This window comes from Nerophis lumbriciformis, linkage group LG06 (genome assembly GCF_033978685.3).
Source record: "Nerophis lumbriciformis linkage group LG06, RoL_Nlum_v2.1, whole genome shotgun sequence".
Taxonomy (NCBI): domain Eukaryota; kingdom Metazoa; phylum Chordata; class Actinopteri; order Syngnathiformes; family Syngnathidae; genus Nerophis; species Nerophis lumbriciformis.
In genome coordinates, this window is record NC_084553.2 from 38169408 (window position 1) to 38241496 (window position 72089).

Genomic DNA, 72089 nt, shown 5'->3' on the forward strand with positions numbered 1-72089 from the left:
TGGATGGGTGTTGCAGGGGTTAGTGCATGTGCCTCACATGCATGTGGGTTCGATCCCCGGGCTCATTGTCTTTCTGTGTGGAGTTTGCATGTCTTCCCCGTGACTGCGTGGGTTCCCTCCGGGTACTCCGGCTTCCTCCCACCTCCAAAGACATGCACCTGGGGATAGGTTGATTGGCAACACTAAATTGGCCCTAGTGTGTGAATGTGAGTGTGAATGTTGTCTGTCTATCTGTGTTGGCCCTGCGATGAGGTGGCGACTTGTCCAGGGTGTACCCCGCCTTCCGCCCGATTGTAGCTGAGATAGGCTCCAGCGCCCCCCGCGACCCCGAAGGGAATAAGCAGTAGAAAATGGATGGATGGATGGATGTTTAAAACTTATTCATGGGGTTTTATCTCAATATTTTAAGATATTTAAATATCATCTTTAAATAGTCAAAAACCTAATTAAGTTTTTACATGTGTTTAAAAATGCTGGTTTCAACCAAACCTATGCAAAAATGTATATTTTAGTGGATGTAAACATAACAAGTGTGTGTCTGTGGGGCGGCAAACGTTGGGTTTAGGGTGGGTTGGGGGTCCCTTAAGGGAGTGTTTTTCAACCACTGTGCCGCGGCACACTAGTGTGCCATTAGATACAGTCTTGTGTGCCGTGGGAGATTATGTAGTTTCACCTATTTGGGTTAAAAATATTTTTTGCAAACCAGTAAATGTAATCCGTAAATAATGTGCCGTTGTTGAGTGTCGGTGCTGTCTAGAGCAGAGTAACCATGTTATTCCCTTCCATATCAGTAGGTGGCAGCCGATAGCTAATTGCTTTGTAGATGTCGGGAACCGGTCGTGTGAGACGACGATGGTTTGTCGTGATCACAATATGCAGGCGACAGCGGGAGGCAGCGTGCAGGTAAAAAGGTATCTAATGCTTAAACCAAAAATCAACAAAAGGTGAGTGCCCCTAAGAAAATGCATTAAAGCTTAGGGATGGCTATGCAGAACAAAACTGAAACTGAACTGGAAAAAAGGAAACACAAACAGAATGCTGGACGACAGCAAAGACTTACATTGTGTGGAGCAGAGACGGCGTCCACAAAGTACATCCCGTACATGACATGACAATCAACAATGTCCACACAAAAAAGATAGCAACAACTTAAATGTTCTTGATTGCTAAAACAAAGCAGGTGCGGAGAATAGCGCTAAAAGGAAGACATGAAATTGCAACTGGAAAATACCACCAAAACAGGAAAAGCCCCTAAAATAGGAGCGCAAGACAAGAACTAATACACCACGCACAGGAAAACACCAAAAAAATTCAAATGAGTCACGGCGTGATGTGACAGGTCGTGACAGTACACCTACTTTGAGACAAGAGCTATAGTGATGCATGCTTGGTGATGGTTTAAAGTCATATCCAACAATTGCGACAACGACTTTTTATTGTCTACTGAGTTTTAATTTTTTTATGATTTCTGCTGGTGGTGTGCCTTTGGATTTTTTCAAATGAAAAAAATGTGCCTTGGCTCAAAAAAGGTTGAAAATCACTGCCTTAAGGTGTCTGGTTTATGTCGCAGGGGGTCCTAATCATCCTAATCATAATTGTAATAATAATAGATGAATGGCTAATAATATAGACACCGAAATGTAATTTATTTAAATTTTTGATTTTTAATTTTTAAATTCATTGTTGCTAGCTCGAATAATATAAGTGGGGCATTGTTTGTGACCACATAAAGCCATGGTTTGTTTAATGTTTTTTTTTGTTTTGTTTTTTAAAGCTTTTATGTTGTCGTACGAACAGTGCTGTATGGGACGCGCCCCACCCCACGTGTCGACTTCCGCGAGCTCCACGACTTAGTCATACCGACATCGGTGTATGTTGAACACGGTTGACATGTTTCGCGCCGCTCTCAGGATCAACGTGTTTGCAGTCTTGCTTTCCATTCTGCTTCTTATCGGGTAAGCCCCGTTTTAATATTTTAAAACGTTTTTTAGCCCGAACTTTGGAAAAACTGTGAATGTAACTAAACGTTCTCCTTTCTACATATGATATGACGACAGTTACTTGATAAAAAAACAACAACAACGATTTATCATGGAATGAAAGTTCAAAATAATATATATTTATTGGGAAGATATATTTCCATTTCCTGTTTTTCTAGTATTATCAGATTTTCAGCATGGTAATTTGTGTCATTACTCTATGTACTCAACATTATACAACATAGGAAATGCATAGCTGATGTAAACAGTACAGTACAATAAATACAATAATCTCATTTCATCTAATACTGTTTTTCGGACCTGTGCTAGATACATTTATGAAACATCACATTTGTTTAGCACAACAGTAAACTTTGATTATAGATTACCCTTCCACATGGTGCTGTATACTGTACAGCAGTGGTCCCCAACCACCGGGCCGCACAAGGAAAAAAAAAAAAAAAAAAAAAAAAAAAAAAATATATATATATATATATATATATATATATATATATATATATATATATATATATTTTTATTTTTTATTTTTTATTAAATCAACATAAAAACACAATATATACACTATGCATCAATGTATATCAATACAGTCTGCAGGGATACAGTCCGTAAGCACACATGATTGTATTTCTTTATTTAAAAAAAAAACCCTCCCCCCCGGTCCGCGGGACACATTTTCAAGGGTTGACCGGTCCGCAGCTACAAAAAGGTTGGGGACCACTGCTGTACAGCACAGGTGTTAAACTCAAGGCACACAGGCCAGATGTGGCCCGCGAGAGGCTGGAAATAATGCGCATCAACAAAACACTTTCTGTCTAAATGCATTTGTTCTTTAAATTTTAGCAGGAAAAAATGCACTGAATGCAATTGCACATCCTCTAAACTTTATTATTATCTGATCATTAGGGTTGTGCGATGCCACTGTTAGGTAAAATTTTGGAAACCGATGCCAGTGATGACGAAATGATGTATTTTTCTTTATGGCATTGATTACAAATAAGAATGTTGGATTTTTTTTAACACTATAACCCCATTTACACTGCAGAATAGTGTTGTCCCGATACCAATATTTTGGTACCGGTACCAAAATAATTTAAGCCTGCCTTTCTGATCACTCGTCCTGGCTTCCTTGTTTGCGGTAAGCAATTGTTACGTTGGTTTATTTCATGTTCTCGATCCCTGTGCTAAGCTGTTGCCTTAGCTTCCCGTGCGTTCGGCACGCTTTTCTTTTGTTTGTTTCTGTCTGTTTGGTACGGTGTATTATTTATTATTAATAAATCATATCCTACCTTCACGTTTCCGTGTTGCATTGGAGGAACGATCCCCCATAAAGATGCGACCCCCACGTGACAATTATTTTGTCAACATTAAGGACAAGTGGTAGAAAATGGATTATTAATCTACTTGTTCATTTACTGTTAATAGCTGGTTACTTTCTCTTTTAACATGTTCTATCTACACTTCTGTTAAAATGTAATAATCACTTGCTATTCTGTTGTTTGATACTTTACATTAGTTTTGGATGATACCACAAATTTGGGTATCAATCCGATACCAAGTCGTTACAGGATCATACATTGGTCATATTCAACATCCTCATGGGTCCAGAGACATGTTTCCTGAGTTTATAAACATAATATAAATTTTTAAAAAACGAAAGATGTTGTGATGCCAAAAAATATTGATGTAATCATAATAGTATCGACTAGATACGCTCTTGTACTTGGTATCATTTCAGTGGCTGTTAGGTGTTAGTACCGAATATGATTAATTAGTGTCGCGGTACTATACTAATATCGGTATACCGTACAACCCTACTGCACACCAAATCTGATTTTTTTGCCGTCAAATGACACAGATGTGATTTTTTTGGCCAGTCTAAACGCTCCAAAGTGCTTCAAATCGGATTTTTTGGCATTAGATTCAGGCCACATCAGTAGGTAGTCCTGAATCTTGATCTTTTCAAATGTAACTTCCATCCCATCCATTTTCTACCGCTTGTACCTACTTCAGTCTAAATAAAAGCAATGCCATCTGAATGCGAGCTACGGCACTCGTGTACGCCGGGAAAGGCGCAGTTGTATGGAGCCAGAACACTGCCAATACAATTTGGTCTAAAAAAAAAAGTACATTGTAGAAAAAAGTTGTATTGGCACCAAAACAAGTTTTGCCAACAAATAAATACAAATGCTCAAAGAGTATGGGGTAACGGACTGTCTTATTGTGGCGGTCCGCTCCCTGTATGATCAGTGTCAGAGCTTGGTCCGCATTGCTGGCAGTAAGTCGGACCCGTTTCCAGTGAGGGTTGGACTCCGCCAAGGCTGCCCTTTGTCACAGATTCTGTTCATAACCTTTATGGACAGAATTTCTAGGCGCAGTCAGGGCGTTGAGGGTATCTGGTTTGGTGGCTGCAGGATTAGGTCTCTGCTATTTGCAGATGATGTGGTCCTGATGGCTTCATCTGGCCAAGATCTGCAGCTCTCACTGGATCGGTTCGCAGCTGAGTGTGAAGCGACTGGGATGAGAATCAGCACCTCCAAGTCCGAGTCCATGGTTCTCGCCCGGAAAAGGGTGAAGTGCCATCTCCGGGTTGGGGAGGAGATCTTACCCCAAGTGGAGGAGTTCAAGTACCTCGGAGTTTTGTTCACGAGTGAGGGAAGAGTGGATCGTGAGATCGACAGGCGGATCGGTACGGCGTCTTCTGTAATGCGGACGCTGTATCGATCCGTTGTGGTGAAGAAGGAGCTGAGCCGGAAGGCAAAGCTCTCGATTTACCGGTCGATCTACGTTCCCATCCTCACCTATGGTCATGAGCTTTGGGTCATGACCGAAAGGACAGGATCACGGGTACAAGCGGCCGAAATAAGTTTCCTCCGTCAGGTGGTGGGGCTCTCCCTTAGAGATAGGGTGAGAAGCTCTGTCATCCGGGGGGAGCTCAAAGTAAAACCGCTGCTCCTCCACATCGAGAGGAGCCAGATGAGGTGGTTCGGGCTTCTGGTCAGGATGCCACCCGAACGCCTCCCTAGGGAGGTGCTTAGGGCACGTCCGACCGGTAGGAGGCCACGGGGAAAACCCAGGACACGTTGGGAAGACTATCTTTCCCGGCTGGCCTGGGAACGCCTCGGGATCCCCCGGGAGGAGCTGGACAAAGTGGCTGGGGAGAGGGAAGTCTGGGCTTCCCTGCTTAGGCTGCTGCCCCCGCGACCCGACCTCGGATAAGCGGAAGAAGATGGATGGATGCATGGATACATACAAACATTGAAAAAACACAATATTTTTGATAGATGTTTTCGATGCCAATATTCATATTTACGGTATTTTTCGGACTATAAGTCAAAGTTTTTTTCATAGTTTGGCCGTGGGTGTGACGTATTCTCCGGAGCGACTTATGTGTGAAATTATTAACACATTAACGTAAAATATCAAATAATATTATTTATCTCATTTGCGTGAGCGACGAAGCAAATGGCAGCAATCGCCACACACACGTCAGCAATTGTCACTCACACGCCAACCAATAAGAATTCGGCGGGGGCGGGTCATGGCAGAAGTGCATTGTGGGTTTAGGAATGCTAACTGCTATATATTATACGCTACTGCCGGAGCTATTAAAATGGATCACATCAACAATCGCGGTAACTTATAAAAACTGAGAAGGACTGAACTAAAATGGCACCGAAAAGGAAATCATATACTGCAGATTACAAGCTGGACGTAGTGAAATACAGGTAAAAGCCAGTAAATTTGAATATTTTGAAAAACTTGATTTATTTCAGTAATTGCATTCAAAAGGTGTAACTTGTACATTATATTTATTCATTGCACACAGACTGATGCATTCAAATGTTTATTTCATTTAATTTTGATGATTTGAAGTGGCAACAAATTAAAATCCAAAATTCCGTGTGTCACAAAATTAGAATATTGTGTAAGGCTAATACAAAAAAGGGATTTTTAGAAATGTTGGCCAACTGAAAAGTATGAAAATGAAAAATATGAGCGTGTACAATACTCAATACTTGGTTGGAGCTCCTTTTGCCTCAATTACTGCGTTAATGCGGCGTGGCATGGAGTCGATGAGTTTCTGGCACTGCTCAGGTGTTATGAGAGCCCAGGTTGCTCTGATAGTGGCCTTCAACTCTTCTGCGTTTTTGGGTCTGGCATTCTGCATCTTCCTTTTCACAATACCCCACAGATTTTCTATGGGGCTAAGGTCAGGGGAGTTGGCGGGCCAATTTAGAACAGAAATACCATGGTCCGTAAACCAGGCACAGGTAGATTTTGCGCTGTGTGCAGGCGCCAAGTCCTGTTGGAACTTGAAATCTCCATCTCCATAGAGCAGGTCAGCAGCAGGAAGCATGAAGTGCTCTAAAACTTGCTGGTAGACGGCTGCGTTGACCCTGGATCTCAGGAAACAGAGTGGACCGACACCAGCAGATGACATGGTACCCCAAACCATCACCCAACCATGCAAATTTTGCATTTCCTTTGGAAATCGAGGTCCCAGAGTCTGGAGGAAGACAGGAGAGGCACAGGATCCACGTTGCCTGAAGTCTAGTGTAAAGTTTCCACCATCAGTGATGGTTTGGGGTGCCATGTCATCTGCTGGTGTCGGTCCACTCTGTTTCCTGAGATCCAGGGTCAACGCAGCCGTCTACCAGCAAGTTTTAGAGCACTTCATGCTTCCTGCTGCTGACCTGCTCTATGGAGATGGAGATTTCAAGTTCCAACAGGACTTGGCGCCTGCACACAGCGCAAAATCTACCCATGCCTGGTTTACGGACCATGGTATTTCTGTTCTAAATTGGCCTGCCAACTTTTCTGACCTTAGCCCCATAGAAAATCTGTGGGGTATTGTGAAAAGGAAGATGCAGAATGCCAGACCCAAAAACGCAGAAGAGTTGAAGGCCACTATCAGAGCAACCTGGGCTCTCATAACACCTGAGCAGTGCCAGAAACTCATCGACTCCATGCCACGCCGCATTAACGCAGTAATTGAGGCAAAAGGAGCTCCAACCAAGTATTGAGTATTGTACATGCTCATATTTTTCATTTTCATACTTTTCAGTTGGCCAACATTTCTAAAAATCCCTTTTTTGTATTAGCCTTAAGTAATATTCTAATTTTGTGACACACGGAATTTTGGATTTTCATTTGTTGCCACTTCAAATCATCAAAATTAAATGAAATAAACATTTGAATGCATCAGTCTGTGTGCAATGAATAAATATAATGTACAAGTTACACCTTTTGAATGCAATTACTGAAATAAATCAAGTTTTTCAAAATATTCTAATTTACTGGCTTTTACCTGTATGCACCAGAAAACGGCGATCGAGCAGCAGAAAGAATGGACGCTAGCGGGGCGCATACCAGGAGCGACACCGAGGAGGAAGATTTCATGGGATTTAGCGATTAGGAGTGACAGATTGTTTGGTAAACGTATAGCATGTTCTATATGTTATAGTTATTTGAATGACTTTTACCATAATATGTTACGTTAACATACCAGGCACGTTCTCAGTTGGTTATTTATGCGTCATATAACGTACACTTATTCAGCCTGTTGTTCACTATTCCTTATTTATTTTAAATTGCCTTTCAAATGTCCATTCTTGGTGTTGGGTTTTATCAAATAAATTCCCCCCAAAAATGCGACGTATATATGTTTTTTTTCTTCTTTATTGTGCATTTTCGGCCGGTGCGACGTATACTCTGGAGCGACTTATAGTCCGAAAAATACGGTATATACACTTTTATTGTTTTTGTGTGTCGCTTTGTTGCGCTTGTAGCGTGAAAGCAAGACAACTTGAAGTATTGTCTGACACACAAAAACGTGTGCGTCGTTTAATCCTCCAACAACCAGAAAGAATGAACGCTTACGTCACACACCCTCCAAAATGGCGGGAACAACAAACCCCCATCTTTGGGATAGTCTCCTGACGGCCACTTAAAGGGGCCGCACTGAATTACTCACTCTTAACTGTATGAATGTAAACAAGAACAACATTGTTATGTGCACAATAGAACAATGGCAGTGAATAATGAGGACAAAGTCAAGTAAACAGGTGTGGTGAATTATGTCCTTAAATCAACTGCTACAGCTTTTCTTTTTTACGATTGCATCACTTTTTTTTTCAATTTCGCTTTTTTTTACGGTATCAAAATAATAGCAGTGTTTTAGCGCGAAGGGCGGGCGCCTGTGGGCGGGGTTTATAACAAGTTTACCCGGAGGCAGTTTTACTGGACTTGTAAAAACACTGTAGATGAGGAAAGGAGGACCGATTGCGTCTAAATCAAGTGTAAAAGTTTCATGATACCTTCGTGTTAACCTAGCCATACTTTAAAGATGTAGTATAAGCGGTACAGAAATTGATTATGTATTTTTAAATTATCCATGTTTGTCTTGATATAGCCGTGATATTTGGCGAAACTCCTAATGGAACAAAACATGTTACATTTCCACGCGGAGAAAAAAGAGCAACTTTAAAATGTAAGTGTAGCTGTATTTATTAATGTAAAACATTTTAACACCAGACATGTAAATCCTGGTGTTAAAAGTGTAAGTCCTTGTGTTAAAATACGAGACTTCAATTATCGTAATGTTGAGCGACCTCCGATGGTTCTTCCTCTAGTTCCCCCGGGAGGGAGCCTCATATCCAGGCTGTGGAGATAACTTCATGCACATAACTTTTTTCAGCGTTTTGAAGTAAAACCTTACATCTGATTTTTCTTTTTCTTTCTATGTTTACACCTAAATAGGTGAACTCATGTCTTATTGTGTGTCTTATTGTATTGTATTGTATTGTCAAGTATTACTTTGACTTGTATAAATGTATGCTGTTGTGATTAATTTCCTGTCTTAAATGCAAATAATACAAAATAGGGGAATACATTCAGATATTGTCAATGATGTTCCACATAACATTTACATGTACTTTTGAAACTACAACCTAGGACATATTTTTAAATCAACTGCTATATTGTAAAGCTGATGTTTGACTGCCTTGTTACACTTTATTTAAAAAAAAAAAATCACATAATAAATCCTCTATGAAATGTATCATAACTAATAAATATGAGTAATTGATTTAAAGTTGTTTTATTTGTTTTGTAAAGTGAATGTATACATAGTAATAAATTAAAACATTTAAATAAATAACAGAAATATATCCTAATAACCCCTTAGTGCTGAAATCAACTGCATATATAAAACCAATTGTGAAAGTAACAGCGTTGACCAGAGTCCTTTACAATGTAGTCAGAGTAATAAACGTAGGTCACTGTATTATGTTTACAAATACAAGATTTCTCTCTGATCAGGAAATTAATCTGCCGACAGCAACACATACATGCCTACCTAAAATAAATGTAAAACAACTTTTGCTTCATAATTTTATATTTTGAACTATTTTAAACTTAATTTAGACACTCTCGGTCCTCATTTCTTCTTCTACGGCGTTTTACTTGCATGCCCAAGTGTAGGAAAACTGCTTCCGTGTAAACTTGTTATAAGCCCCGCCCACAGGCACCTTCACGCTAAAACACTGCCATTATTTTGAAACCATAAAAAAAAAAGAAGTGAAACCAAAAAAAAAGAAACTAAACCGTAAAAAAGAGATGCGATCATAAAAACCTTTGAAACACAATAAAACAAAAGTGTATGAAAATCTGAATATTGGCATCGAAAACCTCTACCAAAAATATTGTATTTTTTGAAAGTTATGTATTTATTTGCCAATACAACTTTTTCTACAATGTATTTTTTTTTTGTTCGATACCAAATCTTACTGGCAGTGTTCTGGTTCTATACAGTGGAAGTGAATCATTTATCACAACCAGTGTTGGGTTAGTTACTGAAAACCAGTAACTAGTTACAGTCACTAGTTACTTTATTTCAAAAGTAACTCAGTTACTAACTCAGTTACTTACACCAAAAAGTAATGCGTTACTGTGAAAAGTAACTATTTAGGTACTTCTTTTTTTCTTCTTTTTTTTTAAAGCTCCCATTAATGCCCTTTTAGCCTTCATTTCAGTACTGTTATTGCATTGGACAATAATACAATCTGTTGATGGCCCTGCGATGAGATGGCGACTTGTCCAGGGTGTACCCCGCCTTCCGCCCGATTGTAGCTGAGATAGGCTCCAGCGCCCCCCGCGACCCCAAAGGGAATAAGCGGTAGAAAATGGATGGATGGATGGACAATCTGTTGATCAACTTGGCATGCATTTGCATCACTGAACTCTGCTAAGCAATGTGGTCTACATACAACACACAAAGACAAAGATATGTTTCAAAGGGCCAATTTATTTCAGGCCAGAACAAATTGACAAAAGTATTTTAAATAGCTGCAACATAACATACATAAGTAACAAACAGCATAATAACAACATGCTGTAAACCAAGGAAGGCACACACTACATACACAAAGCCTAACCAGGTGTTTTTATCTCAAGGAATTCTGGAACAAAATCATGTCTGAAGCCCATTTCCCCAGTTTTATGTTTAGAGAAAAGGAAAGATTGGCCTGGCCCACGAGCATCCCTCTTTATGTTTGTGAACTTTATAGTCTATACATTTAGAGTGATGTGATAATCCAACACTCTAGAAGTCTAAAATGAAAGAGTATATAAGAGAATTGACAGAGTGTGTACCTTCAGTGATGAATGATGAGCAGAGGCAGAGTTAATCCTTAAGTGGTGGTGGTGGAGGGGAAGTGGCATCGGAGTCTGTGTCTCTTTACTAGCTTCATCGAAGCATGTTGCTTTTGTAGGTGTTTCAGCAGATTTGAATAGTTTTGGGCAGTAGATGGGATCTTTGATCCAAGACACAACTTATGTTTAGCTAAAATGTTCTTTTATTTGTGCTCGACAAAAGAAAAGTAGTGAGAACATCTACATCTCCGGAATATCTCCGCCATGATCAGACACGCCCCCCCTTCCCCTCCCTCCCCACACCCACACCCAGAGCGCGCGTCTCTTTTCTCCGGCTTGTGACACAATCAGAAGGACGACACTGCAGCGCTCAAATAAAACACACTCAAATTTTCTGTTTCTAACCGATACTACATAAAAAATAACGCAGTAACGCATCATGTAGTAAAGGTAACTGAGATACTGAATATAAAAAATAACGCGTTAGATTACTAGTTACCGCCGAAACTAACGCGTTAGTCCCAACACTGATCACAACATCCAGTTTCGGTGAGCAAAGTCTATTTAAGACGAGTGAATTTTTCGGTGCATCACTTGTCAATAGTGCGCAAATAATAGGCTATAAGTAATCTATAAATATATATTTTGATTCCGAAAAAATAGCAATTGTCCGAAGAAATAGCAATTGTTGATGCCTCTTCTACTTAATAGCCATAAACAAATTAGAACCCTTCCAAATATATTACACAATTTACATCCATTCATACATTATATTACTTTCATTTATTTCCACGTGAAAATAAGCTCAGCTATAAGATGTGGGGCCTTTATTTTTTTTTGTAGTAGTAGCGACTTCCTCCCGGTCAACTTCCTTTGCTTTCACTTTATCGCACTGTGCATGCAAGTGACGTCGAGGCCACATTGGGGCCACATTCGCGTTTACACTGGAGTCTGATAAAAATCACATTTTACTTGCAGCGTAAACAGTCAGCTGGAAAAAACAGATAAAAAAATACTGATTTGGGCCACTTTGGACTGCAGTGTTAACGTAGTCTTCGGGACATGCATAAGACATAAAGAAGGGTCTTGTACAGAGTTAAGTCATTTGATGCGAATGCAATGGATAGAACTACAAGAATGGAATTTTAATGAGACAATTGATGTAATTGATCGTGCAAAATACGCGTTTCAGAATTAAATGCATACACTTGTATGCTTTCAGTTAAAGTCGAGTCTGAGCCAATTACAATTTTCCCTAACGGACCATCCCATTGGTCGAGATCACGCCCACTGATCTCAACTGGGTGTGGAACTAAGAATCCCTCTTTGTGGCCAATTATCAGTTCTACTTTCGTGGGTCACTTTAGTTCTTCTATTTGAACATTTGGGAAGAATATTTTAAGTTTTTCAGGGTCAATGACTTTGTCAACTCTGGCAATCTCATCAAGGCCATAACACACAAGTGTGTATGTTTCAATCTCTTCAAGGGTTTTGATTTGTAACTTTGGGTGATATTTCTTTTCATCTACTTTCCAGAACATGTCCCCCACGCCATGCATAGCTATTGCAGGGCTCAAATTTAACCACGGCAACTGCAGCGCATGCCGCGACCGCCCTCGTCATTTGCCGTAATGCCCTAAAAAATTGACCAGCATCTGCGGCAAGAACATACTGTGACCGCCCTTGACTTTTTACTTGTTAATGGAGTAACAATAAACGGTATAATGATAATTCACGATAAAAATCAAGACGGTTCGTAATACCGTCTAATTTTTTAATTACCGAAAAACCAATGCATTTTAGGCAACTCAAAGTCAGGCGCTTGCATGCTAGCGTAGTTTTTTTTGTTGGCCAGACTGTTGTATTGAATCACAAAGTGTTGTGTACGTGAGGGTTGGAAGGAGACGACACCACGAAGAGCTTAAGGTTACCAGGTTTATTGTAACCTTTGATGATTGTGTGGGATGTGTATGCTACTCTTAAGTGTTGGATGCAGGATTAAGTGTAAAATTAACCATGTAAATAATTCAAGAGGATGTTGTACATGCGTGATGGATGAAAACTTCGTCTGACCAAGATGGGAGGCACAAAGGAGATCCGGGGACAGGCAGGTGGTCGAGGGCAGGTGGCAAGCAACAATGTCCAAGTCCAAACGAGTGATCGAGGATTGAAGGAGGCAGTCCAAATTTCCGGGTGGAGGTCGAGGTACAGCGCTCGAGCACACAGAACAAGGCGGGCACTGCAAGGAGAACAAGGGACATCAGTCAACAAGACAAAAAGGGGCAAAAGACAAAAGAAAGGCGAGGACAACGAGAGGGAAGCCAGAGACGTGAATGCTTACTACAAAGAGTTAACGACGTTCCGGCGTAGGTTCCAAGGAGTGACTGATCTTTATGCTGTCATCCTGATTGCTGCCAGGTGCGCTGATTGATGAAAGCCGGCAGCTGCGGCGAAGCGTGGGCGTGAAGCGCTCGGCGCGTGCGGGGGCGTGTCCTGGCATGCTGCCAGACAGAGTGTTGGATCTTGCAATGGGAGGATTGTGGGTTCGAGACAGCGCTGTGACAGTACCCCCCTCCTTAGGCGAGGCACCCGACGAGCGTCTGAGGGCCCCCGGGTTGGCGCGGTAGAAGTCCTCCAGAAGAGAGGGGTCAGCAAGGTAGTAGGCCGGCACCCAAGACCTGTCCTCCGGTGCGTATCCCTCCCAGTTGACCAAGTATACCAGCCCCCTACCCTGCCGACGGACCCTGAGGATCTTCTTTACCGTCCAAACCGGGTCGCCGTCTTCAAGGAACCTAGGAGGGGGCGGGGTAGGGGTAGAGGGGGCTAGAGCGCTCTCCACCACGTTTTATCTGGGACACGTGGACTACCGGATGTCGCTTGACTGAGGGTGGGAGAGCCAATTTTACAGATGCCGGGTTGATTATGGAAATTATGGGATAAGGTCCAACAAAACGGGGAGCTAATTTCTTGGATGGTACCTGGAGGCTAAGGTCTTTGGCAAGCAACATTACACGTTGTCCTGGCTGATAGGAAGGGGCAGGGATGCGATGTTTATTTGCACTGCGACACATCCTCTCGGACGCCCTCACCAGGGCCGAACGGGCGGCTCTCCACACCCTCTGACATCTCTTGATGTGGGCCCTCGTAGAGGGTACTGCAATCTCGAGCTCCTGTTGTGGAAACATAGGAGGTTGGTAGCCCAAAGAACATTCAAAAGGCGACATACCGGTGGCGGAGCTCTTCATGGCGTTGTAGGAATACTCCACCCACAGGATGAACTTGCTCCAGGACGTGGGCTGATGTTGGGCAACACAGCGAAGCATGGTCTCCAAGCTCTGGTTGGCTCTCTCGGCTTGTCCATTGCTTTGGGGGTGATACCCTGAAGTGAGGCTGACTGAGGCCCCAATACCTTTGCAGAACGCCTTCCATACCTTGGAGGTAAACTGAGGGCCCCGGTCAGAAACAATGTCCATGGGGATTCCGTGCTGCTTGACGACATGCAAGGTAAGGAGGTCCGCTGTCTCGGAGGAAGAGGGCAGCTTGCGGAGAGGAACGAAGTGGACTGCCTTGGAAAAACGATCAACGATGGTGAGGATGGTGTTGTTACCTCTAGATACGGGAAAGCCAGTGACGAAGTCCAACGCTATGTGCGACCATGGACGAGCAGGAATCGGCAGAGGGTGTAGGAGGCCAGCCGGAGGTCGGTGCGACGGTTTGCTGCGAACACAAGCAGTACAAGCAGCGATAAATTCCCGTGTGTCGGCGGCCATGGATGGCCACCAAAAACATCTTCGGATGAAGGACAGGGTTCGTTGGAACCCCAGATGGCAAGAGAAAAGACTGGAATGTGACCAATCCAGGACCCGGGGCCGAAGTTCGCGGTGGACAAACAGCTTGCCTGGTGGTCCGCTCCCAGGACCTTGACGAGCCTGAAGAGCCTTTTTCACCTGGTCCTCCACTCTCCAGGATACCATTCCCACAATACAGGTTGATGGCAGAATGGTTTTGGGGGTAGTAGGGCAAGTGTTCTCCGCTATGTGCACCCTAGATAGTGCGTCCGCTTTCTGGTTCTTGGATCCCGGTCTGTAAAACAGTATGTAGTCGAACCGGGAAAAAAACTGTTGCCATCTTGCCTGACGGTTGTTGATCCTTCGGGCTGAACGGATGGCGAGAAGGTTGCTATGGTCCGTCAGAATTTGGAACTGGTGCTTTGCCCCCTCCAACCAGTGTCTCCACTCCACTAACGCCTCGTGGACGGCCAACAGCTCTCTGTTCCCAGCATCATAGTTAAGTTCTGCCGGAGAGAGTCGCCTGGAAAAAAATGCACATGGGTGAAGCAGGTTATCAATTTTAGACCGCTGGGAAAGTATGGCCCCTATCCCCGAATCAGAGGCGTCCACCTCTACCAAAAATGGACAGTCCCAGTCAGGATGGATGAGAACAGGTGCGGAGACAAAGCTGGTCTTGAGCCCACTGAAGGCACGGTCAGCCTCGGGTGACCACAAAAACTTTACCTTTGACGAGGTGAGAGCATTGAGGGCTGCAGCGATGCGGCTGAAATTACGGATGAATCGCCTGTAAAATCCAGCGAAGCCCAAGAATCTCCTGAGTTCCGTTCTGGAAGCGGGTTGTGGCCAGGCTACCACTGCCTTGACCTTCCCGGGGTCAGCCCTGACGTGACCCCTCTCAACGATGAATCCAAGGAAGTCCACCGATGAGACATGAAAACAGCACTTCTCCGCCTTGACAAAGAGTCGGTTTTCCAGAAGTCGCTGAAGAACCAGACGAACATGCTGCTGATGTTCCTGCGGGTTGCAAGAAAAAATAAGGATGTCATCCAAATAAACCACAACAAACTGGTCCAGCATGTCACGAAGGATGTCGTTGACCAGTATCTGGAAAACTGCGGGAGCATTAGTGAGACCAAAAGGCATGACCTTGTACTCATAGTGGCCGAGGTGAGTATTGAACGCCGTCTTCCATTCGTCACCCCTCTTGATCCGGACCAGGTGGTATGCATTGCGAAGGTCGAGCTTAGTGAAGATGGTGGCTGGTGCCAGGGGTTCAAAAGATGCGTTCAGAAGGGGAAGTGGGTACTTATTCTTGATAGTTATGTTGTTGAGGTGCCGGTAGTCAATGCAAGGTCGCAAGGACCCGTCCTTCTTGGTCACGAAGAAAAACCCTGCCGCCACAGGAGATTTGGACGGGGTAATGATTCCGGAAGCCAGTGATTCAGAGATGTAATTCTTCATGGTCTCTCTTTCAGGAAGGGACAAGTTGTAAAGACGGCTGGAAGGTAGGGGAGCCCCGGGAAGTAGCTCGATAGCACAGTCGTAAGGTCTATGCGGCGGAAGGGATTGAGCACGTTCCTTACTGAAAACCTCAGCGAGGTCATGATAGCACTCTGGGATGGTAGTGAGGTCTACCGGGGTTTTATGGTTCTGAATGGTCCTGCTGGGGGCCGAGGCTGCCTTCAAGCAGTTAGCGTGGCAGCGGGTGCTCCATGCCAAGATCTCTCCGGAGGTCCAAAAGATGTGCGGGTCGTGCTGCTTCAGCCATGCTCTTCCTAATACCACCGGAGCAACGGGAGCCTCCAGCACCCAGAAACGGATGGTCTCTGAATGGTTCCCAAATAAAGTGAGTAGCAGGGACTCCGTGCGGTACCTGATGGGACCCAATGGGCGTCCGTCCAGAGCTTGGGCTGGAAGGTCCTTGTCCAAGGATACTAAAGGAATCCCGTTCTGTTGGGCGAACCCGTAGTCCATCAGGCTATCGTCCACCCCAGAGTCCAGAAAAGCCTGAACTTCCACCCTCCTGTTGTTCCACGTCAAGGAGGCGGAAAACAGGATGACAGAGTTCCCTTGTTCCTGGGGAAGTGTTGAATGACTCACCAGGATCCCCTTGCTGGTGAGCCTAGTCTTTTGGTTGGGACGGACAGTAGCGGACCATGTGTCCCGCACCCCCGCAGTAGAGGCAAAGGCGCTGCCTCAACCTTCTCTCCCTCTCCCCCGCCCCCAAACGGGTTCTTCCCACTTGCATGGGTTCATGTGCTGCCACTGCAACTGGTAATGTGGCAGGTTGTCCTCCGGAAGATTGGAGGGCAGGAAGAGCTAGCATAGCCGGGGATCTCCTAGCGCCACTACGGGCTCTCTCGGTTGCTCGCTCAACAAGTCTCTGGTCGTACTGGAGTGCTAAGTCGATGAGGGCTCTACAGGAGGTTGGTCTGTCTCTCAGCAGACCGTCTTTGATTTCTTCAGAGAGTCCCTGACGAAAAGCACTCTGTAGAGCCTTGTCGTTCCAGCCGCTGTCTGAAGCAATGGTCCGGAACTCGAGGGTGTAAGCTGTCACTGAGCGAGTTCCTTGCTGGATGGTGTGCAGACGTCCTGCGGCATCCCCCCCATCCTCGGGGTGGTCAAATACGGCCAGGAACTCGGACCGGAAGGCTGCGTAGTCGGTGCCAAGGCCCAGTGACTTGTCCAAGGCTGCTGTAGCCCACTTGAGGGCAGGTCCGGCAAGTAGCGAAAAAACAAACGCAATTTTAGCTCCATCAGAAGTGTAGTGTGATGGTTGGTGCAAAAAAATAAATTCACACTGCACCAAAAAGCCTCTACAGAGCTCAAAATCTCCTTCAAAAGGTCTTGGACTCACAATTTTGGGTTCCCGGGCAAAGGGAACGCTTCCAGGGCTAGGGGCAGGTGTGGCATGCTGATCCGTTACCTGGTCTTGCACTGGGTTGGGGCCAAGCTGGTCCGGGTTGGGGCCAAGCTGGTCCAGCTTGGTGTACAGTTTGGAAAATGCCTTTTCTAAATTGTCCTCTAAAGCCTCAAAACGAGTCTGGTGCATCTTCAGGACTGAGCACATTACCTCCAAGTCCGGATTCCTGGGGGTCCGAGACTGGGGAGCGAGACTAGGCTTGGGGGTGTCGTCTGGTTCCGACATGGTTGGCCGGAACGTACTGTTGTGTACGTGAGGGTTGGAAGGAGACGACACCACGAAGAGCTTAAGGTTACCAGGTTTATTGTAACCTTTGATGAGTGTGGGATGTGTATGCTACTCTAAGTGTTGGATGCAGGATTAAGTGTAAAATTAACCATGTAAATAATTCAAGAGGATGTTGTACATGCGTGATGGATGAAAACTTCGTCTGACCAAGATGGGAGGCACAAAGGAGATCCGGGGACAGGCAGGTGGTCGAGGGCAGGTGGCAAGCAACAATGTCCAAGTCCAAACGAGTGATCGAGGATTGAAGGAGGCAGTCCAAATTTCCGGGTGGAGGTCGAGGTACAGCGCTCGAGCACACAGAACAAGGCGGGCACTGCAAGGAGAACAAGGGACATCAGTCAACAAGACAAAAAGGGGCAAAAGGCAAAAGAAAGGCGAGGACAACAAGAGGGAAGCCAGAGACGTGAATGCTTACTACAAAGAGTTAACGACGTTCCGGCGTAGGTTCCAAGGAGTGACTGATCTTTATGCTGTCATCCTGATTGCTGCCAGGTGCGCTGATTGATGAAAGCCGGCAGCTGCGGCGAAGCGTGGGCGTGAAGCGCTCGGCGCGTGCGGGGGCGTGTCCTGGCATGCTGCCAGACAGTGTTGGATCTTGTAATGGGAGGATTGTGGGTTCGAGACTGCGCTGTGACACAAAGAGGCGTTGGAGAACAACAAAGCTTGTTTATTAGGCTTAATCGTCATTAGCCAAACTGCTTTGTGTTTTATGTTGATATAACAAAAGTAAACGCCATAGTTTTTTTTTACTTTACTTGTGTTTTTTTCATGTCACAAAGGTATTACTTCAAAAACCATTCATGTGACACAGCATTTTGTTAATGTTTCTGCTCAAACTCTTAGTGGATCTGTCCCGATACAGTATCATATAAATGTACATAACTTAAAAAAAAGTAATTAATAATTTAAAAAAATACTTCCCTCTATCAAAATGTAAAAATAGAGATAAAGACATCAAGTAATGACAAAAAGCTGACAAGTTGATATTATTAAAAAAAAACAAAAAAAACCGACTATACATTTATCTATAGCCTTTTTATTAGACATTACAAATTACATGATGGTATTACGTTCACACCTATCAATCAGTAATCATGATTTCAATATTGATAACAATAATCTTAATTATTACCTTGGCAGCCCTAGATCTCATACATGAACACTATTTTTATATATATGGACAAAAAGTGCAGTTACATCTTCTATCTTGCCTTGGTGCCCTAAAATATGAGCCCTCTAAGGCAACACTTGCCCTGACCTTAAAAAGTTAAAATTTGAGGCCTGCTATTGTGACATGGTAACCTCTCAATCCAAGCCTGCATGCAACTTTTTGGGAAAGGTAGTTTGTGTCTGATCCAAGGTCAAACATTGTTCCAAGTTTCTTGCTTCTATCCGTGGTTATTTCCAGCAACATTAAGAGGACTGTTTCAACATTGTCAGTGTGGTCGTTATGTCTTCTTCTTATGGCTGTGTTTGTGAAAGTTTCCTTAACTTCTTTTGCATTTTTGATTGAGCATGTTCATGTTCATGCTTTGCCAAAATGTATATTGGTTCATTGGTAAAGTGTCCCACCCTCTTTCCTTGTGTTACCAACTCTTCCCTTCCTTGGAGACAGGAGGTAATGGTTATCTCTTTCACACTGCCCGTTGTTACACAGGTATGTTTTTTTTTGCAATGTTTCTCTTCATCGTGACAATTTAGACACACTTCACAGGCACTTATATTATCACAACAGTCTTCGTGTAGTCCAAGTTCTTGAAATTTCCTGCAGAAAAAGATTTTGTCGTGATGTCGATTGTCACCACACATTGCATGCATTTTTAGTTGAGGTGGAGGTTTGAGTGAATGCTTGCTTCTTCTCAGGGGTGTAGTCTTGTTGCAGAAGCGCGCATTTCATTGTGCTATTGGTTCAAGAATACGATACAATATTGAGTAAAATCCAGGCTTGTATCGGCGATTCTGATCCGATACCAATACTTTTTTTGAAATATACATAATGTGGCTGGCAAAATGTATTAAGTAGTGTATTCAAATCTTGCTGCTTTTGGGGAATCATCTTCAAATTATATAAAATCACAGTGCGAAATAAATGATGGTGTTATTTTACACTGAATGCGTTATCTTATTTATATTCAACTCTGTAGTGTCTCCAAATAGTCTACAAGTAACTGATACATACACTTGTGTTTTATAATATTGAGTGACTCATTTTACTTGCCAGTCATTTTCTAAAATTAACAAATACAGTTTTCAATGGCTGTTTGATTGCAATTGATATGTATAATTGAATAACACCAAAATAATTGATTATTTAGGAAACTTTACATGAATACATCTAGGCTTTTTGCCTATGTGAGATTAGTGTAGTATCATACTATATGTGTATTTGTATATATATATATATATATATATATATATATATATATATATATATATATATATATATATATATATATATATATATATTTGTGTGTGTGTGTGTGTGTATATATATATATATATACATATATACACACATAAATATATATATATATATATATATTTATGTGTATATATATGTATATATATATATACTGTATTTATGTGTATATATATGTATATATGTAATATATATATATACCGTATTTTCCGCACTATAAGGCGCATCGGATTATAAGGCGCACCTTCAATGAATGGCATATTTCAAAACTTTGTTCATATATAAGGCGCACCTATGTCAACAAAACAGTCAGATAGGTCAGTCAAACTTTATTAATAGATAACAAACCAGCGTTCTGACAACTCCGTTCACTCCCAAAATGAATAAACAGCTGATTTACTCATGTTACGTAAATCAAGCGTGCAATCACAATATAGTAACACGTGAAATAGTGCAGAGCAATAACAATATATCAATAACTCAACGTTGCTCAAACGTTAATGTCACACAACACAACACACTAAATAAAAATGTAAAGCTCACTTTATGAAGTTATAGCTCATTCACAAATCCCTCGAATTTTTCTTCTTCAGTGTCCGAATTAAACAGTTGAGCGAATACGGCATCCAACATGGCCGGCTCCGTCTCGTCGAAGTCGTCATTAATGGAGTCAGTGTCGTTGCCGTTTATTAGTTCAGTGACAATTCCTGCCTTCCTGAAAGCTCGGACCACAGATGAGACTGAATCAGCCCAGGCATTTACGATCCACTGGCAGATAGTGGCGTATGTCGTCTGGCGCTGTCTCCCTGTCTTGGTGAACGTCACGTGTGTTCGCCTTCTGTCATCCACTGTTCCCACGCAGTTAGCAGTCTAGCTTCGAATGCCCTGTTGACACCAATATCTAGAGGTCTTTTGTCAATCCACCCGGAATGACGGCGAGTATTGAATTAAGCGCGTAAGCGTGTCTCTTAATGTGATGTTATGAGCTAGCAAATATAACAACTACACTACCCAGCATGCAACGATAGTGACGAGCACGCGCGGTAGCCCTGAGAAGCGTTGTTGTATGCTGGCAGTTAGAATGTGGTTATGAGCACGCTGTGAGTAAACGTTGAGAACTCAGTTAACACGCCTCGTCTGCATTATTTATAATTAGACAGACAACACACTTAATAGGAGCCATTTTGGGGTCTTTACATAAACACACAAATGGAAATGAAACGTCACATATCCCAGCATGCACCGCGCGCTTCTTCTTCTTCTACGGGGAAAAAAGATGGCGGCTGTTTACCGTAGTTGCGAGACCGAAACTTTATGAAAATTAATATTAATATCAACCCATATATAAGGCGCACCGGATTATAAGGCGCACTGTCAGCTTTTGAGAAAATTTGTGGTTTTTAGGTGCGCCTTATAGTGCGGAAAATACGGTATATATATATATATAGCACCAATCAATTTTCATTTAGACAAGATCTCAATGACTTAGTTGATTGATTTAGATGATTTTGTTATTGTTAATGATGGGCATTATCTCATTTTAGTAAAGTATCAAAAGTATCGATATTTTGATTTGAGAATGAATATTAGAGCATAAGGATTTAGTATGTGTCGATATTTCAGTATCGATCCACACATCACTACTGATCATGCATCAAGGTTTTACAAGTTTTTCCTTTGGTTATGACAAATATATACTTAATTGTCTGCGAAAAAAATAAAATAAACAATTGCCAATTGCAAATTGTGTAACAAGGCTATTATACGTTCATTTTCATATGGATTTACTTGTTTCAAACGGCTCTCTGAGGGCAGCCATAATTGTGATGCGGCCCTCAAAAAATATGAGTTTGACACCCTTGTACAGCAGTTATGGCCGCTCTCAGAGTTGTAACAGTGAATACAGTGAATATTACTTTATGTACTTCATGTTATAATTACACAATTGCCTATGCATTTGATTATTTTAACAGATTGATTGACAACCTGCTTTGACATCATACTCTAAGTCGAGGTGAAAAGCAGATTTTTAGGTGTTTATTATGGACAACAAACATGTTTCTGATAGGATAGACTTTATTAAAACCAAAAAATTAGCAAGAAATAATACATATTGCCAACATACGGTAGCAACATGCATAGACAAACAACTAAAGAAAAACAATTTCAAGACCCACATATATTTTGTTGCAAGATCAGATACTAATAAAGTTTAGAAAATATGCAATCGGATGGAGCACATTTTTCTGTATTATAAGCTTTATTGATGCACGTTATTTTCAGACTTTTGCGGAACACATAAAATGATGAGGCGGGCAACATTTTAGTTGGACAACTGCGCAGTACAGTTTAATATTTGTCTCATCCTCGTAGTTGATGTTTTTCTCTACTTAGCAGAAGACCTGTTATTCATTAGTCTTTGTTGTGAATATTCATGCTAATGAAGGTGACATTTTACTGTTATTTATTCACAGAGCTTTGTATATCTACTCGGGGAACTCTCACTCATTCCGATGGTAAGTAAGCGCTATGATTTGTTTGTGGCATGGAAAAGACCTCTACCAAAGGATTCTCAAACTGTGGGCCTCATCTAGTTTTACGCTAAAGATTCACTTTATTAAATATTCAAACACAGTGTTACTGTTCAAACTGTGTGTAATTTTATAGTGGCCCAAAATATTGAATATACTTGTTAAATAAAACCTCTGCCTTGTTTTAATGTATACTTAGGCCTACTATGCTACTGTATTTTAATGTTGGTCATTATGGTGGTACATGAGACCCAAGTGTTTTCTGAGGTGGTACTTAGTGAGAAAGTTCAAGAACCACTGCTCTAGACCTTTCTGTAAAAAATATATAAATGATTTTAAGTGTATGAATGTTATAACATACACAAAAAAGTTCCTGTGGGTGCAGGGGTGCCTAAATGTTTTCCTTCCAAAGACCAAAGTGAAAATGTGGCAATCGGCCAAACAAAGTGATTTTAAGAGTACAGATGCACAAAAATTAAGTAGTTTAGTCCCATTCTGCCGTTATTTAAGGTAGTGGATATCATTAAGTTCAATAGATGGCATGGCAACTTGTAACCCTTGCAGACATGCCATCAATGATTGTGTGAGCTTAAGAGTATACATATGTATTGAATTTATGGAAGCCACCCTTTTGCGGGCCAAAAGAAACAACTCTACGGCCCGAATCTGGCCCAAGGGCCCCAAATCGGGCACCCCTGTAATAGTGGACAGGGCCGTTACCAGGATTTGAGATAAAAACAATGACAAAATGTGTGCTTGTTCATCTATCTAAATGTCCTTACTCACATGTGCAGGGGATCAAGTAAAACAAAAGTAGACGATGTCGAAAAGAAAATGAGTGTATAGCCCGTCTGGTCCGCGAGTTTAGAAACCCTAGCGAAGAGCAGGGATGACCACGCCCCGCGCACCCCGGAGCTCATTTGATTGGTTGCTGCAAAGTCCCCTCTTCTTCCGCCTGCTCTAGCTGATTTCTCATGCAGTGCGCCACTTTTGCCACCATCGGTCGCTGAAGGAAAATTAATCGCTGTCTTGTTTATTATGACACCTGCTGAATTAAGGAAGCATACTTAAGGTAAAGATGTGATGAAAAGTTGACAATTTACGCGCCAGTCTTCATCAAGCCAAATGCATATTGTACACACTACAGGAAGCAGCCACGCTGAACTTCCACTTTTAGGGGTAGGTTAGACTTGTTTTCCATGATATTAATACTGTTATATATGATTGTGTGTGTGCGTGCGTGTGTGTTCATTACAGCGTGGCTTTTAATTTTACTGAGGGAACTCTCCTGAAGGAATCAATAAAGTACTATCTATCTATCTATCTATCTATAACTTCAGCACGTATTTCCTCCTAATGTCACAATTGAGACCGCATAGAATTATAATGTTGGGGGCATAGCTACATTTGGCCGCCATTCTGTAGTTTTTGTTGTAAAGCTCATCATAGAAAACTACAGATTTTGGCCAATTTGCAAGTTATGCACAAAATATGTTAATAAAAGTAGAGTTGTGTTTACTTCAGCCACCAAAGGTGGTGTACTCAAGGCACAAGCGAGAGACTTTGCAGCGACCAATCAAATGAGCTACGGGGAGCGCGGGGCGTGGTCATCCCTGTTCGGCGCTAGGGTTTCTAAACTCGCGTCTGGTCCAGCCTATGCTGTGAATTGCCCAGTGCTCGAACCTGGATCCATCTAATGAGAGCACAGTGCAAGAGTGCTAGGCATTGAGCTAAAAACACAAGCTGTCAAAGGGGAACTGCTCTTTTTTTGGAATTGTGCTTATAGTTTACAATCCTTATGATAGACAAGAAGGCAAATGTTTTTTCTTTTCTTTTAGCATTGTAATTTGTGATAATCGGCGTGTTGTAGGTGGCTCGCAATGCAGCTAATGGGAGCAATCCATTCTGCCTCTAAGTAACTTTAAAAATGCAACCAAAACGGCCAACAATTCTTGATGTATGTTTCGTAGCCAGTATAATATCTAAGCTGTAGCGACTTTTTTGTTGTAAGAGCGAACACTGAGGAACTCTTTTTCTAGCGTAGTAACACATCGCCTTGCTACGGCATTAGCCGTAAGCCAGCTACAGCAAGAGGTAACCTAACCTTTGCTTCAGCAGCTGAATTGCTTTTGACTATGCAATACGCAACACAATGCGATAGGACACCAATTTGTACTGACTGAAAAACGTAACATATTCATATTAACGTATCTGTAAAATTAGCCCACGTTTCATGTTATGTTTGTACACAGCTAGCTCGACAGTGTATGTAGATGTACTAACAATAGCATGACGTGCTGCATGTATATTGATCAATATTAAAGTGACTCACTCGATGGACAGTTGTGCGTTTGGTCCAGCTCGCCAGGGGCATTTTTATCCGGTTTAGTTTGGGTAAGCACTCTATTTATGTCGACATAGTTTGGCTCCAAGCTCCACATTTACAGCATTAAGTCACGCCGACCTCACTCTCTCAGCTTCCGTCTGCTCCAACGTTTCACCCTTCCTTTGTGCTCGCTTCTAGAAGCAGTAGTTCATCCTCCGTATATTAAGTTTCAAAACGATAAGGTTGGGAATCTTCATTTGTCTTTGTTGTCTGTTACCAAGTCTGCCATGATTAGAACACACTCGCGTTTGTTTCCGGAAGTAAGAACACACGTTTGTTGCCGGAATTCGGAAGTGCATTGCTATGGAAACGGGAATAAATGCACTGAGGAAATAAGTTCCGGTAATGCATAAAATGACCAAAATACGGTAAATATTGTACATTTTACATGTTGTTATGAATGTGCCTCTTACTACAATATATATACTTGCAGTGTGTATATAAAACATTATTGGAGGGTTTTGAAGGTTTTTAGAGGGTTTTGAAGGCTACAACGGTGACTCCCATTAGCTGCATCTTTAAATTGTTTTTTATTTTTTATTTAGGGGACGGCGTGGCGAAGTTGGTAGAGTGGCCGTGCCAGCAATCGGAGGGTTGCTGGTTACTGTGGTTCAATCCCCACCTTCTACCATCCTAGTCACGTCCGTTGTGTCCTTGGGCAAGACACTTCACCCCTTGCTCCTGGTGGCTGCTGGTTAGCGCCTTGCATGGCAGCTCCTGCCATCAGTGTGTGAATGTGTGTGTGAATGGGTAAATGTGGAAATAGTGTCAAAGCGCTTTGAGTACCTTGAAGGTAGAAAAGCGCTATACAAGTATAACCCATTTATCATTTATCATTTAAGCCACAAGCCAATTTAAACTTTAATTAAGATTAGATGAGGCATGTTGTTTTTTTTAATATTTGTTTTGCTTGCACATTGAAGTTACATGCTCCATATTTACCTGTAGACTATCTTGAGCCAGGACACTTAGTTTTTTTGCATTTTTGTATTAAATACAATAAAATACCCAGTACCTTTTTTGTTGAGTCGTTAATTGAAAATGTATTTTGCAATCGGAGGTGTAATAACATGTTGCAAATCAGTGATATGAGAATAAGACAACTAGGAATACATAATTTACATAATAATACTCTGACGTTTTGACGTCGTTAAATGTAAAAAAAAGAAACAAATTGGGTCTATTACACCAGGCACCCTCAAAAAGACTGAAAAATAAAATTGAAGGCGGCAATATTTGGGGTAGTGGGGTGTTCTGTCGATATCTTCTACCCATTCATGTCTGCTACCCAATGCTACTAAGCATGTACCAAACGCAAATATTTCAAATATTTGCCTTGAACGAAAAGCAGCAGCTGCCTTGTGTACAAGTAAGTAGTGATTTTTACATGATGTTTCTTTCATTGTATCTTCTGACCAGCAGGCAGATAGACTATTAAAACTTGAGAAAAGTCATATTTTATGTTCATACTCATCGAAAGCTTGAACAAAAAGCAGCTGCCTCATAGCAAGCAGTGATTATAAATCACATTTCTTTCATTGTATCTTCTGACCAGTAAGCATGTAGACCAGTGGTTCTCAAACTTTGTTCATCAAGTACCAACTCAGAAAACACTTGGCTCTCCAAGCACCACCATAATGACCAACATGACCACAGTACCACAATTTGAGAATCACTTGTATAGACAATTACAACGTAAGAAAACTACTGATAGTTTTTTTTCGAGAAAGCAGCCAAATTTGACAAAAGAGGGGCCCACACGATATTCTTTCAAGGTGCTTAGAATTCCTAGCAACGGCCCTGAATGTCCTACACAAAGCATATTTCCAGTCAGTGATATCACCTTCTTTTTGTCACACAAAAAATACCAAGGACAGTATTTTGGTGTCCTCAGTGGTAGTCATCTTTGTGCTTGTGGATATTTCTGAACCAGTCCTACAATTTTCCTGTTATTTTCAACTGTAGTAGACTAGTGTTAGATTTGTATAGTACATCATAAATAATATGTTTTCTCTTATCAGGATATTCCAACAGGACAATTTCCCCATGACACATGTATCGACAACAAGTTGTGAAGTCCAAGAATATGTAAACAACTGTGGCAACTGGAGTATTGGGGAGTTTAGAATGAAAGTTGGGTGTGTAGCACACATATGCATTCACTGTGGTAATGTCAAATCCTTATCTGTAATTAAACACTGACACAAACGTGCGGAGAGAGAATATATAGATGAACAAGAATAAACAAAATTACTACAAAGTAATAGAAATACTTCTATTACCGTTTTTTTGGCGTAAAGTAAATTTTATGGTCTTAGTCAGTGTAAATAGCCATGCTTTTACTTTTACTAGTTTATTAGCTGCCATTCTTGTTTAGTGATAGCTGGAAAAAATAAAAGGTCTAACAGCACCTGTACAGGTCAAACTGCAGTCATGTGATAATGTATAACTTCTCGTTCCCTTTCCACAATACATAGTCACACACAAATTAAAAAGACGGAGTAGATTTTGACACAGTAAAATAAACCACATTCTTGGATGTAATAATAGATAATAAAATGAACTGTTAATGTCATATTAAATACACAACATTAGGTGGCAAGAAATACATCAATGATGAATAAAGCTACATATGTATTGGACCGGGCAGCTGTAAGAAGGTCCTGGGTTTAATTACCAGGGCCGGCCGGGGTCTTTCTGTGTGGAGTTTGCATGTTCTTCCCGTGACTGCGTGTGTTCCCTCCGGGTACTCCGGCTCCCTCCAACCTCCAAAGACATGCACCTGGGGATAGGTTGATTGGCAACACTAAATTGGCCCTAGTGTGTGAAAATTTGAGTGTGAATGTTGTCTGTCTATCTGTTTTGGCCCTGCGATGAGGTGGCGACTTGTCCAAGGTGTACCCTGCTTTCTGCCCGAGTGCAGCTGGGATAGTCTCCAGCTTGCTAGGGTTACCATATCTGAATTGTTGTGTAGAAATACGGGTAAATAACTACAAAAGTTCACTACATTCACTAATCGTGTTACAAAAAAGAATAAGACATAACGTTGGATACAGAGAACACGCAAACTCTTTATTTTTTAAACCAAAAATATTGAAATTCACTGAGTTGTTGCATTTGCAAACAGCGGAAATTATGTACAAAGCAAACTATAACCTACTACCTAGAATGTACAACAATTCTTCTCAACAAAAGATAAGAAATAGAACCTTAGAGATAAATGTAATTTAAACATGTGTATGCACATACAACAATTAAAACCTTCAGTATATCCGTATGTAGTATTAAATTATGGAATGGATTAAGCAAAGAAGTCAAACAATGTCCTAATATGATCCACTTTAAGACACCGTTCAAACTCATAGTGTATACAAAGTACAAGGAAGAAGAATTGTGATAAACATTTAAAATTTGATTGAAAAATGAAATCCTCTTATTCATCTCATTATGTGAATAACAACTCATATAACTATTTATTTATAACTTTATCATTTATGAAGTTAAATTGTGTACAAAATGAGAACAGGAAGTGAATTAAATGTGTTGCTAATTGCTATGAAATGGAAAACGGGTAGGATTAAGGAAATACTGCTTCTTCCTACTCCTTTTCGGACGTGTTGCAATGAGAAACTGGAAACGTGTTGTGTCATGTTCTAACTGTATGCACGTTCGAAATAAACTTAAACCATAACCATAAACCATACCTGAATTACACACTTTGCATGTGTTCTAACAAACATATTTTATCTTGTGTTGTAGATTGAAATATGCACAGCCAAGCACTCAGAAAGGGTAAGCAACACAAAGAAGAGACTATGTAATATTTCGTTCGATTTCTAAGGAAATAAAGAATATATGAATATGAAACGTAAATGAATTGAGTACCTGATGTAGTAAGCAAACCCCCTGAACATACAATGCAGACCATGTAGTACACAGTCAACGAATATAAAATGTCTTTGCTCCCCTCAGACGTACTGATGTGAACTCTGTCACTAACTGGAATGCTCCTTTGGTTTGGGAGGGAACTTTTGATCCAGTGGTCATAGATGCAATCTATAAACCAATGAACCCAAGGGTTGCTGTGGTGGTGTTTGCTGTTGGCAAGTATGTATAACTACTTGGCAAAGTGGTTTGTTATGTTCTGTGATATTTATTTGGACTATTTTGTCATATTCACAGATATACTCGCTTCCTGAAGGGCTTCTTGCAGTCAGCTGAAAAACACTTTCTGGTCGATTTCCGGGTCACGTATTATGTCTTCACAGACAACGAACAAGACGTACCTAAAGTGAGACTCTATTTGTCAACACATTCATTTTTTGATTATTGTTTCTATGTCGAATTATTTATGACTTTTTCCGCCTGCACTTCAAAAGGCTGAGAAGATCGTAGAGGACGCTTTATCAGCAATTTCACACCAACTATTACAGGAGTTTGTCAGGTTAGGTTGATCATAGCATCAAAATACTATTTGCAGTAAGCGTTATTCAATGCTTAGTAAATAACGATCCATATGTACATAGTATATACAGTACATCCAACTGTATTTTAGAACCAACAACAGTGGTGTCTTCGGTCTTCTCTCATTATAATTTCATTTTAGTAGTTTTGTTGGTTATTTATTGAATATACATTTGATTGCTGGTTTTTATTTTATTGATTGCATTTCTTGTGGCCCGCCACGTCAATTTATATGGCCAATCCTGTCATTTTATGTGGCCTGCCACAGCATTTTACGTTGCCCGCTGCCTCATTTTATTTAAATATTGTGCAACAATTAAACACTTCGGGCCTGATCAACAAATGTTTTGCGTGTATTAAAATACGTGCAAACTTCATAGTACACACAAAGCGGATCTACCAAACTACCAGAGGAATGCGTCTCTAGCGGAATAATGAGCACAATCCATTTATCGTGTCTGTCTTCATGAATATGCAGAATTTTTAATGATCATCAGAACGCCCACAGTACTGGGAGGAGAACATGCAAAAAGTGCTATTTAGCACACAAAGGGTGATTTATCAAGGCTGAAACTGTTCTGCAGCCCCTGTTTTGCCTCTTTATTTAGTATGTCTAGAAAGGATGTGCTAATTGACAGAAATAGTTGTAAGAAAGTAGGGGATTGCGCTGCTCATGTCGTCATATATATACACACAATTTTATAATTCGCACATGCTGTTTAGCGCATGGTATTTGAATCTCAGTAGATCAGGCCCTTTATATAAACCTTCTTACTAAATGTATATGTTCTTTCAATTTTGATTAAAAAAAACTTGCATATGCTGGTATGTAATCGCATTTATTATCATATCACAAACCAGGGTTTTCCCTCGATTGCCAAGATACGGGCGTGGTCACCATGACATCATTTCCTAATTTGCATAATCTGCTATGACATTATTTTCTTTAAAAAGACTAAAAAAATGTATACATACATTTAAAAACAGATATGTTATTATTAATTAGTATTAACATGTATTTTTATATAGATTTGCCATATTTTCAATTGTTGCTGCTACAATGTACAATGTACTTTGAGAATTTTTCAAGTGTGTAGAGACATTTGATGACTTTTTTTTAATTGCCAGCAACTTGAGGGTTCCAGGTTCGCTCCCTGTCTCTGGCCATCCAAGTCACTGCCGTTGTGTCCTTGGGCAAGACACTTCACCCTTGCTCCCAGTGCTGCTCACACTGGTGAATGAATGATCGGTGGTGGTCGGAGGCGCCATAGGCGCAAATTTGTAGCCACGCATCTGTCAGTCTACTCTAAGGCAGCTGTTGCTACAAATGTAGCTTACCACCACCAAGTGTGAATGTGGAGTGAATGAATAATGGGTTCTCACTTCTCTATGAGCGCTTTGAGTATCTAATTGATAGAAAAGCGCTATACAAATCTAATCCAATATTATTATTATTATTCTATAGCTTGGAAATTACATTACTGTAGCGGCTTATAACTTGGAAATTACAGTACAGTACAGTACTGTAAATATGTCCGAAAAATACATGTAAACCAAAATATGAGTATAAGAAATTAAGAAACTTAAAATAAAATATGAGTAAAAGAAATAAAGAAAATGTGTCAATCCATTGACAAAGTGCAAACACATTTGCAGGAGGTGTCTTTTGCTAATAAATTTACTCCAAGTTTCTTTTGGCAAGTCAAAACAATCAAGAAAAAAACGTCATACAAAGGTCAATGTCCATTGTTATTCTTCAAAACACAAGTACCTACAATTATTCAAATATTACCTGACATTATTCAATTATTAAAGGAGACTTATTATGCAAAACGTTTCTTACCTGTTGATACCTGTTTTTGTGTGTTTGAAATCCCCATAAGTTTCGAAAATTTGGAATAAAAATCATGGAGACACAGCGGAGATATTTATAAAACAATCTTGCTTTCTTCCAAACTTGCTCCAAATGAGCCGTTTAGAATGTGAGACTTTAGTGACGTATTTTGCCTCAGGAATGCCAGCGGATATCTCTACAAAAGGTAGAGGTTTACCCGAAAAGCATGCATCGCCGTAACTATCACTTACGCCTTATGGGTTGCGTATTTTGTGCTTTAAGGTTGTGTTGCGGCTTTATCATTGTGATCTGTTGTTTGTATTTGTTGTAGCTTTTGCAATCGTGCTGTAGCTGAAAGTTACAATATTGTAACGCCCGGCAGTGGAGAAGGAGAGACGCAGTTGGAGATACACTCTCAGACCATTTTTTAACAAGCGGTAGCAAACGCAAGGGTGTCAAAACACACATAAACAAGAGCTGCTGTTCACGACAACTAACGTTTAGACACTATATACACACAGACACCAAACTCTCGCGCGATTCTGTTCACTCTGCCTCTCTCACACACGTCACACACAACAGCACCACATCTTAAAGGCACACACACAAATCACTGATATTACACAATTGTCTTGTGGTGTTTGTTATGACCTCCCTTGACCACTGTAGTTATGCGCCATTTTTGTTTTGATGGCGGCAAAATACACTTAACGATTGACATCCTTATTATAAAAAGTGCTAAACTTCATATTAAGTCTGCCTTCTTTTGCTAGTATCGATAAAACTAATCGATTCCCTTTTAAAATGATATTGGATCGATACCTATCTTTTGGAAGGCAAACTTGCTGAGCACAGATCGATAAACTTGAAATTCAGGAATATATATCGATATATCGAGCAATTGTTACACACCAACACATTAACATAATTTAGTTGGCATTTTAATACCTTGAGAGAATAAATGTGTCATATTACACTAATCAGTGAGCATGCAGGGAAACCCAGGTAGCCAATACCAAATGGCATGTTACACAACCTTAATAATGTTATACATGTATTGTCTTCAAGTACCCAATATAGATATCATAATGCAGCATATTAACGCTGTACATATATAATAGATGTAACAGCCCAAATTAATGTTGTTACGATACATTCAAAGAGTGCAATTTTCGTTATATACATATATAGAAGGTACAACAAAAACAAACTCCAAAAGTCCTTAGATTGTGTCAGCCAATTAAATATGGACTCTCTTCTTGATAGAAACAGATCTAAAACAACCAAATATTGTATTATTTTCAGTACCACATACAGCGGGGAGGCTAACAGGATAAAATCATCATCGCTCCACTTGTCTTCCAAAAGGTGTCCCTTGTTAAAAGATAAATAGGTTCAAACTTCATAGCTATCAGCTACCAATGTCCAAGAAGACATGGCTAAGTTCCTTATCTGTTGGCTTGTACAGATGTAAAACTAGTCATTGCAGTAATCCTGTATACGACCAACACATACATTGTTGGCAATCATTCACAAAAGGAATATGACATCCACTATTTTATCAATTTTACGACAATATATGTTGCTTGTAGGCTATAATGTCATAGTCAACGCGTTCTATATTGGAATGACCAAAAGACACCTACAACACTGCTTGGCGTAGCATACTGTAAATATGCTATTCGTACAGAAAACACCAACTACCCTATGGCCAGACATTTTTGGGGTTTCCATAATAATGATCCAGCCAGTCTAAGAACGTATGGAATAGACCACATACCAAACAACATTCAAAAGGGAAGTAGAATCTAAAAATTTAATCAATGTGAAACTTTTTCGATTTATAAACTTATTTGTAAATTTGTTTTGTGTGTGTCCCAGCAGGCACAAGACATTGATACAACGTTGATTATACATACATGTTCTTTAAATCTGACTTTGAAACAACGTTGCAAAATAGTTATATGTGTAAATTGAGACGTTGATGTCTAACTTTGGATCCACGTTGTTGGTTGAGAAATTACCAAATTGCAATAGGCAAATCTACGTCATAACCTGACATTGAACAATCGTTATCAAAAAGCATGTTGTTTCAACGTTGTATTTGTGTTGTAAAATATTGATTGGAAAATGACCAAAATTCAATGGTCAAATCAACGTCAGGACCCAGCATTGATGAAACGTTGTCAAAAAGCATGTTGTTCCAACGTTAGGTTTGAGTTGCTCCCGGTCAAGACCTGATTCAACAAGTTCTCAACATTGTTTTAATGTGTTTCCTCTTTGAGTGCAATTGGTTTTTTTTAACATTTACTTGAATAAAATAACCACATTTGCACATTTCCTGGTCGAATACAGCAACATGAGGCTGCTGGATCCGATACCGCTCAGCTTTCCTGCCTATCTGCCTGGAGAGGCTGAGGGTGGGGCTTACTGGCTGGTCTGCTTGTCACAATGTTGCCAAAATAATGTTTTCCGAGACATCTACATTTCTAGTTTCTACATTGTAGAATCTATAGCCTGTTTAATGTTTTTTATTGTACAGTACATGTGAGACCATTATTCTTGATAAGTGAGTATAAATAGAGAGAAATCATGCTGAAAGGCACTGTAGTACTCTGTATCATGTTTGTTTTGTTGTCATATGTAAGAATGTTTTTTAATACTCTGCTGAACCAATAAATGAATGTGGCTGCCAATATGGAGGATTACATACCCAAGATCAAAATTTTAGACAGAAGAGAGGTGATCGTACAAAAAAAGAACAGTTTCTGGAAATGTCATTAATGGGATAAGGAACAAGTGGCGTAATCCAGATCCTCGTCTGGATTCAGGATTCTTAACTATTTGGGGATAGGGCCTGGCGGACATGTTAATATGTGAAAGTGTAATAAACAGGGTGATCCCCAATGTTACTTGTTAAGCAGGTTCTAAACATTACCTTTTACCCTTACCCAGGTTGAACTGGGCAGCGCCCGGAACATCTCTGTGGTCCCTGTGCCCAGCGCCCAGCACTGGCAAGAAGTGGTTCTTGGAAGGATGGAGTGGGCGACCAAAGCCATTGATAATCAGGTAGGACATTCTTGTCAATCACACCCCATAACGTCACAATTCAGTTTTACAAACACATAAACCGTGTCTTGATTTGTTTCCAATCATGTGTTCCAGATCCGGAGCAAGGCCGACTATCTTTTCATGATGGACATCGATAGCGTGTTCCACAACCGCTTTGGAGCCGAGTCTCTCAGCAGACTTTCTGCTGTGCTTCATCGTGGCTACTACAAGGTCTGTTCACTGTTTTTTTGTGGGGGGGTTTCAAGATGGAGTCGCTGTAGTGGCTGCTATCTGCAGGAGCTCTGTGCTCTTGTGTATCCTCCTTTTGTGTCCTTGATATGTCCCCTTTGTTTTCATGTGTTTTTGCCTTTTGCCTGGGGCCCTTTGGGACTGCACAACAAGAGGTGGCACTTTTGTGACTTCTGCTGTGCTTTTTGGTGCTTTTTTTGTAAACGTTTGGATCTGCTTATGGGGAACCTTTTGGCCATGAACATCTTTGTACTGGAGCCCAGCAGCTGGCTTTTTGCCACTCCGTTGAGTGACCGGAGGAGAAGCAGACCAGAAAACGGGGCTGCGGATCTGGCAATGAGCATCGGGATGGACGGTCTTAATGGAGTCCTGGCCGAAGACGCTTCAGTCTCTATGCGACGGATTCTCGCTTGTCCGTGCAGACTGGACATTGGCCGAGAGCTCGTAGGCAGCCTAGGATGGAGTCGGCTCTCTTGGTTGTTTTGTTGGTTCTGTTCCTGTCGTGGAGCGCTGTCGAGGCCACTGTGGTGTGTGTGGGTGGGTTTTGTTTGGTTTGTCTATGCATGTTGAAATTGTAAATGGCATGTGCGCAGTATGTGTTATTTACTGCTCATTGTTGGTTTTATTGTTGTGTTTTACTTTTGTAGCTGTATGTAGAAATGGTTCCGCTGAAGTGGCAGCTTGTGGCATCAGTTCTCCATTCATCCATTTTCTACCGCTTGTTCCTTTTGGGGTGACGGTGGGGCTGGAGCCTATCCCAGCAGCATTCGGGCGGAAGGCGGGGTAAACCCTGGACAAGTCGCCGCCACATCACAGAGCCAACACAGATAGACAGACAACATTCACACTCACATTCACACATGAGGGCCAATTTAGTGTTGCCAAGAAACCTATTCTGTGATCCTTTAATGCAGGGGTCCCCAAACTTTTTGACTTGGAGGCCGCATTGGGTTAAAAAAAATTAAACCGGGGGCCGGGCTGTATATATATATATATATATATATATATATATATGTGTCTTAATTAGATTATCCAAAAAATAGTGCTTGATACCGTGGTAGAGCGCAATATATGTATGTATATATATATATATATATATATATATATATATATATATATATATATATATATATATATATATATATATATATATATATATGTGTATATGTATATATATATATATATATATATATATAATATATATATATATATATATATATATATATATATATATATATATATATATATGTATATATATGTATATATATTCCTCACTAATTGACTGCCAGGCGCTCGCCCAACACTGGGGCGCAAGGGCAATGTCACCTTATCGATGGGAAAATGCATTATTAGACGATATGATTTGCCTGAGTAGCTAGGAGACCCCGAAAGTAAAAAGCGGTAGAAAATGGATTAGAAAAGACAGATTTAAAAAAAAAAAAAAAAAAAATACATATATATACCGGTACATATAGATATATATCCATCCATCCATCCATCTTCTTCCGCTTATCCGAGGTCGGGTTATATATATATATATATATTTGCTTTTTTTTTTTTTTTTTACTTGGACGCTGGCGGGCTGTCGCCGGTTTGGGGATCCCTGCTTTAATGTCTTGTAAGTGCTTGTGCTAAATGTTTTCCGTCTTGTTTTCCCATGTTTTTGACCTTATTTGTGTGGACATTATTCCCCATTGTGGGATAAATCCTATCCTATCTCATCCTATCCTTGTACAGTATGCATCTTATATTAGCTCAAATATTAGTCCCCAGTGTGATCCCTCACTTCATATTTTACATACAGTAATTATTTAAATGTATTATGATCCTTTTCAGGACAGCCATCGGGACAAATTTCCATATGAGCGGCGGCCACAGTCCAAAGCCTACATTCCTGCTGGGGAAGGAGACTATTACTACACGGCAGCAGTCTGGGGGGGCTACCTGGAGGATATGTATAGACTAGTCAAGTAAGCAACACTTACCTAAAATACCTGAAATACCTGAAAATCAGAGCAAGAATTGGGGTATTTAAAGATGGGTTTTGACACTGGTGTGATTTTTTTTTTTGCGAAGGAAGTTGTCAATACAGAAATTCAAAGCCTTTGCCACAGGGGAATAAACTACTGTAAACATTTGTTTTGACTTTTTAGTCATGTAGACTCAAAACTGAGTGTGGCAGCCCTTTATGACATTTGTGATTAAGGGTTATATAAGTAAACATTGATTGATTGAATACTGCTTGAAAATCAAGGATCATTAGGTTTTACTCACACATGTGAATGTCATTAAAATCCATGAAAAGAGAGCTTTACAACTTGAAAAGACTTATCAATCCAGGCAGTTCTGTCATGTGAAGATGTTTGCCATGGTGATGTAGTGTGTGTAATTGGATACTTTTTCAAAACAAAACTAATCTATCTACCGGGTTCATCCAAATATGTTCTAGGTTTGTTAATCTCATCTTTAAAAAGTCAAAAACCTAAAACCCAGGTTTTTACGTGTGTTTTAAAAAAGCTGGTTTCAATCAAATCCATGCAATAATCAGTTTTTTAGCGCATGTAAACATACTTAGCGTGTGTGTGGTGTGGCAACGTTGGTTTTAGGGTGGGATGGAAAGCCATTTAAGAGTCTTGTGTACGAGGGCCCAGAATTTGGTGCTATACTCCTGACTGTGTGTTAAGTATTATTATTATTACCATGTTTTTCGGACTATAAGTCGCAGTTTTTTAAATAGTTTGGCCGGGGGTGCGACTTATACTCAGGAGCGACTTATGTGTGAAATTATTAACACATTACTGTAAAATATCAAATAATATTATTTAGCTCATTCACGTAAGAGACTAGACGTATAAGATTTCATGGGATTTAGCGATTAGGAGTGATAGATTGTTTGGTAAACATGTATAGCATGTTCTATATGTTATAGTTATTTGAATGACTCTTACTATAATATGTTACGTTAACATACCAGGCACGTTCTCAGTTGGTTATTTATGCCTCATATAACGTACACTTATTCAGCCTCTTTATTTATTTTAAATTGCCTTTCAAATGTCTATTCTTAGTGTTGGGTTTTATCAAATAAATTTCTCCCAAAAATGCGACTTATACTCCAGTGCGACTCATATATGTTTTTTTCCTTCTTTATTGTGCATTTTCGGCCGGTGCGACTTATACTCCGGAGCGACTTATACTCCGGAGCGACTTATACTCCGAAAAATGCAGTACTATTTTCTACGTTTATGTCACAAAATTCTGTAAACATTTAAAAAAAAAAAAAAAAGCATTGTTAGAAGACAAAAGCTCAATGTTGTTTCTCTTTTTAAGTGCCGTTTTAGGCACAGTTTATAGCACTAGTATTGTACAATATGTAAATGATGCCCAAACCTTGCAGAAATATTACCTTGATCAGTCCAGAATTTACAACTGGAAGGTGTTGCATAATTGCACTTTAACTGTTAACTTATTCGCTATAACTACTCAACCACTGCAATTTAACTATCTACGAAGCCACTGTAACTCAACTGCTTATTTATCCACTGTTATTTAACTGTTTATGTATTCACTGCAACCTCACTGTTCATCTATTCCCTGCCACTTAACCGTTCACCTATGCACTGCTATATAACTGTTTATTCATCCTTCACTTCATTGTGACATAACTATTATAATTGCTGAATCAAGATGCTGCTATTTAAGAGGATTGCTCAACTAAGTTGTGTTGTGTTGCAAATACAATGACAATAAAGCACCTATCCTATCCATCTTAATGTGAAGGTTGACTGCAGTACTACTGCATTTATGCTGGACAGGCAGAGGCTAATGACTAGGAAAAAACTAATAAAGGCAGGGTTGCAGACAAAATAAACACATTATAGTTAATTTTGGTTTAGACTGTACACTTAATTGCCGTTTATAACATATGTTGACATGTTTCTCACTAGACACTGTTACATCCAAGCCCAGGAGGACTCCAAGATAAGAATTCAGGCTGTGTGGCAGGAAGAGAGTCACCTCAACAAGTAACATATTCATATCCTCTTCACAGTAGTCCCACTAAATATTTCCTTACAATACTCTCCATTTAATTCTCTGCAGATACCTGCTGTACAACAAGCCCGCCAAAGTGCTGTCTCCTGAATACCTGTGGAGCGACTATGACCCGGTCCCGGCCGACATTAAAGTGGTTAGAGTGTCCCAGCTGATTAAAAACTACAAGGAAGTGCGGCCCAATGCTGGAAACCGATGATATTCTAAGCAGAAGTATAAACAACATGTGGCCATTGCTGATTATTGCATTTTAACACTATTTATTTTTAGTCCCCTGGCTGACAAGAGGCTAGCAGCCAATAATGTGTCTCCATACACGATCATAATCACCTCCATTACAGAAAATAAACGGCATTTCTTTGTATTGAAGTATTATGATCATGTAACATTATCACTGGAGGATGAGGCTGAACATGTTACGCGCTGATAAAAAGAACAGGGAACTAGTTTAAATAATGTGTTGTTATTCCTAAATTGTCAATAACACTCTTCATAAATGAATGGAAAAGTTTGCAGTTAACACATGTGATTGGTATCGGCCGGTCTCACAAATTGAAGATTGGTATCGGAATCGGCAGCATAAAACCCTGATTGGAATATCCCGACATTTTTATTGTAGTGTGTAAAGTTTGCTGTGATTTTAAATTGCACTGCATCATAACGAAATGTGTTTCTCAAATTGTGTTGTCATATAAGGAATAATGCAATCACATTATCAGAAACCGCTCTAATTGTGAGTAAATATTGAATATACGGTAGGTGATTCATGTAATGACTCGACAACCCCATGAAATAAATGAAACAATACAAATGGTACAGGTTGTTTTATTTTGATACTTGAAAGTAGGAATGGGTATACCTTTTAGACTTTACTAGTAGGCCTACCTGGGACAATGTGTGTACTTTTGTGTGTTCAAGTGTTAATAAATGTTGATTTGCAAATTTTTTATTGAACATTTGAACCTGAGCTGATGATGATACATTTGTTACATCTTGTTTATTACTCTGTTGAAATTAATTTGCATTCATTTCAGTTTGTCCTAGATGTGTTGCCGTTGACAGGACAAGTTCTTTCAGCCTTGTCATTTGTTAAACCCCACAAAGTGTTAACCTGTAAGTCAGGGGTGTCCATACTACGGCCCACGGGCAAAGTCTGGGCCCGCCGACCACTTCAGTTTGGCCCGCGAGACATCCCTAGTTTAATATGAAATCTAGCCCTCGGCATAGTCTGATAGTCCATATAAGCCACTTTGTTATGGCTGACATTGGTCATTTTGGTCAAAGACCATGAATTTATGTTGCATTGGATGAATTTATGTTACATTGGATGAATGTATTTCCTACTGGATTCTTAAGATGCATTTGCATAAAGAGTAAATGTTTTGTGGTGTAGGGATAGTTTTTTTTTTCTGATTAAGGCATCAATATATGTTTGATGAAACGTGATTATGTGCATGAGTGTATGTATGCATATGTACTTGTATCTGTACAGAATGTGTATATGTGTTTGTAGAATGAATGTATATGTACAGTATGTGTATATGTATTTGTACAGTGAATGTATATGTACAGAGTGTGTATATGTGTTTGTACAGTGAGTGTATATGTACAGTATGTGTATGTGTATGTTTGTATATTGAATGTGCGTGTGGATGTACGAACTTTAGGTATGTAAATATGTACTGTATTTGTGTATGTATGTGGGAGCGAAGGTACCTATGTATGTATGTGAGCATATGTGAATTTGTATGTACAATATATTCAACTCCCAGAGTGCGTGGGAGCCAGAGCACGGCCCCATCACCCCCGAGAGCCCAACCCACAAACAGTAGGCGTGGTGCCCAGGGAACCAGGGACCACCGCCCCCACGCAGCCAAGCCGGCCAGCGACAGGAACCCCAGAGCCCGGCCCACCGTACCGCCCACAAGGGCCAGCAGCAGGCCGCAGACAGACGCACCCGGCAGAGGACGGCACGAGAAAAGCAGGGGACAGCCAGACCCCAAGCCAGCGAGAGACCACACCCCACACGGGCAGAAAGGCGAGACGCCCCGCCCGAGGAACCCAGAGACTCCCCGCAACCGGACGGGAAGACCGCCCCACTCCCCACCGGCAACCGGGCCCCCACGAGCCCACCCCCCACCCCCGGAGAGCGCGGCGAGGCCAGCCCCCGGCCACCCCACCCAAATCGGCCGCCGCAGGACCACCCGGCACATGCACTTTTTAATGAATTCACCTTCTTTGAATGGCTTTCCCGCCCTAGCAACCATCTCACTCACCATGTAGCTAGCTTTGACTGCTGCATCGCTCTTTTCGCTTGCTTTCTTGACGAAATCTTGTTGCCTCAGTAGACTGGTTTTAAAATTTGCAACCTGGTTCACTCTCTCATCTCCCTGGTGTTTTGCATACTCCTCAGCATGTCTAGTTGTATAATGACGTTTCAAATTGTATTCCTTGTGCACTGCAACTTTCTCTATCAACTACAGAAAAGAGCTATAAGGATTATTCTTAAAGTAGATTACCTAGAACACACTAACATATTATTTATTAATTCTGGTTTATTGAAATTACAGGAGCTAGTAAAGTTACAGACATTATGTGTCATGTTTAAGGCTAAAAGTAAAACATTACCAGCAAATTTACAAAAAATGTTTGTCATCACTTCTGAGAATGAAGAGCATAGAAGAAAAGGTCATTTCCAACATCAGTATTCAAGGACAACTTTAAAACAAATGTGTATATCAGTGGTGGGGGTTAAACTATAATTCTCTTTACAATGAGATAAAAGATTGTAAAAATACATTCCAATTGAAAACAATATATAAAGACAGAACAATAAGATCGTATGGACAGCCATGAGTGTTTAGATTTTGCTTTATATTTATTATTTTACTTATTTTTTGCCTGGTTTTGTATTTGTTGTGTATCATCCCGTGAGGTGTATATTACTTCTTTTGTTTTTTTTGTTCGTTTTGTACATCATGAAGTTTTGCACTTCTTGTGTTTTTTGTGTGTTTTTTTGTTTGTTTTCGTTATATTTGGATGTAATTGTTGGTTTATATGATATCATTAAGTAAGACCACGTATTATGTTGAAGGGGGCAGAAAAATATAAGATTTTTCTTCATCCTGGGAACGCCTCGGGATCCCCCGAGAGGAGCTGGACGAAGTGGCTGGGGAGAGGGAAGTCTGGGCTTCCCTGCTTAGGCTGCCGCCCCCGCGACCCGACCTCGGATAAGCGGAAGAAGATGCATGGATGGATGTATATGTCTTTAATGGATATGCTGATGTTAAATGGCAGACAACATCAAGAAATTATCTTGGATTGCGCTACGAACGTGATGCTACTACCAAGAATGTATAAGAGCAGATGCAGGTTTCAAGCAAAGAAAGACCGAAGAATGACAACGAGAATAGTGGAAACAAAACTTTCGAATGTCTCCGAGTTCATTCATAAGGCTCTGTGGATTGATAGAAGGAGTTTTAAATCCAAAAGAAAAGACAGTTTGTTCCGCGGTCAATACTGTTCCAGATGAAAGTTGCTAATGTTCTGGACTATCTTTCCAATTGTGTGGTAAACAGAGCTATTGCTAAACAGTTTGGAGTGCACAAATGCAGCATGAAGAGGTTTGTGTATGCTTTATTATTTGCCTTTAATATACCTGTGTGGAGGGGGGCGTTGTCGGCGCGCCTCCTGCGGGAAGGGCGTTTTTATGGACCGGCTTCGAAGCAGCTGACAGGTGAGTGTATTGCCCAGCCATACTTGCCAACCCTCCCGGATTTTCCGGGAGACTCCCGAAATTCAGCGCCTCTCCCGAAAACCTCCCGGGACAAATTTTCTCCCGAAATTCAGGTGGAGCTGGAGGCCACGCCCCCTCCAGCTCCATGCGGACCTGAGTGAGGACAGCCTGTATTCACGTCCGCTCTCCCACGATATAAACAGCGTGCCTGCCCAAGCACGTTATAACTGTAGAATGATCGAGGGCGAGTTCTTGGTTTCTTATGTGGGTTTATTGTTAGGCAGTTTCATTAACGTCCTCCCAGCGCGGCAACAACACACAACAACAGCAGTCACATTTTTGTCTACCGTAAAGCAGATCGTCTGCCGTAAACAGCAATGTTGTGACACTCTTAAACAGGACAATACTGCCAGCTACTGTACATGCATATGTGACAATAACATCTACAGCTTTTAGAGAGTGCACAACTGCGCACACAACAAGGAGACGAAGCAGAATGCATCATCAGAGAGGGTGTTCAGCATGGTTAGAAAAATAGTGACAGAGAATAGAACAAGGATGGACAATTCAACCCTTAACTCAACAATGAGTAGATGAGTGTTATGTGTAAATAAATGAACACTGAAATTCAAGTATTTCTCTTATTTATATATATATATATATAATAAAATTAATATATATATATAGCTAGAATTCACTGAAAGTCAAGTATTTCTTATATATTGTTGTTGTTAAGATTGATCTGCGCTCTTACTCTGTGTGGCTTTATTGTGTAGGTTGGATGTTGTAGCGCATGTTCCCCTCTTGGGGCGCTCTGCTGTGTTGTGTGTTTTAATAAGAAGAAGAAATAAAGTCTCCTCGTGTGAGAGGACGTTGATCATCAGACTCGATGAAAGTGTCATTCATGTACACGCAGAAAAGAACTCCACGAAGCTCAAACTGTCAGGACTTGGACTGTGGAGTTTTTGTTTTCCCAAGATGCAAAAGGATTTGGATCGGACATGGCTTGAAGGTAAATACATATTTAATAATATAACTATAAAGAAAGGATCAAACAAAAAGCGCGCACAGGGGCGGAGGTACAAAACTTGACTAATGAAAACAAAAGACTTGCACGGGGGCAAAAAACTATGAACAATAAAAAACACTAACTGTGGCAATAATAAACAAACTTACTTGGCATGGACATGAAGTGCGCAGACGTGGACAGAGTGTGACAGGGGGCATAAATGCGAGGATAGCAGGGTGAGAAAGGCTATGACTCCAGGACGAACAACAGAAAATCAAAAGCTTAAATAACACAGACATGATTAGCAACAGGTGCGTGACTCAAAACAGGTGCGTGACATGACAGGTGAAACTAATGGGTAACTATGGTGACAAGACAATGGAGTGAAAAGACAGAAACTAAACAAAACATGACTTAAAACAAAACATGATTACACAAACATGACAGAGCCCCTCCCTTAAGGATAGATACCAGATGTCCATAAAAATTAACAAGAGTCATGGGAGGGCGGGAGGGGGACATGGCGGTGGGTCACCAGACCACGTGTCCCCGTATCCACCGGGGCAGAGTTAGGTGGCGGCGGCGAGTGGAACGCCGCTGCAGCAGGCGAGGCGGGCGCCCAGGGAATGGCCACATTCGTGGCCGACTGGGAGGTGGGCGCACTTGGCGTGGCGGGCGACCAGGTAGCGGCCATATCCGTGGCCGACGAGGAGGCAGGCGCGTCGTCATCGTGGCAGGCGTGGCTTGGCGTGGTGAGTCAGGCGGCGAAGCTCGGCGTGGCGCGTCAGGCGGCGAAGCTCGGCGTGGCGCGTCAGGCGGCGAAGCTCGGCGTGGGTCTTGGTGTAGGTCTTGGTCTTGGCGTGGGTCTTGGTCTTGGCATGGCGGGTCTTGGTCTTGGCATGGCGGGTCTTGGTCTTGGCATGGCGGGTCTTGGTCTTGGCATGGCGGGTCTTGGTCTTGGCATGGCGGGTCTTGGTCTTGGTCTTGGCATGGCGGGTCTTGGTCTTGGCATGGCGGGTCTTGGTCTTGGTCTTGGCATGGCGGGTCTTGGTCTTGGCATGGCGGGTCTTGGTCTTGGCATGGCGTGTCTTGGTCTTGGTCTTGGCTTAGCGGGTCTTGGTCTTGGTTTGGCGGGTCTTGGTCTTGGTCTTGGCTTGGCGTGTCTTGGCATGGCGTGTCTTGGTCTTGGCATGGCGTGTCTTGGTCTTGGCATGGCGTGTCTTGGTCTTGGCATGGCGTGTCTTGGTCTTGGCATGGCGTGTCTTGGTCTTGGCATGGCGTGTCTTGGTCTTGGCGTGGAGGGTCTTGGTCTTGGCGTGGAGGGTCTTGGTCTTGGACTTGTTGAGCTGGTACCGGAGCTTGGCGTCGTGGAGCTGGTACCGCAACTTGGTGTCGTTGAGCTGGTACCGGAGCTTGGCGTCGTGGAGCTGGTACCGGAGCTTGGCGTCGTGGAGCTGGTACCGGAGCTTGGCGTCGTGGAGCTGGTACCGGAGCTTGGCGTCGTGGAGCTGGTACCGGAGCTTGGCGTCGTGGAGCTGGTACCGGAACTTGGCGTCGTGGAGCTGGTACCGGAGCTTGGCGTCGTGGAGCTACTGGTACAGGTGGAGGTGGTCTAGCTGGGGGTTGCGGCTTGGCATGGTGAAAGACCGGTGGTGGTGGCCGTGCTGGAGGCTGTGGCTTGGCGGGTCGGTAGACTGGTGAGGGCGGTCGTGCTGGAGGCTGTGGCTTGACAGGTCGGAAGACTGGTGAGGGCGGTCGTGCTGGAGGCTGTGGCTTGACAGGTCGGAAGACTGGTGGTGGCGGCCGTGAGGGAGGCTGTGGCTTGACATGGTGATGCAGAGCCACCACACCTACACAGCTCCCGACCCCAGCCCCCCCCTCAAGGGGCGGATACCAGACGCGCTCCCTGCGGTCTGGAACTCTCTGTAGGGGTGGGCGGGGGAGGGCAGAAATTTCCCCTTTATTTTGGCCACAATATTTTTCTTTATCCCCCACCTGGGGTTGTGTGGGCGGACAAAAAGAAAAAAATTGTGATGGGGGCGGGACTTGAGTCCTGGGGGGCGGGGCATGAGTCTTGGGGGGCGGGGCATGAAATTGGGATGGCTGTGACTGACTAGACCTGATGTTCAAAATCATATTTTGGTAGTGTTGAATCATGGTCATGGGATTGGAGTCTTTTGCTGGAGGTGAGTGATCAAAAGAAAAAGAGTTGAAAAAAAAATCCTGGTCTGTGACGTCATTTTGGAGCTGCGGAGCTGGCAGCAGCCTGCTTCCGCCCGGAGTGGGAGGAGCCTGCGGGAGCGCTGCGTGCGGTCTGCTCGCCTTCCCTGACGTCCTCGGTCTGGAGCGGCGCTTCCGGGATTGCGGCGACGCAGCCTCGTCCTCGGACCAAATGGAACTAATGGGAATAAGCTTCCCATTTGGCCCCCACGTCAGGTCTCGCTCCGCCATGGCTCCTAACGACTCCCAACTTCCTTGTTCGACCAAATTATTTGCGGGAAAGCGATTAGCTGGAGTCATAATGTCAGGACTTGGACTGTGGAGTTTTTGTTTTCCCAAGATGCAAAAGGATTTGGATCGGACATGGCTTGAAGGTAAATACATATTTAATAATATAACTATAAAGAAAGGATCAAACAAAAAGCGCGCACAGGGGCGGAGGTACAAAACTTGACTAATGAAAACAAAAGACTTGCACGGGGGCAAAAAACTATGAACAATAAAAAACACTAACTGTGGCAATAATAAACAAACTTACTTGGCATGGACATGAAGTGCGCAGACGTGGACAGAGTGTGACAGGGGGCATAAATGCGAGGATAGCAGGGTGAGAAAGGCTATGACTCCAGGACGAACAACAGAAAATCAAAAGCTTAAATAACACAGACATGATTAGCAACAGGTGCGTGACTCAAAACAGGTGCGTGACATGACAGGTGAAACTAATGGGTAACTATGGTGACAAGACAATGGAGTGAAAAGACAGAAACTAAACAAAACATGACTTAAAACAAAACATGATTACACAAACATGACACAAACACCTTAATAGGTTATGGTGCCCAGGAACCCCAGAGATTCCAGCCAACTCAAGCAAACAAGGCCAGGTAGCATTGAGTCGACGCACGGACAGAGAAGTCAAGAAAGTTTGCAGGTGTGGACTTGAGCTAACAGAGGAGAACTGCTTGACCAAGGATAAAGGTATTGCAAACGTGAAGTATTACACGGAGCATAAAAGTGACTTTAGCCAATAAAGTAGCGTGTACCCTCGAAGAAGAAGTAACCGCGGTAAAATTTGAGCTAATTAGCATAGCATAGTGCTAAAGTGCGGAGCTTAAACAAATATGGCGGCTCGTACTACTGGAGCAGTATCCCCGCAACTGTACTTTGATGGATCCAAAAGCAAGTATGACCTTTGGGAAGCAAGATTTTTGGGACACTTACATATTTTAAAGTTGAAAGACACTGTTCTAAATGAACCAGTAGGAGAAGAGCAAGCAGCAGCGGACAGAATAAAGAATCCAGACTGCTATGCAGAGCTCATCAGGTTGATCGATGATAAAAGCTTGTCTTTAATAAGACATGATGCTGCATACGATGGCAGGAAAGCACTGAAAATACTGAGGGACCATTACTCAGGAAAAAGCAAGCCACGAATAATCAACCTGTACACGTCCTTGACAAAACTACGGAAAGCAGACAGAGAGTCAACTACGGACTACATCATCAGAGCAGAAAACCTGATTACAGCACTTCGTGATGCCGGTGAGACTCTCAGTGATAGTCTGATCATAGCCATGATTCTTGGAGGCCTACCTGACTCTTACAAGCCATTAGCTGTACATGTAACGCAAAATGAAGACAATGTGACATTTACAGATTTCAAAAGAAGATTACGTATTTACGAAGAGTCAGAGAAAATTAGTACTGCTGAGCCAACAGACAATGTGATGAAAACGTTCACAAAACAGGATAGAAATATCCAGAAGAAGTACACCAGCAGCACTCAAAGTAGAAGTGAAGATGGAGATCTGACATGTTTCAAATGTGGATTAAAAGGACACAGAGCAAGAATGTGTATCCGAAAAGTGTGGTGCAACTTTTGTAAGAGCAACACACACCAAGAAACCATATGCAAAAAGAAAGATAAACGAGACAATGTCAGAAAGGTTACGGATGAACAATCCAATGATTACCTCTTCAAAGCGGCACAAGAAGAAAGTGAGTCAGCACCCAAAATAAAGATGAAAGGCATTATGGTGGATGCAGGAGCGACATCCCACATTGTAAATGATGTAAATAACTTTACAAGCTTTGACAACACTTTTCAACCAGAGACTCATTCAGTGGAACTAGCTGATGGGACAAGATGCAGTGGAATGGCCCAAGGAAGAGGAACAGCAACGATACATCTAGTGGACAGCGATGGACGACAGCACAGGGCACAACTACGAAATGCTCTGTACATGCCCTCATATCCCCACAACATCTTTTCAGTGGCGAGAGCAGCCGACGGAGGAGCAACCATAACTTTCAAGAATGGAGAGAGCCACATGATCACTAAAGATGGTTACAGATTTAACATAAACGAAAATGAGAAGCTATATTATCTACCAACTGTTGATGCAAATGAAGATCAGTGTAAAGTTTGTCATGACGTACAAACATGGCACGAGATTCTAGGGCACTGCAACTATGATGATGTAATCAAACTCCAAACTGTGGTCAAAGGTATGGTAATTAAGGGAAATGTTGTTAAGCCAGATCAGATGTGTGAAATATGTACAAAAGGCAAGTTTACCCAAACAAGAAATAGGGAGCTAGATGCTAAAGCAAATAAACCCCTGGAATTAATCCATACAGACCTAGCAGGGCCAATGAAAACTGAAAGCATAGAAGGACACAAATACGCACAATGTTTCACAGATGACTATTCAGGTGCTGTATTAGTATATTTCCTTAAGTCAAAAAGTGATGCAGTAGCTGCAACAGAAAAGTTCTTAGCAGATGTAGCACCCTATGGAGATGTGAAGTGTATACGTTCAGACAACGGCACTGAGTTTACAAACAGAGAGTTCCAAATGTTACTAACAAAGAACAAAATAAGACATGAGACGTCAGCGCCTTATTCGCCACACCAAAATGGCACAGCAGAGAGAGAATGGCGAACACTGTTTGACATGGCTAGATGCTTACTGATAGAAAGCAAACTACCAAACTATTTGTGGAACTATGCCATTCAAACAGCAGCTCATGTTAGAAACAGGTGTTACAATAGACGGATAAAGAAAACAGCATATGAGTTACTTACAGGAAAAGTACCAAATGTGTCACAAATGCAAAAGTTTGGGTCTACATGTTTTAGTTACAAACAAGAAAAAGGAAAACTAGACTCCAAAAGTGAGCAGGGCATTTTCATAGGATATGATAAAAACAGCCCAGCCTTCCTTGTATATTATCCAGAAATGGAAAAGGTCCAAAAGATCAGATTGGTGAGATTCGCAACCAAAACAAGTGTAGAGAGAGAGACACAAACTTTGGAGCCATACGCAAGACATGACATTGGAAACAGAGACAATGCAGTCTGTGACAGTGACCAGAAGGATGAGGACAGAGTTCAACCTGAAAACAAAACTGAGGATTTAAATGAGCAGGAAGATGTGGAACAGTCAGCGGCAAATGCCGAAACAGAAATCAGAAAGAATCCATTCAGGATAAAACAAAAGCCAGCTTATTTACAAGATTTTGAGACTGATGATTCATTGGACAGATTACAAACATGTGTTGATTTCTGTTATCGAGCAGTTTGTGACATTCCAGAAACTTATCAGGAAGCCGTGTTATCATCCAAGTCAATGCACTGGAAAAACGCCATGGATGAGGAGATGAACTCACTAGTGGAAAATGACACATTCCAGTTGACTGACTTACCACCAGGTAAGCGAGCTTTAAAAGCAAAGTGGGTTTATGCACTCAAAACAGACACAGATAGATCTAATAAATATAAGGCGAGATTTGTTGCCAAAGGATACGACCAGAAAGTAGGAACTGATTACGAAGAGACGTTTTCACCGACAGCTGACATGTTAAGTGTAAGAATTCTCATGCAGAAGGCGGCACAGGAGGACCTAATCTTACATCAGATGGACGTGAAGACCGCGTATCTGCACGCACCCATAGACTGTGAAATCTATTTAGACCAACCACAAGGATACGAGAAAAACTCTAACACTGGTGAAAAACTGGTATGTAAACTGAACAAATCATTGAATGGACTCAAACAGTCGGGCAGAAACTGGAATACAGTGTTACACACCCATTTATGTGAAAATGACTTTGTGCAAAATGAAGCAGATCATTGTGTGTACACAAGAGAAAAATATGGTCAAAAGGTAATACTTATTATTTGGGTAGATGACCTTATTTTAGCTGCTTCAAGTGAAAAATCAATGCAGGATGTAAAAATAATGTTAACTCAGATATTCAAAATGAAGGATTTGGGAATCCTAAAACATTTCTTAGGAATAGACTTTGAACAAACAAATGGACTAGTCAAAATGTCACAAGAGAGATATGTGAAAAAGGTTTTACAAAGGTTTGATATGGAAAATTGTAAACCAAGAGAAACTCCTTGTGAACCAAAACTTGATTACGCAGAAAATGTTGAAAAGTTGAAACAACCAAGACAGTACAGAGAAGCAGTGGGAAGTTTAATTTACTTATCAACATGCACTCGACCTGACATAAGCTTTGTTGTGGGTAAACTATCTCAACACTTTAATGAACCTATTATGGAACATTGGAATACAGTGAAACATGTATTCAGATACCTAAAAGGTACATCAGAACAAGGACTTGATGGCTGTCAATATGTTAAAACAAAAGTGTACGATTTTTACAAATTGGTTTAACACAGTGAGCTAATAGCAAGTGGGGGTGTTAAGATTGATCTGCGCTCTTACTCTGTGTGGCTTTATTGTGTAGGTTGGATGTTGTAGCGCATGTTCCCCTCTTGGGGCGCTCTGCTGTGTTGTGTGTTTTAATAAGAAGAAGAAATAAAGTCTCCTCGTGTGAGAGGACGTTGATCATCAGACTCGATGAAAGTGTCATTCATGTACACGCAGAAAAGAACTCCACGAAACTCAAACACCTTAACAGTTGTGTTTTTATTTCCCTGCCTTCTCTTTTATTGTGATGTGTTTCCTCAGCTCATTAGTCTCCAGCAAGGGGCGGACACTAAGGCACACCTGCAACCTATTCCTTCAGAGGAGTATTTGAGCTCGTCACCCACAGCTGGGTCTTGCCGGTTATTTTATCCTGCACCTCCCACGTGCATGCGCCTACTTCGCCTCGTCAGTCCTGGTACGTTGCTTTTCCTTAGTCCTGTTATTTCTAACTTTGTTGGGTTTGTTTCCTAGCCTCCTTGAGGCAGCAAGGACATTATGCTGTGCTGAGTGCGCCCTGGTTTTTCCCCCTGTCAACCACTGAGGAACCTGTTTTAGTTAGTATTCATGGTGTGCACACACAGACGTCTACAACTGGTGCCCAACTAATCTGTGGCTGAAAATGACGGCACCAAGTCGCCTGACAGCACTGGGACAAGTGCTGGCGGACGTGGCAGCGGCGAGCCAGCACCAGCTCGAGGCGGTCCGCCAACAAGTGGCGCAGCAGAGCCAAATATTGCAGGCGCTAGCGGCCCGGGTGGGAGCGACACTGCCAACGTCACCAGCCGTCTCTGCGCAACGCATGGCAGAGACCAAAGACCCCAGGCGTTTCTCGACATCTTTGAAGCCACGGCGGCAGCACTCGGGTGGCCGGAAAAAGAATGGGGTGTGCGCCTACTGCCGCTTCTGCCATTTTCTGGGTCTCAAACCTTCCTCTTAGTTTGTGGCAGATGACACACTTGTTGATGACAGTGGAAACCAGACGCTTACCACCAACAATCCAGTATCCACCTGTTCTTTTGGCTCCATCTGTAAAGTGTTGTTTGTGGTGAGCTACCTGCTCATTAAAGTTTCTTAGTAGCATAGAAATATGAGTGTGTGGAATAATTAGTGGATGCTGTTCCTTTTCTGACATGTCGGCATAGGACAACGACCTCCAACACGGTGCTGGCCATTCGTCCATAACAGGGTTGAGTTTCTTGAGTGCACTACGCCTTGGCCAAGCTTGACAGTTTTTGAAACATTTGAGTTAAAGGCCTACTGAAATGCGATGTTCTTATTTAAACGGGGATAGCAGGTCCATTCTATGTGTCATACTTGATCATTTCGCGATATTGCCATATTTTTGCTGAAAGGATTTATTAGAGAACATCGACGATAAAGTTTGCAACTTTTGGTCGCTGATAAAAAAGCCTTGCCTGTACCGGAAGTAGCAGACGAGTAGCGTGACGTCACAGGTTGTGGAGCTCCTCACATCCGCACATTGTTTACAATCATGGCCACCAGCAGCGAGAGCGATTCGGACCGAGAAAGTGACAATTTCCCCATTAATTTGAGCGATAATGAAGGATTCGTGGATGAGGAAAGTGAGAGTGAAGGACTAGAGGGCAGTGGGAGCGATTCAGATAGGGAAGATGCTGTGAGAGGCGGGTGGGACCTGATATTCAGCTGGGAATGACTAAAACAGTAAATAAACACAAGACATATATATATATATATACTCTATTAGCCACAACACAACCAGGCTTATATTTAATATGCCACAAATGAATCCCGCATAACAATCACCTCCCTCCTCCCGTCCATATAACCCGCCAATACAACTCAAACACCTGCACAACACACTCAATCCCACAGCCCAAAGTACTGTTCATCTCTTTAGGGACGGCGTGGCGCAGTGGAAGAATGGCCATGCGCGACCCGAGAGTCCCTGGTTCAATCCCAACCTAGTACCAACCTCGTCATGTCCGTTGTGTCCTGAGCAAGACACTTCACCCTTGCTCCTGATGGGTGCTGGTTAGCGCCTTGCATGGCAGCTCCCTCCATCAGTGTGTGAATGTGTGTGTGAATGGGTAAATGTGGAAGTAGTGTCAAAGCGCTTTGAGTACCTTGAAGGTAGAAAAGCGCTATACAAGTACAACCCATTTATCATTTATTTATTTATCTCCCGAAAGTTCATACAGCACATATATTTCCCCAAAGTTACGTACATGACATGCACATAGCGGATCGCACTTACGGGCAAGTGATCAAATGTTTGGAAGCCGCAGCTGCGTGCGTACTCACGGTACCGCGTCTGCGCATCCAACTCAAAGTCCTCCTGGTAAGAGTCTCTGTTGTCCCAGTTCTCCACAGGCCAATGGTAAAGCTTGACTGTCATCTTCCGGGAATGTAAACAATGAAACACCGGCTGTGTTTGTGTTGCTGCAGTCGGCCGCAATACACCGCTTCCCACCTACAGCTTTTTTCTTTGCTGTCTCCATTGTTCATTGAACAAATTGCAAAAGATTCACCAACACAGATGTCCAGAATACTGTGGAATTTTGCGATGAAAACAGACGACTTAATAGCTGGCCACCATGCTGTCCCAAAATGTCCTCTACAATCCGTGAAGTCACGCGCTGACGTCATCATACCGAGACGTTTTCAGCAGGATATTCCGCGCAAAATTTAAAATTGCACTTTAGTAAGCTAACCCGGCCGTATTGGCATGTGTTGCAATGTTAAGATTTCATCATTGATATATAAACTATCAGACTGCGTGGTCGGTAGTAGTGGGTTTCAGTAGGCCTTTAATCTTGAAAAGCATCATGTTGGACAGAACTAATGATTACGATTTTAGCTTGGGGAAATTTGCTTTGGGTAGGCATTTCTTTGAGACATTTCCATCCTTTCCTACCTCCGCTGTCTGGTTTTCTTTTTAAAGAAGGACGCAACATGAATAAGCTTGGCTATAGTTTGACAGAATGCTTTCCAGAGCAAACTTATTTCAAAATGTTGTGCACCAAACAGAATCTCTGATATTCTGGTTGGCATAGTAGTTACCCCAGGACGGATGTCACCATCAGCTTCTGGCTTAACAAGTGAGAAGATGTCTGGTTCAAGTGTTTCTGCTGGGTTGTCATTATACATGAAGGCTGGACCGGTAAACCAGTTCCAGTGTTGTAGCTGTGCTGCTGGTATAGGTCTTGTGGCGTGATCATCAGGGGTTCGGTGTGTTGGCACATAGTACCACTGTTCAGGCAGGGTTGGTGAATCTTCTGATTTGGGTGACACAGATTGCAACATATATATAAAAACCTTCTCGTAGAGTTGTGAATGTACCCAAGCACAATTTTACTGTTAATGAAAAATGCATTGATTGTCGTGTCAATAGGCCACCTGCTCAGTGGCCTAGTGGTTAGAGTGTCCGCCCTGAGATCGGTAGGTCGTGAGTTCAAACCCCGACCGAGTCATACCAAAGACTATAAAAATGGGACCCGTTACCTCCCTGCTTGGCACTCAGCATCAAGGGATGGAATTGGGGGTTAAATCACCAAAAATGATGCCCGGGCACGGCCACCGCTGCTGCTCACTGCTCCCCTCACCTCCCAGGGGGTGATCAAGGGTGACGGGTCAAACGCAGAGAATAATTTCGCCACACCTAGTGTGTGTGTGACAATCATTGGTACTTTAACTTTAATCTCATTTATAATGTGTTTGTAAATTTCCACAGTTAACACAGCACCACAGAGCTCCAGACATGGTATGTATGGTATGAGCAGGGCGAGAAGTTAGCAATGACAAATCCCACACCATACTGGCGATCAGTGTTACTAGGTCTCAAGTAAGCTACTGCTCTTGTAGCAACCATGGAAGCGTATGAAAATATGTACGACTCCTTCTTTTTTGTCGAAATGAGGGTAATTGAAATAAAGCGTCTCTGAATGTGCAGATATTCAATACACTATAAAGAATCCTTCCATGATTGCCATTTTGCTATTTAATTATTTTATGACTTGCAAATGAATGAAGCGTACTATTTATTCACTTTCCATGATTGCACACCCTAACCGCTAAACCACCAGAGTGTAGAATGATAAATACTGCCATCACTAAAACATGCATGAGAGGTGTGTCTGATAAGGCGACTAGGTTTGTTATTATATGGCTTTTGAAGCACTCTGTCATTTATTAACTGACATTTTACAAGCTATTTGTGCTTCTTTGTGTTTTACGCCTTAAGGCAGGGCTTATTGAGAACTTCCCAATGGCCAGTCCACCTGTGTAAACTGCTCTCTTTCTTGTCCGATGTGATGTACTGATAACCAGTGTTTTTCAACCTTTTTTGAGCCAAAGCACATTTTTTTCATTGAAAAAATCCAGGGGGACACTATCCCATCCTTGTCGCCATTGTTGTGTGACAAACTTGTGACTTATTTAGCAATCTAAGCTTAATAATACACCAAAAGAAAGCTCATTGTCTTTTTCTGCCTTTTATTCCCGCTCTTACTATTTCCACTTCCAGGTGTCTAACACACAACACATATCATCATATCCTGTGTCCACTCCCCCGCCCTTAAGTTCCGGTATTGTCCTGTGACCCGAGTAACCAATACATGACAGAACATTTTTTTAAACCGAAACTCAACAACCTATATTGACAATATAAAGTCGTTCTCATCAAATACCTGGCACAATTGTTCGAAATGACTTCCAACCATCACCATCACTAATTCTCTTGTCTCAAAGTAGGCTTACAAAGCAATGAGCTACCTGATGCCACCTACTGGTACAGAAGAGTATTACATGGTTACTCTGCTGATCTCCAGACAGCACAGACACTCAACAACGGCGCATTGTTTGCGGATTATAATTATTGGTTTGCAAAAAATATTTTTCCGACCAATTAGGTGAAATTGCACGGCACACCAAACAATATATCACGGTACACTATTGTGCCGTGGCACAGTGGTTGAAAAACACTGCTGTAAAATACACTCATAAAATTACAAAATCAGTGTTTGAAAAAGTTTATGATCTCACTTATCAGTTAACCAACAACACAGTAAACATTTCTAAATAATTTGTCTCACAAATATATTTTTTCTGTGAATGATCGCATCTGACTGCTAATTACCGTATTTTTCGGAGTATAAGTCGCACCTGCCGAAAATGCATAATAAAGAAGGAAAAAAAAACATATATAAGTCGCACTGGAGCCCGGCCAAACTATGAAAAAAACTGCGACTTATAGTCCGAAAAATACGGTAGTCAGGTGCCCCATGTTGTCAATCTGTGTCACATGGGCAAGGGGGCAGCACCAGAAAGCCAATCATTATTGTTGTGGGCGTTGTACAGGGACAAGTTTAGTCCGACAGGTGGTTTTCCGTCTGGCAGAAGAGTTTGACTTGACTCCATTCAATAGCGTTACATTATTTTTGGACATTAAAAAGTTCAGGGGGACATGTCTCCCCTGTTCCCCAAAATGGCAGCAGTGGAGGATGCATGTCCATGTACGCTGTTCTGGCAAAAGTGCTTGAATCCCTTATCAGTGAACATATAAAAGACTTTTTGGAAACACCAACTTTATTCTGTCACCATTTCAGTCAGGTTTTCGCAGAAATCACAGTACTGTTACTGCTGCTATGAAGTTTATAAATGATGTAACTGAAGCTCTTGACAAGAAGCAGTGCTGTCTGTCCCTCTTTATTGACTTTTCAAAGGCATTTGATACTGTTGATCATGTCATTTTAATCAAACGTCTTTCAGCTATTGGTTTTTCTCAGCAAGCAGTTGGATGGTTTGCAAATTACCTCACAAGTAGAACTCAGGCTGTTCAGATAGAAGGTTCCTCCTCGGACGTACTGCAAGTGAAAAAGGGTGTCCCTCAAGGTTCTGTGTTGGGCCCCTTATTATTCACTATTTACATAAATAATCTTGGACAGAATATTCCGAACTCAATTTTCCATTTCTATGCTGATAATACTGTCATATACTGCACAGCATCCACTCCTGCCGAGGCCTTTAAATATCTACAACATGCATTTGATAGAGTACAAGAACAAGTTTGCTATCTTCAACTGGTTTTAAATGCAGAGAAAACAAAGTGTATGTTCTTCACCACATCAAAAACTGTAAGATCAGCACTGTGTGAGAACATTTTAACAAGAAATGGGCAACAAATTATGTTAGTATCTGCTTTTAAATATTTAGGATTTTTAATTGATGACCACTTGAGTTTTAAGGAGCACATTCAGTATGTTGTAAAAAAAACTGAAACTTTTACTGGGATTTTATTATAGAAACAAGTCTTGCTTTTCTTTTACTGTGAAACAGAAACTGGTGGAAACAACCTTTTTACCTGTTATTGACTATGGCGATGTGTTGTACATGAATGTTACTGCTGGTTGTCTCCACAAGCTGCATAGTGTGTACCACGGGGCACTGAGATTCATCACCAACTGCGCTCCCCTTACTCACCATTGCGTATTATACTCAATGGTTAACTGGACATCTTTATGTGCTCGACGTCTCAATCATTGGTATGTTTTCATCTACAAAACCATTCTGGGTATCACTCCATCTTATCTGTCTTGTTTTTTAACAAAGAAACAAGGAAGTCACAATCTTCGTTCAATGAATGTTCTGCAATTTGTCGTCCCCAAAGTAAGTGAACTGAACTGGGCAAGAAAGCATTTAGGTTTTCAGCACCAAAGGCTTGGAATAACCTACAATCGCACATTAAACTTCAAACCCTAGTTACGTTGAATGAGTTTAAAGCTTCTGTGAAAGGACTGCAGTCTACCTTGTCTGTATGCACATGTGTCATGTGAGCAAGTTTTAATGTCGTAAATGTGATGTTTTATGTATTTGTTTACTGTTTTTAATGTAACCTTGCTGCTGCCCTCTTGGCCAGGTCTCCCTTGGAAAAGAGATCTTTGATCTCAATGGGATTTTACCTGGTTAAATAAAGGCTAAAAAAAAAGAGAAAAAAAAGGGTGAATGTTGTCTGTCTATCTGTGTTGGCCCTGTGATGAGGTGGCAACTTGTCCAGGGTGTACCCCGCCTCCCGCCCGAATGCTACTGAGATAGGCTCCAGCATATTGGTTGTGCATCGAAGGGCGTCTCGTTTTTCAACATGGCCCATGTCTAAGGGTCACCTATGTGGAGATATATTATTGACGAGGCATGCGGTGAAGACACGCGGTAGAAAATGGATGGATGGAAATGGCAAGGACGACACGAAAAGCACTTGCCCCCACCCTGTTTCTTCGTGAGGATTATGAGACATTTTTCATCTAAATGGGAATATATGAACATCCCAGGAGTCGGCATCCTAATAACAGCAGACTTCATGAAGTCTCCATTGAGTAAAAATCAGTGATGAAGGGAAAAAAACCAAAACATTGTGATGCAATTTTGAAATTAATGCTTCGCGTATGCCTAAAATGATCAAAATATGTCAATATTAAATGTTGTTAAAAATGTGCCTTTTACTACATTACATATGTTTGGATGTTTTGTTTAAGGGCTTTATAGGCAGAATTGAACAGCTCCCATAGGCTCCATTGTAAGCAGACTTTTAATCAAATGTTTTTAATACTTAGAATGCATTAAAAAAATCCATCCGTCGTCATGTCTTTCATAATGATTGTGAACGATAGACAAAATAAAAAAATAAAAGAGTGCAATTCCCTTCTTAGGCTCATAATAAATTGGGACATATCCACACTGGGATCTGTCTGGTTGAGGTTGAGCTAAACTCTGACTCAAGCGACTCATTTGATATTTACCTTTGGTTTCCAGGGCTTGTTGTTTCAAGGCTCAGTCTATTGTTTGCCGTTTACAACCTTAGACAAATGAAACTAGCAGTTGGATTAGAGTAATGGGGATATAAAAGGATACTGGGAGCACAAATAATAATCCTAAACATTATACTGTAGTTGAAGTTCTCACAGACAAAGAAGAAGATTCTGGTGTACGGTCATTGCACTTCAAAAATTGCGACTTCACATGAATTTAAAATCAATCAATCAATTTAGTGTTAAATTAAGTCTTATTCATGTCTTACATATATTACAGTACATCTATTCCATCTATTAATTTTCTACCGGTTGTCCCTGTGGGGGTCGCGGGTGGCCTGGAGCGTATCCAAGCTAGATAAGCCTTGAAAGGCAGGGCACACCCTTGACAAGTCTTATCACCCATCATCAAGGTGTGTCAAAATTAATCAGTTACCTATTTTTTTTAATCATAAAAAATTATCGCATGAATCATGAACACACTCATATTAATCATGCAATATTTTTTTTACCTTAATTGCTATACGGTCAGTGATCAGATCAATGTATACGTCAGTACAACAATAAGCGAGGAGACTCCAGCTGTGATGCTCGCTGGTAGATTTCACTCCAAAATGCAGTCTGAAAGAACTTTACATAAAACTTACCAAGTTTTTTGCAAATAAATGCCATATAAGTAAAATGTTTACAACGTTTCTGGATGACTTTCTGACAATAAAATTGCATTTGTGTACAAATGTTCTTAAACTAATTTTAATTGTGCAAGCGAGTAATCACCTGTGATTAATCATGATTATGCCAAATTCTAAAATGTGATTAATCTGATAAAAAAAATATATATAATTTGACTGCCCCACTATTATTATGTTGAAGCGGTCAATAAAGATATTGACCAAGCAAAATTTCTGTTTCCGGGTTAAAGGTGAACACTGTAAATAACAATACGGCGGCTAATCCTGGCGGTACCATATCTCTACCGCGACAATCAAGTGGACCAACTTTTTGATAGCATTTTATCTTCACCGCATGCCTCGTCAATAACATATCTCCACACTGGTGACCCTTTGACATGGGCCATGTCGAAAAACGAGACGCACTTGGATGCACAACCTACCACGAGTGGGGTCAAAAATGACAACAGTTAAAATCAATGCATTTTTGCCACAAACGGTGTTGTTATTCTTCAAATTCATTAAAACGTAGCGTTGTAATATTTTCATATACCAGGTATTCCTCATAAAACGTGCGTGAAATGAAGCCATTTGCATTGTATTTATTTTTTCATTATTTTTAAGACAATGCCGTTTTTGTGGCTACTGTTCATCCCCCCATCGTTGTGCTTGTCAGCACCTCTTCTATTATATCATCAGACATGAACAGCTTCCATACATCTATTGGGAAAACGGTAGTAAACCCAAGTGCAGGCCCTGGCCGACTATTCAGAATATTGTGGTTTGGTGTTTTAGCCTGCCCAGTAAGAGCCCTTCCGGCTCATTCTGTTGGACACAATGTCCTTTTTCTCTTCAGAGGACTCATCAGAGGACTCCTCTGTGTCCGACTGGCCGTGTTCAGTGGGGGAACAATAGTCTGTGTCTGAGATGTCAGATTCTGAATCACTGCCTCCAATGGGCTCTTCATCTGATCCGTCCTGGATCGTTCGTCGGTCAAGGTTCACAGGGATCCTCGCTGGCCTCCTAGCAGCCATGTTACTTTAGATTAAGAAAAAAGAAAAAAAAACATTACAAAAGACAATGTTTTAAATGTACAGAAAACTATAAATCTAATATAACATTAGCCTACTATAGAGTTAGCTATAAGCATACTTGCCAACCCTCCCGGATTTTCCGGGAGACTCCCGAAATTCAGCGCCTCTCCCGAAAACCTTCTCCCGAAATTCAGGCGGACTCAGGTCAACGGTGTGCCTGCCCAATGACGTTATAACTGTAGAATGATCGAGGGCGAGTTCTTGGTTCCTTATGTGGGTTTATTGTTAGGCAGTTTCATTAACGTCCTCCCAGCGCGGCAACAACACACAACAACAGCAGTCACGTTTTGGTCTACAGTAAAGCAGTTCTTCTGCCGTAAACAGCAATGTTGTGACACTCTTAAACAGGACAATACTGCCATCTAATGCATTTGATGAAAGCACTTTTGTGCGTGCCACACAGCAATGCATCATCAGAGAGGGTGTTCAGCATGGTTAGAAAAATAGTGACAGAGAATAGAACAAGGAGGGACAATTCAACCCTTAACTCAAGTATATGTGTAAATAAATGAACACTGAAATTCAAGTATTTATTTTGTGTATATATATATATATATATATATATATATATAATAAAAAAATATATATTTATAGCTAGAATTCACTGAAAGTCAAGTATTTCTTTCTTTCTTATTTCTCACTGACATCACTCACCTCACATGCTGTCACCTATTAAAGGGCAACACACACACATGCTCTACTCTCATAACACACAGTACAGTTAGTAGAACAACTGTGTTTTCATTACTGTGTATTTGATAGGTGCCATTGACCCAGAATTGTATTGCATTGTACTTTCAAGTACAACAATGAGTAGATGAGTGTCATGTGTGTGTATATGTGTAAATAAATGAACACTGAAATTCAAGTATTTCTTTTATTTATATATATGATAAAATAAATAAATATATATATATATATAGCTAGAATTCACTAAAAGTCAAGTATTTCATATATATATATATATATATATATATATATATATATATATATATATATCTACAGCTAGAATTCACCAACTCGAGTATTTCATATAAATATATATATATATATATATAAATATATACTCGAGTATTTCATATAAATATATATATATAGATAGATATATATATATTTATATGAAATACTCGAGTTGGTGAATTCTAGCTGTAAATATACTCCTCCCCTCTTAACCACGCCCCCCCCAACCACGCTCCGCCCCACCCACGACCACGCCCCCCACCTCCCGAAATCGGAGGTCTCAAGGTTGGCAAGTATGGCTGTGGGATTGAGTGTGTTGTGCAGGTGTTTAAGTTGTATTGGCGGGTTATATGGACGGGAGGGGGGAGGTGTTTGTTATGCGGGATGAATTTGTTGCATATTAAATATAAGCCTGGTTGTGTTGTGGCTAATAGAGTATATATATGTCTTGTGTTTATTTACTGTTTTAGTCATTAACAGCTGAATATCAGGTCCAACCCGCCTCTCACAGCATCTTCCCTATCTGAATCGCTCCCACTGCCCTCTAGTCCTTCACTCTCACTTTCCTCATCCACAAATCTTTCATCCTTGCTCAGATTAAAGGGGAAATCGTCGCTTTCTCGGTCCGAATCGCTCTCGCTGCTGGTGGCCATGATTGTAAACAATGTGCGGATGTGAGGAGCTCCACAACCTGTGACGTCACGCTACTTGTCTGCTACTTCCGGTACAGGCAAGGCTTTTTTATCAGCGACCAAAAGTTACGAACTTTATCGTCGATGTTCTCTAATAAATCCTTTCAGCAAAAAATATGGCAATATCGCGAAATGATCAAGTATGACACATAGAATGGACCTGCTATCCCCGTTTATATAAGAAAATCGCATTTCAGTAGGCCTTTAAAACAACAATGAAAACGTGTTGAATCAGGTCCTGACGTTAAGCAACTTGAAACAACATGCTTTTTGACTGTGTTGGGTTGGGTTCTGACATTGATTTGACCTTTGAAATGTGGTCATTTCCCAACCAACAACTTTGTCTCAGTTTACAAATATGACAACATTGTATGATCAACGTTGTATCAATGTCTTGTCCCTGCTGGGATATCACTGGCGTGTCCAGCTGACCAATTGTGGGTGGTCTCCGATGCAGCTGTCCGTGAGCCCGGGTTGGCAACAACCCTTAACATCACACGTGGTGACACAGTCAAACGAGCGGGATACTTCAGCGCAAAAGTGAGGAAAAAATAAAATTCCTGGCTATACTGCGAGGTAGAGGTGTTGATGTGCAGTGAAACACTTTGTCCCCCACATCATACAGTCCACCCTCAGCAAGCTGTGCTTTCAGGCCTTTGAGAAATCATGTCGGGGCGAGTTCTCAGTGAGTCATCACGTTACGTCTTTCATGTCAACGGCCAACCGCTAAAAGGTGCATGTCAGGCATGTGTCGGGTGCGGGCGCATCTATTCCAGGAGATAAAGAATGACTCCTTTTGGTAACTGGTCCCCCATTCAGCCCTTAATTCATCAAGTAGTTTAAAAACTGCATTACTGGAAAGACGCTATGTCTGTATTATTTTTGTTTCTGATAGTCCAAAAATGTTGACACGTACGTGCTCGGAAGATTCTTTCTCTCCGACGTCTGTCATTCCATCTTTGCCTTCTTCTCGCCACATTGACAGCAGCCACCTGTACAAAAAGCTGAGCCAGATTGCACCTTGCTTTCAGACTTTCCAAATAAAGACGCTTATTAAGGTGCGGCAATCACTTTGTAGTTTAGTAAATCAGGCTGCGTGTGCTGAATAATTATATATTTTTATTAGGGCTGGGCAAGTTAATGCGTTCATTTTGAGTTAACCCATCAATCTATTAACGCCGACAAATATTTTATCGCGCGTTATTGCGTATGTTTTTTTACATACTTGTATTTTGTTAACGCCTATTGCTGTCTCCTGCAGAAAAGGAAGGAGAACGCGGAAGAAAACAAAACAAGCATGGAGAAGAAGGGTAACTCAACAGAACTTTTACAGGGTCATTTTCATTATAAAGTACTTCCAGGCGGCGGATTTGACAGAAGCAAAGTGGTTTGTAGCCACTGCCAAGCTGAAGGAGTACTTCTAGTCTAAAATACTACCTTAAAGGGGAACATTATCACCAGACCTATGTAAGCGTCAATATATACCTTGATGTTGCAGAAAAAAGACCTTTTTTTTTTTTAACCGATTTCCGAACTCTAAATGGGTGAATTTTGGCGAATTAAACGCCTTTCTATTATTCGCTCTCGGAGCGATGACGTCACGTTGTGACGTCACATCGGGAAGCAATCCGCCAAATTCTCAAACACATTACAAACACCGAGTCAAATCAGCTCTGTTATTTTCCGTTTTTTTCGACTGTTTTCCGTACCTTGGAGACATCATGCCTCGTCGGTGTGTTGTCGGAGGGTGTAACAACACGAACAGGGACGGATTCAAGTTGTACCAGTGGCCCAAAGATGCAAAAGTGGCAAGAAATTGGACGTTTGTTCCGCACACTTTACCGACGAAAGCTATGCTACGACAGAGATGGCAAGAATGTGTGGATATCCTGCGACACTCAAAGCAGATGCATTTCCAACGATAAAGTCAAAGAAATCTGCCGCCAGACCCCCAGGAAAAGAGAGCGGATGAGGGTATGTCTACAGAATATATTAATTGATGAAAACTGGGCTGTCTGCACTCTCAAAGTGCATGTTGTCGCCAAATGTATTTCATATGCTGTAAACCTAGTTCATAGTTGTTAGTTTCCTTTAATGCCAAACAAACACATACCAATCGTTGGTTAGAAGGCGATCGCCGAATTTGTCCTCGCTTTCTCCCGTGTCGCTGGCTGTCGTGTCGTTTTTGTCGGTTTCGCTTGCATACGGTTCAAACCGATATGGCTCAATAGCTTCAGTTTCTTCTTCAATTTCGTTTTCGCTACCTGCCTCCACACTACAACCATCCGTTTCAATACATGCGTAATCTGTTGAATCGCTTAAGTCGCTGAAATCCGAGTCTGAATCCGAGCTAATGTCGCTATAAACTTGCTGTTCTATCCGCCATGTTTGCTTGTATCGGCATCACTATGTGACGTCACAGGAAAATGGACGGGTGTATATAACGATGGTTAAAATCAGGCACTTTGAAGCTTTTTTTAGAGATATTGCGTGATGGGTAAAATTTTGAAAAAAAACTTAGAAAAATAAAATAAGCCACTGGGAACTGATTTTTAATGGTTTTATCCCTTCTGAAATTGTGATAATGTTCCCCTTTAACGCAAAGCACTCTGTTGATGCGAGCAAACCATTCAACAAAGCAGAAAGTGGAGCCAGGCTTAGGCAGACTACGTTAAATGCAGCATGCGGGAGAAGTATAGATAAACCAGAGCAAGAGAAGCTAACAAATGCCATAGCGAAGTGGCTAGTTACAGACTGTAGGCCCATTAGTGTTGTGGAAGACGCCGGCCTGAGAAACATTGTGCGAAGCGCAACAAGTGACAGCACGTATGAGCCTCCATCAATACGCACCATCGCACCAAGAATGCACCAGTTGTATGAAAAGGAGAGGATTGTAAAAGTGACAACTTTACAACGTGCAGCTGTAGTTGCTCTCAGTGGGGACTACTGGACATCAATCGGTAAGCATAATTACCGCGCAGTTACAGTGCATTATATTGATGAAAAGTGGGTGCTGCATTCACATGCTCTGTCTATAATGAAAACAGAGGAGAGGCATTATGGAAAAGAAAACTAGAGGAAAATGTTTCTGCTGTTACCTCAGAAATTGCCTGTTCGGATGTTATGATTGTGGCTCAGGGATTTGTATGTAGATTATATTTATTTTCCATAACAAACAGGATAACTTGAATGTTTGTATTGACATTTTTTTAGTTGATTTTCATAAAACATGCTATTTAACTGCTACTGTTTAACAAGTACTGATTTAAATTGTGTTTGCACAACAAATGTTTTGGCGCTTTTGTTCGTATGGGAGAATATTCCAATAAAGGTGCACTACACACTACTTTTGAATTCATTATTGGGTTTTGCGTATACAATGCAGTTAATCGTGATTAATCGGAGAAATAGTGCGATTAATTATGATTAAAATGTTTAATCGTTGCCCAGCCCTAATTTTTATATAATATGTTTTTCATATTATTGAAAACAGAGAGGCAAAATAAATGACACGCCTTATTCTGCTCACTTAAGAGACACAATCCACTTTGCACACGTTTAGTAGCTTTGTGTGCGCTATCATGGTTTGCACATTTTTTAGTGCATGCATACCTTTAGTACATCTGGCCCTTGGTCTGAGAAATTGTACCTGTTGGGACCGATTTTAAAAACGCCCATCAGGAAGTCCTCCTCTATTGATTACAATGCGCGTGTCCATGGGGACTAGGCTTCGGTCACCACAGGGAAAATTGGACTCCATGGGGTGAGTGCCTTCAACTGTCTGCGGTGGGGGGGCAGGCAGACAGTGCAGCGACACGATGTGGGCTCGCTTGTATAGTCCACCCGCACAGTCTAGACACCAGGACACCAGACAGGGAAGGGTAGGGTAGGCATACACCCGCAATGCAGAGAGTGCCCGGATCTCAGAAGTAGGGTCATACGTCGTGGGGACGGCGTGGCGAAGTTGGTAGAGTGGGCGTGCCAGCAATCGGAGGGTTGCTGGTTACTGGGGTTCAATCCCCATCTTCTACCACCCTAGTCACGTCCATTGTGTCCTTGGGCAAGACACTTCACCCTTGCTCCTGATGGGTGCTGGTTAGCGCCTTGCATGGCAGCTTCCGCCATCAGTGTGTGAATGTGTGTGTGAATGGGTGAATGTGGAAATACTGTCAAAGCGCTTTGAGTACCTTGAAAGTAGAAAAGCGCTATACAAGTATAACCCATTTACCATTACCATTTGCGTCACACGGACGCAGCACAGATGACGGCTTTTATGAATGAGCTGTGAAACGCCTGTGAGGTTTGGGACATGTATTTTGCCCGCCACGCCCCTTAGCAGTGTGGGGCATGGATGTCCGTCCAACTTACCGTGCAGGGCCTTGTCGTGAGGTTTGACCGCCAGCTCCCTTATCCAGGTCGTGTAGGTCCGGTGGCAACTGGAACTCGATGAAGTCTCCTGGCCACAAAGTGGACCTCACAGCATGTCTGTCCCAGTGAGCTGTCCCAGAGCCATACTGAAACACGTCTTACCCCAGATGACGCCTGGTGGGTCTGATCTCGAATGCGTTCTTCTCCATGAATGGAATCCCCGCCAGCACATCAGAGTCCAAGTCTTCCATGACCAGGCCCTCAAAGTACATACTGGGCCCCTCCTTTCCGAAATACATCCTGACTTCCCCCATGACTTTTGGTAGGAACGAACCGTCTGCTTGGCGGGCTGACTGTGTGCTGTTCGTGACAGTAAGGCCAAGACGCACGAAGCCCAAGGCTTTAATCGGGGCGGTATAGCTTCTTTCCATTCTTTAATTGGGGCGGTATAGCTCGGTTGGTAGAGCGGCCGTGCCAGCAACTTGAGGCTTCCAGGTTCGATCCCCGCTTCCGCCATCCTAGTCACTGCCGTTGTGTCCTTGGGCAAGACACTTTACCCACCTGCTCCCAGTGCTACCCGCACTGGTTTAAATGTAACTTAGATATTGGGTTTGACTATGTAAAGCGCTTTGAGTCACTAGAGAAAAGCGCTATATAAATATAATTCACTTCACTAATTATGTCCCCTGTCGCACCGCTGTCCATGGTAAGACACGCAGGATGATGTCCGTGGGACGTATCAATATACGGGGACGGTTTAATGAGCACAAAAGGCTGTTGTTAATTGGTAGCGTCGCCGTCATTGTCACTGACATCATCCTCTGAGCCGCCCTGCTCACCAGCGACATGGTGTGCTCTTGCCATGTATTTTCTGTCACCGCGGAGCAGGGATGTGCATTTACTCAGGAAGTGGTTGTTAGGCTTCCCAAAGGCTCTACACAGGACACAGTTCCTCCTTGTGTTAAGGGGTCCAGGTTTAGAGTGCCACGGGACCACCGTGCGCATGGCTCTGACAGTCTCCGTTGCCTGTAACTCGTCTAGGGGGGCAACCTGAATGCTTGTGAGATCTCGGGCTTAATGGACGCCAGCGTGCGGGAACGCAACTCTGTGCCGTAGCGCTGTTTCACTAGCTTGGGTAGATCAGCATGGATGAGATGGAGCCACGTGAGCACAATAGAGTTCTCCAGCGTTGGTGACATCTCCTTGTCTTCCTCCACTCTGCCGTCGTAATGAGAAATGCCAGAGTCTTTGGTTAGCAAGTTGTCATCTGCAAACAACATCAGTCGTTGTGGCTTGTGCAGCCCTTTGAGACACTCGTGATTTAGGGCTGTATAAATAAACATTGATTGATTGATTGATAGTTGTTGATTAAAGTCCTAAGGTCTCCATCAAAATCAATTAAATGTGCGCCCAGTGCACTGAAAGCCAAAATGGAGCCGAATTGAATGCCATATCATGTCCATGAATGTGGAGTTTTTGACAATGGCATGGCTTGAGATCACCGGGCAGTAATGGGCAATTTGTCCCCGCATTAGCTCGAGTATGCTACCCTTCTCATTGCATAACAGGAAGAGGAATCATACTCACACACAACAACTACCGGAATAACTCTCGCCCACATCCGCTTACCTTGCCCACACAGATAACCACACTGGCGCAGTTATTTTATTTCAACATGGTATTCATGGGATGGGGGGGGAGAAAGTTTTTGTTTTGCAAGTTGAAATTAAAGGCCTACTGAAATGAATTGTTTTTATTTAAACGGGGATAGCAGATCCATTCTATGTGTCATACTTGATCATTTTGCGATATTGCCATATTTTTGCTGAAAGGATTTAGTAGAGAACATCGACGATAAAGTTCGCAACTTTTGGTCGCTGATAAAAAAAAGCCTTGCCTGTACCGGAAGTAGCGTGACGTCACAAGTTGAAAGTCTCCTCACATTTCCCCATTGTTTACACGAGCAGCGAGAGCGATTCGGACCGAGAAAGCGAGGATTACCCCATTAATTTGAGCAAGGATGAAAGATTCGTGGATGAGGAACGTGAGAGTGAAGGACTAGAGTGCAGTGCAGGACGCATCTTTTTTCGCTCTGACTGTAACTTAGGTACAAGGGCTCATTAGATTCCAAACTCTCTCCTTTTTCTATTGTGGATCACGGATTTGTATTTTAAACCACCTTGGATACTATATCCTCTTGAAAATGAGAGTCGAGAACGCGAAATGGACATTCACAGTGACTTTTATCTCCACGACAATACATCAGCGAAGCACTTTAGCTACGGAGCTAACATGATAGCATCGTGCTTAAATGCAGATAGAAACAAAAGAAATAAGCCCCTGACTGGAAGGATAGACAGAATATCAACAATACTACCAAACTTTGGACCTGTAACCACACGGTTAATGCTGTACCGCCTGACAAAGCCTAGCAATGCTGTTGCTAACGACGCCATTGAAGCTAACTTAGCTACGGGACCTCGAGCTATGATAAAAACATTAGCTCTCCACCTAGCCAGCTCTCATCTGCTCATCAACACCGGTGCTCACCTGCGTTCCAGCGATCGACGGAGCGACGAAGGACTTCCCCCGATCATCGATGCAGTCGGCGGCTAGCGTCGGATAGCGCGTCTGCTATCCGAGTCAAAGTCCTCCTGGTTGTGTTTCTGTAGCCAGACGCTAATACACTGATCGCACCTACAGGTTTGTTCTTTGCAGTCTCCATTGTTCATTAAACAAATTGCAAAAGATTCACCAACACAGATGTACAGAATACTGTGGAATTTAGCGATGAAAACAGACGATTTAAGCTGGCGACCGACCTATTCCAAAATGTCTGATTCAACAATTGACGTCACGCGCATACGTCATCATACATAGACGTTTTCAACCGGAAGTTTCCCGGGAAATTGAAAATTGCACTTTATAAGTTAACCCGGCCGTATTGGCATGTGTTGCAATGTTAAGATTTCATCATTGATATATAAACTATCAGACTGCGTAGTCGGTAGTAGTGGGTTTCAGTAGGCCTTTAAGTCTCAAGTAAAGAGGTGAAAGTCAAAACAAGACAGATCGAGTCAAATTCGAAGTCATATGCTTTTTCGAGTCCTTACAAGTCATAAGCACTGCTTATTATTTACCAAATAAAATGACATTTTAACAATGTAACCATCTATCAAACTGTATTAAATTTGACAAATAAGTGCCTTATCGTTTAATTTTTTTATCAAATAAGATCAGCATGACAAGACTAAGTACATTTCTAAATCAAAAGAGTTGTTTTTTTAATCTGTAACAATGTTTGTGGTGTGCTACGATAATATTAACACACCACACATAAACATTCTGTCCCACCACTGAGCCAGACAGCCCCAAATCTTGTATGAACAAACATGATCAAAAAAATAAAAGAAGAAGAGACATAGCAACTGCCGTAGCAAAAACCAGAGTAAAATAAAGTTGTGTTTAAAAAAACTGGCAATTGCTTGTATTCCGTCACATGACTTCTTGCCGGAAGTGAAAACCAGTGGTGGTCAACCAAGCTAAGATGGCTGTTGTACAACAAGCAGCGCGCAAACTGAGTACAAAAGAGGCTTAAATCTTCCTGCAAAAAGCAGATACGAGAAAAACTCAAACTATGCAATGGAATAGTTCCCTGTACTTTATCAAAAAAAATTGTCGAGTGATTTCAAGGATTATGCGTCGATCGCGTCCCCAGACTTGTCGAACTATTATGCTCCAGATGCCATTCTACACGACAAAACAGATGAAAACTTGGAAAAGCATGGAGGTCTACAACTTCTTTGTGTGTGGCTGGGTTAAGGAAATTGGTATCACGACTCTCTCTGATAAATATGCTTTGACTTAGGCTTCCTTTTTATTGTCATTCAAATTTGAACTTTAACAGATAAGAACGAAATTTCGTTACATAAGCTCATAGTAGTGCAGGATAAAAAAGCAATAAGGTGCATATATAAATAAATAAATATATATAAATAATATATATAATATATATATAAAATAAATAAATATATATAAATAAATAAATAGATTACTGTACAGATAAATATATTGCACTTTTTCACATGCGTCCACGTTTATGGATGTATGTTATATTGTCTTTTTTATTCCAACGAGTTAATCCATTTTGGGGGAAGTTGAGGGGATAATTTATTTATTTATGATGCGTTTAAGAGTCTAACGGCCTGAGGGAAGAAGCTGTTACAGAACCTGGAGGTTCTGCTTCGGAGGCTGCGGAACCTCTTTCTAGAGTCCAGCAGTGAAAACAGTCCTTGGTGGGGGTGGGAGGAGTCTTTGCAGATTTTCTGAGCCCTGGTCAGGCAGCGGCTTTTTGCGATCTCCTGGATAGAAGGAAGAGGAGTCCTGATGATCTGTTCCGCCGTCCTCACCACTCTCTGGAGAGACTTCCAGTCTGAGGCATTGCAGGCTCCAGTCCAGACAGAGATGCTGTTGGTCAGCAGGCTCTCTATAGTGCCTCTGTAGAATGTGGTGAGAATGGGGGGAGGGAGCTGTGCTCTTTTCATCCGACACAAAAAGTGCATGCGCTGCTGAGCTCTTTTTACAAGAGCTCCGGTGTGTAGGGACCAGGTTATATTGTCAGTTATCTGCACCCCCAGGAACTTGGTGCTGCTTACTATCTCCACTGCTGTGCCGTTAATGTAGAGTGGAGCGTGGCTGGACTGGTGCTTCCTGAAGTCAACGATGATCTCCTTGGTCTTGTTGACATTCAGGACCAGGTTGTTGGTTCTGCACCAGTCAACCAGATGTTTCACCTCCTCCCTGTAGTCCATGTCGTTGTTGTCACGGATGAGGCCCACTACTGTTGTGTCGTCCGCATATTACACAATGTGGTTAGTGGTGGACCTGGTGCAGCAGTCATGGGTCATCAACGTGAACAGCAGTGGACTCAGGACGCAGCCCTGGGGGGAGCCTGTGCTCAGGGAGATGGCACTGGAGGTGTTGTCGCCCACTCTCACAGATTGGGGTCTGTCTGTGAGGAAGTCAAGCAGCCAGTTGCAAAAGGGGGTACTGAATCCAAGGGGGGCCAGTTTGCTCACCAAGTGCTGCGGGATGATGGTGTTGAATGCTGAGCTGAAGTCCAGAAACAACATCCGCACGTGTGTGTGCATCGTTTTTGCTTGGGTAAGGTTGCATTTCATGATTTAACTTAGCGTCTAAACTAGGGATGTCCCGATCCAGGTTTTTGCCCTTCCGATCCGATACCGATATTGTTTTTGCACTTCCGATCCGATACCGATACTGACAGATACCGATACTGACCGATACTGGCCTATCCGAGCATGTATTAAAGTTCAAAGTTATTTAGCCTACTTAGTTGTCAGAATCATGTTGAAAAGGGTTTTAGTACTCTTGATAACAACTAGCCAGCTGAATTAGGGGAGTTTGAATAATACACAATGGTTGGTAACAAGAAACTGACATGTTTATTCAAGGATAAACACAAAATAGACAAAATTATTCATGACAAACAGAAATGGCATCATTGAAACTAGGACTAGGCGATATGGCCTTTTTTTAATATTGCGATATTTTAAGGCCATATTGCGATACACAATATATATCTCGATATTTTGCCTCAGCCTTGAATGAACACTTGATGCATATAATCACAGCAGTATGATGATTCTATGTGTTTTGATTGATTGATTGAGACTTTTTTTAGTAGGTTGCACAGTGAAGTACATATTGACCACTAAATGGTAACACCCGAATAAGTTTTTCAACTTGTTTAAGTCGGGGTCCACTTAAATTGATTCATGATACAGATATATACAATCAGATATATACTATCATCATAATACAGTCATCACACAAGATAATCACATTGAATTATTTATAATCCGGGGTGTGGAGGGTGGGCCAGATGTAAGTGTCAAAAAGACAGCCAAAAGAGTTTGATATGAGAATAAATCTAAAGTTAAAATATAGGGTAGAAATGCACCCATTTGCAAGAAATGTAGTCTTGATTTTCAAAATTTTCTTTCAAGGCTTGCATGTCTACATTAAAACATTCTTCTTCATACTGCATTAATATATGCTACTTTTAAACTTTCATGCAGAGAAGGAAATCACAACTAAAAAAATAATTAATTTTTTCATACGGTGTTGATCTGCAAATTTTTGCCTCGGCATTTTGATGGTGTGGGCG

The 72089-nt window shown here is 41.8% G+C and overlaps 1 protein-coding gene across 1 annotated transcript; it reads left to right on the forward strand.

The window, feature by feature from the left end:
- The first annotated feature begins 1810 nt into the window (after positions 1-1810).
- On the forward strand, positions 1811-39588 carry LOC133608746 (globoside alpha-1,3-N-acetylgalactosaminyltransferase 1-like). The gene is made up of 11 exons (XM_061964244.1): positions 1811-1955; positions 22548-22589; positions 27012-27128; positions 28750-28782; positions 28963-29097; positions 29173-29281; positions 34244-34357; positions 34454-34570; positions 36425-36558; positions 38536-38613; positions 38690-39588. Exons 1-11 carry the CDS (start codon positions 1873-1875, stop codon positions 38838-38840), a joined length of 1113 nt encoding a protein of 370 aa, XP_061820228.1. The 5' UTR covers positions 1811-1872; the 3' UTR covers positions 38841-39588.
- Positions 39589-72089: the final 32501 nt, after the last annotated feature.

Bases quoted from the DNA above. Each gene is read 5' to 3' on its own strand.
- LOC133608746 (XM_061964244.1), top strand. From the start codon at position 1,873: ATGTTGAACACGGTTGACATGTTTCGCGCCGCTCTCAGGATCAACGTG. The intron at 36,559-38,535 runs GTAAGCAACACT...GTTTCTCACTAG, and splicing joins GATATGTATAGACTAGTCAA to ACACTGTTACATCCAAGCCC. The intron at 38,614-38,689 runs GTAACATATTCA...AATTCTCTGCAG, and splicing joins GAAGAGAGTCACCTCAACAA to ATACCTGCTGTACAACAAGC.